The sequence below is a fragment of the Magnolia sinica genome, chromosome 15, assembly GCF_029962835.1.
Source record: "Magnolia sinica isolate HGM2019 chromosome 15, MsV1, whole genome shotgun sequence".
Lineage (NCBI taxonomy): Eukaryota > Viridiplantae > Streptophyta > Magnoliopsida > Magnoliales > Magnoliaceae > Magnolia > Magnolia sinica.
The window spans coordinates 12,498,815-12,570,903 of NC_080587.1; the positions used below are offsets into that span (position 1 = coordinate 12,498,815).

General features: G+C 42.4%; 1 long non-coding RNA gene across 4 annotated transcripts; it reads left to right on the forward strand.

Moving 5' to 3' along the window:
• The first annotated feature begins 38,449 nt into the window (after positions 1-38,449).
• On the forward strand, positions 38,450-53,768 carry LOC131227879 (uncharacterized). 4 transcript variants are annotated; one of them, XR_009162563.1, is made up of 4 exons: positions 38,450-38,782; positions 38,934-39,038; positions 41,723-41,898; positions 53,351-53,768. It is a non-coding gene; the product is annotated as an uncharacterized LOC131227879 (long non-coding RNA). The 4 variants fall into 4 exon arrangements; XR_009162564.1 differs by lacking the exon at positions 38,934-39,038 and having other exon boundaries at positions 38,454-38,782; XR_009162565.1 differs by lacking the exon at positions 38,934-39,038 and having other exon boundaries at positions 38,454-38,648.
• Positions 53,769-72,089: the final 18,321 nt, after the last annotated feature.

Genomic DNA, 72,089 nt, shown 5'->3' on the forward strand with positions numbered 1-72,089 from the left:
ATTATTTGTATGTTAACCAACCGAATGATTCATTTCTCCAAGTCTCCATTTCTTTGTGAATGTGGTCCACCTGATCAATGGATGGATTAGAAACCTTGATGTCCGAAATAGGGATTCGATTAATTTTCAGGCCAGGGAGTGTCATCTTCAGGCGCATCCGGGCTATGCATGGTTCCGGGCCTTCACGCTGTGCTTTGTGCGCTGGTCTATTCGAAATTTGGAGTTTGCTCGGCTTGGGTCCATCCCATTGATAGACCAATTTCAGCCATTGATGGGTCTGTTAATTAGCCAGGCTGGATTATTGGGCTTTTGGGTCAGTCTTGGTCTAAAAATAGTATGCAGAGGGACGAGCCAGGCCCTAAATCATTTTGCTGGTTTATTAATTAGTTGGACTTGGGTCGTGCATAAGAGCCCATCATCATGGGTTTGGGTTTGGGTTTGAGTCCGCTTGGGCTAGACCATGCATAATCATCACAGACTCAGAAATGGATCGTTTATGAGAATGTACTCATGAATTGCACACGTAACATATGTGTAACTCTAATAAAGGGTCCAAATGATAGATCCCAAGTTACATGGGGTTATTGGATTAGGTGTTAGCCGGGTAATACCATTGGACCATGGGACCCACCTTGATGCCAGTATTGTATATCCATGCTGTTTATCAGTTTTTCCAGTTCATTTTAGTGCATCCAAATCTCAAGTGGACCACAGTATAGGAAACACAGTGGTCATTTAACACCCACCGTTGAAAAGTTCCTAGGGCCCACCATAATGTTTATTTTACATCCAACTTGTTGATAATGTCTGGAAGACTTGGATGAAGAGAAAACACAAATATTAGCTTGATCGAAAACTTTTATGTCCCCCAGGAAGTTTTTAATGGTGGGAATTCAATCCTATCGTGTGGTCCACTGGAGACTTAGATCTACTTCATTTTTGGGACCTTGTGTTAAAATTATCTGGAAAAAATTATGGACGGTGTGGATATACAATTAATACATAAAGGTCAGCCCCACAGTCAGGACAACACCCATCAACGTGTTACCCGAGTAACACCTAATCCTCTCCCAAATTTCAGGGGTCCATCAATGGGCCAGGTTTCTGGGCCAGCTTCGTGAGGCCCAACGGGCGGGCTCGGGCTGAAACTTCAAGCCTGTTTCTAATCAGGCTGTACTTGGACTGGATGTCTAAAAGCTCGTCAGCCCGGCCCGTTTCTACCTGTTTTGCCTCAAAATCGAACCGAAATCCCAACCACATGAAGAAGAACTCCAAACCCTAACCCTAACCCTAATCCTCCAAAATATAAATACCGTTTCTTTTTCTTCAATTTTTTTTTTTTCTTTTCATTTCTCCTGGGCTTGGGCTGGGGCCAAACCCTGCATAAACAAACGAGCTGGGTTTGGACAGAGCTTGGCCCGCCTAACCCGGCCCTTTGACACCCTTACTACACAAGTACTACAAGATTGACGTGCATATAACCCATGTATACTGCACCATTATAGATGAATATAGATAAGGTACTACTGCAGAATAAGAAATAACGGTAGATTTATAACTGAAATAGATGATATCATGAAATCTCAGTATATAACTGTAATCGATGATACACAGTCAGCTCTGAGTATCGTAACAACAACAATATATAAGAAAACAGGCCCTTAATAAAAAGGAAGAAGAAGAATAAAACTCTCTCTCTCTCTCTCTCTCTCTCTCTCTCTCTCTCTCTCTCTCTCTCTCTCTCTCTCTCTCTCTCTCTATATATATATATATATATATATATATATATATATATAATCAACTTCTAAGATGAGACAGAAAGTTTAATTTTGAGTGCAACTCCAGCGTATATAAGTAATTTGGTGAAAAAGATCATCCTTTTAGCAGTGATCGTTGAGATCGATGACCAAAATGCTGCCTTCAGTAGCAGCAGCAATCCCATGAACAAAATGCTGTAGATTACAAAGTCATAGAGTCCTGAGAGTGGCTTAAACGAGAGATAGATGAAGGCACCGCTCACAAATATGGCAAGAAATCCCACCTGAAATAAATACATTCTTGATGGATTCCCGTTGACAGATTCTTCACCTGGACCTTCTTCAACGCCCAGGCGAAAATCCATAGCTGCTCCCATGTCTGTGTTGTCAGTCTCAGAATCCCCCATCAGAGAGAGAGAGAGAGAGAGAGAGAGAGAGAGAGAGATTGGTCTGTGAGAAGAATAGGGGGCCCGTGTCTAAGCTATTTATGAATGGTCTGGATTTCTCAAACAAAAGAAATGGATGGTCAGGAATTAAAGACATCTCAATAGGTGGGAACGGTGTGTGTGTTAGTGTGTGTTAAAAAGAAGAAAAAGGGTATTGTCCATATCATTTTGTTTGCAATTCGTGACAGTCAATTTGTTTTCAATTGGTCACAGTATGTTGCGTCCGACCTGGCCAGAGCTTTGAGTGCCACCATGATGTATGTTTTATCCACGCCGTCTTATCCATTTTTCCATATCATTTTACTATATAAAAAGAAAATGAGTTATATCCAACTCTCAATTGGACCACACATGGGGGATTAAGCGGTCACCGTTAAAAACTTATTGAGATCTGCAGAAGTTTTGAATCAAGCTGATATTTGTGTTTTCCCTTCATCCTAGTCCATGTGACGTTATGAACATGTAGGATTGAAAATAAACATTAGACTGACCCTTCAGACGGTTTCAACTGTGGATGCATGTCTGCTTCCTCTTGTGTGATCCACTTAAGCTTTGGACGTCCCTCATTTACGGTATATACTCTAAATTAATGTGAAGAAATGGATGGACGGCTTGGATAAAACTAGAAGAGCGCATCAGGCAAAAAAGCGCAAACGGTCGTTATCACCGGAAGCGGATTGCGTAGTACCATTAGCGCACTGAGTAAACCCTGTGGGCGTCCAAAATTATTTATTTATTTTATCCACTCCGTTAATACATTTTAAAAGATAATTTTAAGTCTTGATACCAAAATGGAATCGTATCAAAACCTCGTTTGAACCACACCGTGGGAAACAGTGTGATTGAACCTCTACCATTGAAAAATTTCTAGAGCCCACAGAAGTCTTGGATCAACCTTATGTTTGTGTTTTCTCTTCATCCATGTCTTTGTGATCTTAATAACGTGTTGGATGACAATAAACATCACTGTGGGTCTCAGGACACTTTCAACGGTGGAAATCATTATTCCACACTGTTTCCTGTGGTATGTTACTCTCGAGCTGTGGATTTACTTAAAATTTTGTATCAACCACTAAAATTAGTGGGAAAAATGGATGGACAGTGTGGATAAACTACATACTTTCACAGTTGGCTCAACTGAGTTTACTCAGTACGATAAAGGCTTACTGAGTAACCCAGTACCCAATGCGATTTCGTTATCACCCATTATTAGTGTTTGAAATTTGGACATAGACTTGAAAACGTTTATTATTATCTTTTGAGTTGTTTGAAATTTTAAATATATTTTTGTCTTCAAAATTGGTCTAAAAAAAGCTGACTTAAATTTGTAGATCCCATTGTGATGTGCACGACGTATCCACACCGTCTAAATATTTTCTCATAAGATTTCAGGGCTAAAGTGTAAAATTGAGACAGAAACAACGCTTGAGTGGCCAAGACCACAAGAAACAATGGCCTTAAACATCCAACGTTAAAAGTTATCCTGTCTATTGGACTCACATTAATGTTTATCAGATCACGAAGTTATAAAAACATTAGTAAATAGTAAACAAAAAGATCAAAGAAAACGACCCAATGCTACGCAACCACTACACGGCACCAAATCTATGTAAATATGTAGATATGGATGTCTTAAAGAAAGATCTAGGAAGGAGACGGTTACGAGCTCGGGACAGGCAGGATTGGCTACTCCCCCGACACCATCCCTGTGGCTGATGGTCCGGTAGGTCCCACCATGATGTATGTGTTTCATACATTCGGTTTATCCGGTTTTATCGATCATTTTAGGGATACATACAAAAAATGATAAGGATATAAATCTTAGGTGGACCACACCTCACCACGGGGATATAAAAATGATAGGAAGCGGATTGCGTACTGAGTAACTCAGTGTGCTTACCGTACCGAGTAAATTCTGTGGGCCCTACCTTGATTTATGCATTTTTTCAACTCTGTTCATCACTTTTAATAGATAATTTTAGGTATTTAGCTCAAAAATAAAATATATCTAAATCCCAAGTAGACCACAGTACAGGAAACAGTGTGAATTGAATATCTACTAGTTGAAAAATTATTGGGGGCCACGGAAGTTTCAGATTAAGCTGATGTATGTTTTTTCCCTTCATATGTCTTTGTAATCTTATAAACGGGTTGGATAAAAAAATAAACATAATTGTCGGTCGTAGAGAGAGGTTTTAACAGTGGAAATCATTATTCCCACTGTTTCCTTTGGGATGGTTCACTTGAGCTTTGGATATGATTCAATTTTAGGTTCAACCCCTAAATTTAGCTAAAAACCGATGGACGGCCCGGATAAACCATATGTATTCATGAGTTACTAAGCTGGAAAATCCGATGCGATATTCCCCTTCTATCCGTCGAGACCGGACTTGAAACTTGGGTTTTCACTTTGTCGATCATTCGCAGGAATTTTCGATTTGTTAAAGTATGGTGCGTCCCACCTCCGCCCGTCTCCAACTCGGAACGGTCAGGAGCTTTGAGTAGCCACCATGATGTATGAGTCTTATCCACACCGTCCATCCAATTTTTCCTATCATTTTAGGATATACGCCCAATACTGAGGCAGATCCAAGACATATGTGAACCACATAACAGGGATTAAACTCTTACTGTTGAAAGCTTCTTGGGGGCCACAAAAGTTTTTAATGGAGCTAATATTTGTGTTTTCTCTTCATCCAGTTATGTGTAACTTTCTGAATAGGTTGGATGGCTAATAAACATCACGATGGGCCCTAGAAAAGCTTCAACGGTGAGAATCATTATCAATGCTGCTTCCTATTGTGTGGTACACTTGACACTTTTATCTGCTTAAATTTTAGTTATATGTGGTAAAATGATACAGAAAAATGGATGGACGGTGTGGATAAAACCCATACATCACGGTGGCCACTCGAACCTCCTGCCAGTTCCCAGCTGGAGACAACAGTAAAGCTCCTTGATACCAGGCGTAGGGTATAAAATCAACTTGATTTGGGCCCAACAAACAATGAGTATGGATGCCACACCACATGGACACTTGATCTCATGATCTCAACGTTGAGATAGTCTATTTACCACTGAGCCTTAGATGATTGATTGTGCGGCTCATATGATATTTTTATCAAAATGATCATTTGCATGCATGACTAACATAAGACTTCCCACATGATGAACGGAGTTTATTTCACATACACAGCATGGTCCTCTACGGATGGAGCTGGGGTGTTTTACACATGCATATTTTCCAAAGTGGTAAAAGACCCCATCTCTCTGGGTCCACATGTATTATATATGCAAAGTCTAATCTGTCCATCAGGTGAGAAGTATTATTTGGACCGTTCATACTTCTTGATTAAAAATTTACATGAGCCACACCAATGGAAATAATGTAAAATTACTCTCAATACCACTATGTTCATGCAGGGTGGCTCACTTGATTGCTGAATCACGGTGATTTTTTGCATCTTCATTTCATCCTCATAATTTGCAACTGGTTTACAGGTTTGATGAAAGTTATGTACCGTAGGAACCCCTGATGAAAGCTACATATCATGGTTGCCTCACACAAACCTATGGTTGGCATCCCATAGCCATTCTTTTTTGTAGTGTGGCACACCTGATTTGTGGAACTTTCTGATATTTGACCTCATGGCCCAGAATCAAGGATATAAGCTGATGGATGGAGTGGAATTTACATATATCCAACATGTTGTTCCCCACTGAACTTATGTATTTTAATGGCGGTGATGAAACAGATATTGTAGAGGAATCTGGTCCTCCCTTCTCTTTTTTAGCCGTAAATCATTAAAATACCATTTCGTTATGTTTTCTCATGTATTCTTAAAAAAAAATTTCTCAGGGTCCAGCTTCGGTTTGTGGGGCCCAAGGCATTGATTTTATAGAGATATCTACACTAGACCACTCGCACACGAGTCTACTTGATTCTCGCACGTGCCAGACTTCCCACTCGTGTTAGGAATCCAAGCGGTTCGCTTTGTGGGGCTTGCTCTTTTTAGATTTCAATACCGTGGACTGAAAGTTGGGCGTCTTTGATGAATTTGGACCGTTGGTGCTCTTGTGACGTTATTTTGTAGTGCGACGCGGATTTCCTGCTAAAGCCTTCGGTTCCTGCGCAAGGATACTAGGTGGGCTCACCGTGATGTTGATGTAGAGCGGGTCGCAGACAGTTTCATGGCCAAGATGGATCAGAAAAGGCCCGGTCGACGACAGAAGTGATCCGGACCATCGGACCTTAGATCGGGCGTATCTTGCAATCCGGAATGAGTTATCTGACGTAAAATATATGATTTTGGGGTAGAACGAGCTACTTTAGCCAACCAACCCCGCTACGCTGGGTTATGCAGCCCGGTTTCCTTGTTTTAATTTCGTTTTTACTATAAATAGTAAGTTTTAGTTTGATTATAACTCTTCATCCGTCGGGCTTTAGGAGTTAGGCCCAACGTGAAAAGAGCTTAGAATAATTAGGAGAACGGTTTGGTGAAGCCAAATAGGACACTTACTATTTTTGGCTGAAAACCTTGCGCACTAGTAGACATCACGACCGTCTATAAATAGTAAGTTTACTATTTATAGTAAGTCATGGATTCTAGGAGTTTGAGTTGTAGTTTGATTCTAATTTCTTTCCCATTACTTAGTACCCTTATTTAAAGGGTTGTGAACTCGTTTTTAATGATTCATCAATCAATTTCGAATTTATTAGAATTTATTTCTATTTTCTGCTTTCTTTCCTCGTGGATTCGAGAAGTCTCTGTGAGGAGTCCAGAGAAGTTCCGTGGATTCGGAATAGTTATCCTCTTGAGGAAGACGGTGCTCGACCTCACGTCCTCCCCTGCGTTAGTTTAGTATCAAAGCGAGGTTTGTCCTCGAATTAATGGCTTCTAACGACGAGTCGGGCAACAATCCCATGGGCGGTACTTTAGGGAATTTACCTTTAACGGCGGCAGCTTTCGAAGTAGCGCAACGAGAGAATCAGCAAGTCATGCAAGGGCTGCAGGCTTCCATCGATCGCATAGCGGATCTCTTGGCGAAAAACCTAAGGCAACTCCATGTTCCTAGTGGCAATCCTCCACCCCCAATTAATCGTTTTGATAGCAGGATAGTACCTACAATGCATCCAAGGGTCATTCCTGAGGAAGGGGGCTCCAGTGAGGAGAAAATTGATGACATAATCTTCCAACACCCCAGACATGGCGGCGATCGAGTAGATCGAATGAATCGAGAATTTAAGATGAGGGTTGATATTCCTAGCTTCAATGGCCAACTACACATTGAGGATTTTCTCGATTGGCTTTCTGAAGTTGGACGATTTTTCGACTATATGGACATCCTTAAAGCAAAGAATGTCAAGCTTGTGGCCTACAAGTTGAAAGGAGGAGCTTCAGCTTGGTGAGAACAACTGCAACTCGCGCGAACCAGGCAGACAAAAGCACCAATCCGCACCTGGCAGCGGATGATGCAGCTACTACGTGCCCGATTCCTCCCTAGCGATTACGATCAGGTATTATTCCAACAATACCAAAATTGTCGACAGGGTAGTCGGTTGGTGAGAGAATACGCAGAAGAATTTTACCGCCTGGCGGCGCGTAACGATTTGGTTGAGACTGAATCGCAGCAAGTCGTCCGATTCAACGGTGGATTGCGTATGGCTATCCAGGATCGGTCCGTCTGGACGATGAATGACGCGATCAAGTTGGCTACTCGGGCGAGCGCAACTTGAACGCCCTGCACACGGACCTATCCTGCAAGGATCCTGTGGTAGGTCCGCCTGAGGAATGCACACCCAAGGGGAAGGAGTCGGTTGGAGCACGCACTCAACCTCTTACGTTTGAGAACCGAGATCGGGAAGCGGGCAAGCTAGACCCCAAAGGGGCGTATCAGCTGTGGTCCAAGTAGAATCCCGAACCCCTATGCTCGGCCAAGGCCCGATAACCTGCTATCGTTGTGGCTAACCAGGCCACCTATCAAATACTTGTCCCCGAAAAGTGGCAAACCTCGTCATTAATGATGGTAGTCCGATAACGCTTATGAAGATCCGGATATTGAAGAACAGGAGCATGCCACCGAGGACGAGGCAGATGATTCGGGTTTCAACAAGATCGCGACGAGTCGCTCGTCATGAGACGGCTATTATATGCGCCAAGAAAAGAAGTACATCCACAGCGGCATAACATCTTCCGCACTAGGTGTACGGTGAATCGAAAGGTTTGTGGCGTGATCATTGACAATGGAACTAGTAGAACATCGTCTCTAAGGTCATGGTGAAAAAATTACAATTGAAAACAGAGCGTCATCCCTCCCCATATACAATCGTTGGATCAAGAAGGTCAACAAAACAAAGGTAACTGAACGGTGCACCATATCTTTTTCAATTGGCAAACATTATAAGGATGAAGTAGTATGTGATATGGTCAACATGGAAGCATGTCACATACTACTCGGTCGACCCTGACAATCTGACCGTGACGCCACTCATAAAAGGCCAGATAACATATATATCATTGTCAAGGACGGCCAGAAGACCATATTGGCCCCTATGGATCCAGAGGGACCACTTAAAACTTCTAAAGTGGAGGGCCATTTTCTCTTAACCATACAGGACTTCGTGGAATAATCCAAAGAAACATGACAGGCTCTTGCATTAATTGTAAAAGAGGAAGAACTCGAGCCTACCAACATCCCTGAAAGACTAAGGCCCCTGCTATATAAATTCAAAAAAATCTGGCCCGATGACCTTCCCGATGGGTTACCTGCCATGAGGGATATCCAACATCATATTGACTTTGTCCCTGGGTCCAGTTTACCTAATCGTCCCCATTATCGAATGAGTCCGAATGAGTGCGAGATTCTGCAGGGACAAGTAAAGGAGTTGATCCGTAAGGGTCTTATTGAGTCCATGTGCTGTACCAGCTCTATTAACTCCAGAAAAAAGATGGGAGTTGGCATATGTGTGTCGACAGCCGAGCCATAAATAAAATCACCATAAAATACAGGTTTCCTATACCACGGTTGGACGATATGCTGGACATGCTAGAGGGTACAAAAATATTCTCTAAATTGGACTTAAGGAGCAGCTACCATCAGATTCGAATATGGTCGGGTGATGAGTGAAAAACGGCCTTTAAGACCAATGAAGGATTATACGAATGGATGGTCATGCCCTTTAGTCTTTCGAATGTGCCTAGTACATTTATGAGATTGATGAACCAAGTTCTGAAACCTTTAATTGGGCGGTTCGTTGTGGTTTACTTCGATAATATTTTGATATACAGTCAAGACAAAACCACCCATATGGAACACCTCAAGAAGGTCCTTCAAGTGCTCACTAAAAATAAGTTGTAACTCAATTTAAAAAGTGCAGCTTCATGATGTAGCCTATTGTTCTTCGGTTTTGTCGTCACATCCACGGGCATTCGGGTGGATGATGAAAAGGTGAAGGCAATCCAGAGAATGACCGGTTCCTACAAATATTCACGAAGTGCGAAGTTTCCATGGGTGGCGACATTCTATCGTCGGTTCGTGAAAAATTTCGATTACCATTATGTCACCAATCACAGATTGCATGAAGAAAGGGCGTTTCAGGTGGGTCGACGCCGGCAGAGCTTTGCCGAATTGGCCAGATTATCCACAACCGGTTCTTGTACTTTTCAACTTCGACAAACTGTTTGAAGTCGAATGTGATGCCTCATATGTCAGAATTGGGGGAGTCTTGTCTCAAGAAGGTAGGCCGGTAGCCTTCTACAGTGAGAAACTTAGTAATGCACGCAAAAAGTGGTCTACATATGAGATTAAGTTATACGCGGTGGTCCAGGCACTGCGACACTGGCGACATGATTTGATTTAAATGGAATTCATACTTTACACGGACCATCAAGCTCTCAAATTCATTAATAGTCAAGCTAATATTAACCGTGTGCATGCTAGATGGATCTCGTTTTTGCAGGAATTTACGTTCGTACTAAAACACAAGTCAAGGCAACAGAACAAAGTAGCTGATGCACTGAGTCGCCGTGCAACTTTGCTAGTCACTATGAGTAATGAGGTTGTCGGGTTCGAGCGCCTCAAAGACATATATGCCGACGACGACGACTTCAAGGACACATGAGTTTGATGCCGAGAAGGTCACCCCGGCGACTTACATATGTAAGAAGGGTTCCTTTTCAAGGAAAATCGACTGTGCATCCCGAACAGTTCGCTAAGGGAACAGATAATTTAAGAGTTAGATGAAGGTGGCCTCAGTGGACACCTTGGGTGAGACAAAATGAGAGCTCTTGTGGAAGAACGGTATTACTGGCCGCAATTGGTATATGATGTGGGAAAGGTAGTCCAACATTGTTATATTTATCAGACCTCTAAGGAGCAATCTCATAATACGAGCCTCTACACCCCATTACCCATGCCTGACAGCCCTTGGGAGGATTTATCTATGGACTTCGTGCTTGGTCTTCCACGAATACAACGCGGCATGGATTTGGTGTTCATGGTAGTAGATCATTTCTCCAAGATGGCGCACTTTATTCCATGCAAGAAGACTCTCGATGCAATACACGTGGCGAATATATTCTTCAGAGAAGTGCGGCTACATGGGGTTCCCAAGACTATTACTTCTGACCATGACATGAAGTCCATTAGTCACTTTTGGCGAACTTTGTGGACTCGATTCGATACACGACTTCAGTTCAACAACGCCTACCACCCACAGACTGACGGTCAAACTGAGGTTGTGAATCGCACGTTGGGAAACCTCCTTCGATGTATTTAAGGAGAAAAACCGAAGCAGTGAGATTTGGCCTTGTCTCAAGCGGAGTTTGCATTCAACAACATGGTGAACCGCTCGATAAGAAAATCCCCGTTCCAGGTTATTTATGGACGAGTACCTCGCCACACACTAGACTTGTTCCCTCTGCCTAAGCTCCCAGGCATGAGCATTGCAGCGGAACATATGGCTGACAAGATCATGGGCATTCATGCGGAGGTACAAACTAAGTTACATGCCTCGAACGAAAAGTACAAGGAGTAAGCGGACAAGCATCAACGACAAAAAGTGTTCGAGGTGGGCGACCAAGTAATGGTCCATCTGCGCAAAGAACGATTTCTAACCGGAACGTACAACAAGTTGAAGAATAAAAAGATTGGACCGATACCAATCATCCGAAAGATCAATGACAACGCTTATGTTGTTGATCTTCCAGATGACATGACGATCTCACGGACTTTCAACATCGTGGACCTGACCGAGTATCATGAACCATCGCAGGATGAGAATTCGAGGACGAGTTTTTTTGAAGCGGAGGGGACTGATGTAGGGCAAGTCGCTGACAGTTTCATGGCCAAGATGGATCAGAAAAGGCCCAGTCGACAACACAAGTGATCTAGATCGTTGGACCTTAGATCGGGCGTATCTCACAATCCGGAATGACTTACCTGATGTAAAATATATGATTTTGGGGTAGAACGAGCTACTTTAGCTAGTGCAGCCCGCAATTGTGAAAAACCCCTTGATCGACGGTCGTTTCCCTATTTTAATTTCGTTTTTACTATAAATAGTAAGTTTTAGTTTGATTATAACTCTTCATCCGTCGGGCTTTAGGAGTTACGCCCAACGTGAAAAGAGCTTAGAATAATTAGGAGAACGGTTTGGTGAAGCCAAATAGGACACTTACTATTTTTGGCCGAAAACCTTGCGCACTAGTAGACATCACGACTGTCTATAAATAGTAAGTTTACTATTTATAGTAAGTCGCGGATTCTAGGAGTTTGAGTTGTAGTTTGATTCTAATTTCTTTCCCATTACTTGGTACCCTTATTTAAAGGGTTGTGAACTCGTTTTTAAGCATTCATAAATTAATTTCGAATTTATTAGATTTTATTTCTATTTTCTGCTTTCTTTCCTCGTGGATTCAAGAAGTCTCTGTGAGGAGTCCAGAGAAGTTTCGTGGATTCGGAATAGTTATCCTCTTGAGGAAGACAGTGCTCGACCTCATGTCCTCCCCTGCGTCAGATGTTTTTGATAAATCCACTCCGTTTATTTGTTTTGCAAGATCATTTTAGGACATTAGATCAAAACTAAGGTAGATTCAACACTAAAGTGGGCTGCACGAGAAGAAAATGTGGGGATTCAATGACCACTACTGAAATATTTTTATGGCCACTAAAGTTATGTATCCGGGTAAATTTTTTTCGTGTTTTCACTTCATCCGAGTGGGAGTGACCTCATAAACGGTTTGGATGGCATATAAACATCGTTATGGTGCCCAAAAACGTTTCAATGGTAGAAAACTCTTTTCTCAAATTTCACTCTCGTATGGCCCACTTGCCTACTTTAGGTGCCATAAGCTAAAATGACCTCTCAAGGCGGATGGACAGGGTAGATTTCTAACAAACATCACTGTAGGCCCCACTTGGCATCCCACGGGATGGGGTGGATTTCTAACCAACATCACTGTGGCCCCCACCTGGCATCCCAGCGCACTTCGGAAACGGATTGGCTACTCCCCCTGCCATCAGCCCGTGGCCGATGGTCGGTGCTCTGTGGGCCCCACCATGATGTATGTGTTTCATACATTCCGTTTATACATTTTTACAGATCATTTTAAGACTTCATCCCAAAGATGAATGGGATATAAATCTCAAGTGGACTACACCACAGAAAAACAATAGTGATTGGATATCCACCATTAAAATCCTCCTAAGGCCCACTGTACTGCTTATTTTAAATTCAATCTGTTGATTAGGTCGTACAGACTCAGATGAATGGAAAAAACAGAGATCAGCTTGATGCCAAACTTTTATAGCCTCAAAAGTTTTTAACGGTCGAAGTTCATTCAAAACTGTTTCCTTTGATGTGGTCCAATTGAGACTCCAATTGAGATTGAGATATACATCATTTTTTGTCTCATACCATAAAATGATCTAGAAAAATAGATGGACGACATGGATGAAACACATACACAGAGCATCGACCACCAGCCATCGGCCGGTAGCAAGCGGGAGTAGCCAATCCATTTCCAGGAACTTACTGCAAAGCCTTTCCCTGGAAATCGGCGTCCTGCTTAAGGGTGGTTGTTGGGCACTGGTTGGATGCATTGTGGTGTTGAGGTTTCGGATAATGGACGGCTTGGATCTGTCACACGCGTCTCAAGTGAGAGAAACTGAAGCGTGGAAATTGCACGCGCAAGTGGGCTCAGCGTGGATGAACATGTGAAACACGCAACGCGTGAAGGCTTACACTGGGCGTCTGCTGTGTGACCAGATTTGGTGTTACTCGGTTACCACGTTAGCGGTGTTTCCCTGACCGTGGGGCCTACCTTGATGTATGCGTTGTATATCTTCATCAGCCCTATAGAGTTTATTGTGTACAAATATTGCTTCCATCATCTACCATCCTAACCGGACTTAGATTCAGCGGATACCCATAGTTGATTGTGTGGTGTATAGTGGTGTCACTGTGCAGGCGCGACCTAAAAAAAAATCAGAATTTTGAATAGGGCTAGCCCAATGGCCCGGCCTGATTCAGGCAGAGACCTACCTTATGCCTAGCCAGTTGTGCAGCACACGGCAATTATGATAATCCTATTGTGAAAATATTTGATTAATATATATATATATATATATGTGTGTGTGTGTGTGTGTGTGTGTTAAAACTTAGTTTTTTTGGTGTTTTGGGAATAGTCCCATGTTAAAAAGGGGATGATAAAATCTAGTGTTAATATGTAGGATTTGGAGTACTTTATTATTTACTTGGTGGATCTGTGGAGTACATCGCGCATAATCTCAGTCTCGGAGCAAGGGTAGAGGTTGGAATTATCTGTTTAATAGTGGCGCAACTACTCATGTAGTATTAAAATGGACCACAGTGGAGTAACTACTCATGTAGACACGTGGCTAGCATGATAGTCAGAAATAGCCGATCACATGACCAAAACGTCCAACAATCCTGACCTATTTAAATAATGCTTGAGTGGTCCATTACCAACCATTCAAATCACTCTCACATACGACCTAACAAGAAAAACTCAAGTAATTTTTGATCAAGTCAGTAAGGCTCAATACGAATCTTAGCCAACAAGTCCTCGAGAAATAAACCTAAGTAGTAGTCTAAACTAACTACATCCTTTTTAATATTCCTTTTGACTTGAGATTTTCTTTTAGTTTTATCTGTCAAAAAATTGTATACACAGAGTTCCATTAGTAGTTTTTCGTGCTTGCTAGACGTGAAACCACATATAGGCTCATCGTATCGTATAAGTTATTTGCCTGCAATTTATCAGCAATCTTAATTACTTTGATAATGGGCAAATAATGTTTTAAGGACAACATAATCACACGTACGCTTCAACCTATCTTTAACATTTTAGTTTCTTTTATTATTTTATAAAAATTTTAAACCCGTAATTTAATAATATCATTTTTGTAATAAGTTCGCTAGAAAACTTTTGTAAGTTCCATATGATGCGTGTGTTTTATTATGTTATTTTTTTTCTTTTTCCTTCTTCAATTTATCTTAGGCCATTAGCCTAAAATAGAGGTAGATCCAAATTTCCAGTGAACCACACCATAGAAAATAATAGATATTGAATGTCGGCCATTAAATCCTTCTTAGGACATTAAAGTTTTGGATTGAAATGAGGGCATGGCCTATATATATGAGATTTAGATCTAACTCATTTATGGGATGATGGGTTAAAATGAGCCAGTAAAATGGACGGACAGCATGAGCAAAGCATATAGAGCATAGTGGACCCAAGGAACTCTTACAAAGTCGGTACTTGAGTGTCACCACCGAAATTGAGTCAACCAAAAGGGATGGCCAGTGATCCCGACTCCTGCGATTGGAAGCTAGGTGGGCCTTCTCCGATGTTAGTAAGAAATCCATCCAATCCATTTAATTTTTTTTTCTGCGCTTACTGTTGGGGACAAAAAGTACAAGTTCGCAGACTCGGACTTAATGCCTCGGATCACCAAAGGATGTGCCAAATCCGAGGCATGATTCGCTAAACCGAGACAAAGGTTGAGTCGGATCGGACGACTCATCAGCATTCCGGGCATGCGTCGAACCGAGACAAAGGTTAAGTCGGTTCGGACGACTCATCAGCATTCCGGGCATGCGTCGGGCGGACCTCCTTACCAGATCAACCATCGCAAGATCAAGCCTCGTCCCGGATATCTTGGGATAAGGTCTCCGACCCCGAAGCTCACGGGATCGGATGAAGGCTCGAGAGGGGCACGATCCTATCTCCGTGATACCAGGAGAAGATCCCGCGCACAATATCAGGAAGAGAATCCTCGTGCGATTAAATGCCCCAGCAGCTATAAAAGAGGGACCCCTGTCACCTTGAGAGGTACGAAAAGAATTCTCTCTAAAAACTCCTCAATACACTTAGACCAGAATCCAGGCCTGACTTTGGCATCGGAGGGTCCCCGATCACCGGGGTCTCCTTTGTCCTCTCCTGTGCAGGTACTCGAAGGTCCAAGGGGACGAACCGGATATTTTCATCAACACTGGCGCCGTCTGTGGGAACCGTACAAAAAGCCATCTCATATCTCTATATTGATTTCAATGGTAATGACTAGAAGGACGGTCCGAGGAAGATTTGAATGAGATTGAAGGGCGGTGGGTCCAGTCGCGGTCCTCGCAGCCCAGAACCACCTAACAACAGCCAACGAGGAGCGACCAGGACAAGCAACAATCAGGGGGTCGCGACGATGGACGGTTGGATAAGGAGGTTCAAGAAATCCGGTCTGATATGAATATGATGAAGCAGATGCTGGAACGAATGTATCAGCAACAAATGCAGCCGCTCCCGCATCCTCAAGGGGAGACAGCGCACGTACCAACTACGGCGGTTGATCCTCAACCTTCCGCGCCGCAGTCTTTCCGGCCGAGCCAACCCCAAGGCGGATCAGAACCATCTCCAGCGCAGTCAGCCAACGCTTCCCTACCCCCGACTGATCTTCGGCACGAGATAGAGCGAAGAAGGCGCAATCGCCCATCCATGGAAGGCACGACAGAGAGCAGTGAACCTTGGAAAGCCGATATTCAAAATTTTAAAAGAGAAGTGCGGGAAGAGATGGCGAAAGAGATGGCGGACATGAAGCACGGCCGGAATGTATATTCAACCGGGTCCGAAGCGAAGGCGTCCCCCTTTGTGGACTCGGTATTGAAGGCCCGGTTGCCTGAGAGGTTTCGATTACCTCAAATCACTCCTTTCACCGGCAAGACCGACCCGACCGAGCATATTGAATGCTTAAGAACCTATATGGAGCTCCACGATGCCTCGGATGCAGTAATGTGTCGGGCCTTTTCTCTTACATTGACCGATGTAGCTCGACTGTGGTTCAAACAGTTGAAACCAAACTCCATCAGCTCACCGAGCTGAGCGACGCCTTCCTCACCAACTTCATCGGCGGAAAGAAGAAATTGAAGCCCCCTGCACATCTGAACAACGTAGTTCAAAAGCAGGGAGAGCTACTGAAAGATTATATCAAGCGTTTTAATTTCGAATCCCTTCAGGTTCGAAAACATTCAGAAGAAACGGCTCTCAATGCGCTCATGCAAGGAGTTAGAGATAAGCCATTCCTGGCATCTCTAGACAAAACTCCGCCCGATACTCTGGCAGAATTTATGGCACGGTCGGATAAGTATGCGAATGCCGAGGAAGCGCGAATCCTGCGTGAAACTAAAACTTTGGCCAAAGAGTCGACCAAAAAGGAAGCCGACTCGGCCGGAGGAAGGAAACGCAAGGATGATCAAGCGCGTGATGAGCGAAGGTCAGGCAAACGGCCGGATCGAAGATTTTCCACATATACTCCCCTGAACAAGACTCGAGAAGAGGTATTGATGGAAATAAAAAACGAAGGCTTTGTTAACTAGCCCAGAAAGCTCAGGAGTAATCCTAATCGGCGAGACAAGGATAAATACTGCCATTATCACCGTGATCACGGGCATAACACAAGTGATTGCCGTCACCTAAAAGAAGAGATCGAACGACTCATAAAAGACGGGCGACTCAGAGAACATATGGTTAAAGCTGAGGCACGCCCGACCGAGAGTCAGCCTATGGAAGAAATCCGGACGATTATCGGCGGTCCACAAGGTGGGGGCGACTCAAACAATGCTCGAAAGAATCACGCGAGGAAGCTCAGTCGGCCTGAGTCCGAGCTTATGATCATATATCGGCCACCGAAGGAGAAGAAAAGGGAAAAATATTGCATCTCGTTCACAGAGGAAGATGCCCGAGGTATCCACCACCCCCACGATGACGCATTGATTGTCACCCTGACTATCGCTAACCGAAAAGTATTCCGGATACTCGTCGATACGGGGTCATCTGCAGACGTGTTATTTACCCAGGCGTTCGACAAAATGGGGATCGAACGGTCCACACTACGCCTAGTTCGGACCCCGTTGATCGGTTTTTCCGGAGGACAGGTACTGCCTGAAGGGATTGTCTCGTTACCACTCACTGCTGGTAGTGCCCCATGTCAGACGACGATGATGGTTGACTTCTTGGTCGTCGATCAACTCTCAGTATACAACGCAATACTCGGCCGACCTTCATTGAGTCTCCTCCAGGCCGTGGTATCCACATACCATCTTTCAATGAAATTCCCGACCGAGTCGGGAGTCGGAATTGTCAAAGGAGACCAGCAAGATGCGAGGCGATGTTACATGATAGCTGTAAAAGGAGCCACCGACAAAAGTCCGACCAACATATTAACGATCGAATCATTGGACCCTCGGGGCGAGAATTATGAACGAGGACAGCCGGTCGAAGATCTTGTCTCAGTCCCCTTGGTCGAGACGGATGGATCCAAGACGGTACGAATTGGCTCGTCTCTACAGTCCCCTTTGAAAGAAAAGCTGATAGCCCTACTCCGTAGGTACGCCGACGTATTTGCCTGGAGTCATGAAGATATGCCCGGGATCGACCCCTCTGTGGTGACTCACCGACTCAACGTCGATCCGTCGTATCGACCGATCCGACAGAAGCGACGACCGCTCGGCCCTGAACGATACGCCATCATCGAAAAAGAAGTCAACAAACTCCTCCAGGCTAAATTCATAGAAGAAATACACTATCCAGAGTGGGTCGCGAATGTTGTGCTTGTAAAGAAATCCAACGGGAAGTGGCGAGTCTGTATTGACTACACCGACTTAAATAAAGCCTGCCCCAAGGATAGCTTTCCGCTTCCAAGGATAGACCAGCTAGTAGACAGTACCGCCGGACATGAGCTCCTTAGCTTCATGGATGCATATTCAGGGTATAATCAAATTGTAATGCATCAAACAGATAAATCAAAAACTACCTTTGTCACCGACAAAGGCCTTTATTGTTACCGAGTGATGCCATTTGGTTTGAAGAATGCCGGCGCAACTTATCAAAGGTTAGTTAACAAAATCTTTGCTCGGCTTATAGGCCAAACCATGGAAGTATACATTGACGACATGCTCGTAAAAAGTATTCACGCGGCAGATCATGTGAATGATTTGGAGGAAATGTTTCTCATCCTACGAAAGTTCCGGATGAAGTTGAATCCGAGTAAATGTGCTTTTGGGGTGGGCTCTGGAAAGTTCCTCGGTTTCTTAGTTAGTCAGCGAGGAATAGAGGTAAACCCTGAGAAGATAAAGGCTTTGGTTGATATGGAATCCCCTAAGACCAGTAAGGATGTCCAAAGGTTGACTGGACGAGTCGCGGCACTTAATCGGTTCCTGTCCAGAGCCACGGATAAATGTCTCCCTTTCTTCAAACAGTTGAAAGGAAGGCAAACAATGGGTTGGACGGAAGAATGTGAAGCGACATTCCAACAATTAAAATCATATCTCGGTTCTCCGCCTCTCTTATCAAAACTCGAATCAGGGGAGTCCCTGCTCCTTTACCTAGCAGTATCCGAGGCAGCGGTTAGCTCGGTTTTGATACGAGAATCCGAAGGAAAGCAACTGCCGGTCTATTACGTCAGCAAAGCGTTATTGCCAGCAGAAACGAGATACCCAAGCTTGGAAAAAGTGGCCTTGGCTTTAATAACTTCCTCTCGGCGACTCAGGCCGTATTTCCATGCCCACACCATCATTGTAATGACCGATCTTCCGCTTCGCCAGGTACTGCAGAAACCAGAAGCTTCCGGCCGACTCATTAAGTGGGCTATCGAGCTGAGTGAGTTTGATATTCAATACAGACCAAAGGCAGCAATCAAGGGGCAGGCCGTAGCCGATTTTATCGCCGAGGGAACGCCTCCAACCGAACTCTCAGTGAACGATACGCCTAAGGATGGTGCTGCTCCGACATCAACCGCTCCCTCTTGCCTTATTCCATGGAAACTGTATGTCGACGGTTCTTCCAACTCGAAGGCCAGTGGGGCTGGGGTTGTGCTGGAAACTCCCGATAATACCTATATACAGTATGCCTTACGACTTGGATTCCAAGCGTCGAACAATACGGCAGAATACGAAGCATTGTTACTCGGCCTCCGACTCGCCGCTAGTATGGGAGTTACGCACCTAAGCGTTTTCAGCGACTCTCAGTTGGTTATTAATCAAGTTACCGGTGTATACCAAACACAGAAACACCAATTAAGAGCATACATGGAGAAAGCGAAAGAACTTGTCAATGGATTTCAGCTCTGTCGTGTCACTCGGATCCCTCGTACAGAAAACGGTAAAGCCGATTTATTAGCAAAGCTCGCCTCCGCCGATGAAGATGATATACCTAGGTCCGTCCATATCGAATACGTCGACAAGCCGAGTGTAAATGAACCAATTGGCGAGGCTGTCAACACAATCGACTCGGGACCATCCTGGATCGATCCAATCCGCCACTACCTTGACAAGGGAGAGCTGCCTAAAGATCATGCCGAGGCTCAACGATTAAGATCCGAGCCTCTCGTTACACCATACTCAACGGAACCCTTTATAAGAAAGGCTACTACGCTCCGTGCTGCGGTGCCTCAAACCCAGTGAGGCGAACTCTGTATTATGGGAAATCCATGAAGGAATCTGCGGAAACCACTCTGGAGGGCGATCTCTCGCCCATAAGGTCCTACGACAGGGATACTACTGGCCCACTATCCAACATGACGCTCGCAAGCTCGTTCAAAAATGCGACAAATGTCAACGGTTCGCGTCAATTTCGAGGCAAGCACCCGAGGCACTGACACCGATGACTGGTCCCTGACCTTTCGCACAATGGGGCGTCGACATTATAGGACCGCTCCCTATGGGAAAAGGTCAGACCAAGTTTGCTGTGGTAGCAGTGGACTATTTCACGAAGTGGGCCGAGGCAGAACCATTAGCTAAAATAACCGAGCAGAAGATCACCGAGTTTGTATGGAAAAACATTATCTGCCGATTCGGAGTACCCCGTACCATTGTTACAGACAATGGAAGGCAATTTGATAATAGGAGCTTTCGCGAGATGTGCGACAACCTCGGAATCAGAAACGTTTATTCTTCACCTCATCATCCTCAAACCAACGGACAAGTTGAGGCGGTTAACAAGGTTATCAAGCAACATCTTCGGACCAAGCTTGGCCGGGCCAAAGGAGCATGAGCCGAAGAGCTCCTGAAAATTCTTTGGACTTACCGAACTACAGCTCGAACAGCCACAGGAGAGACTCCGTTTTCACTAGTTTATGGCTCGGAAGCCGTCACTCCCGTTGAAATCGGATTACCTTCGGCTCGAATCACCTCATTCAATGCGGAGGAGAATAAAGAACTCCTAGCACTCGGACTCGACCTTCTGGACGAACAAAGGGAAGTGGCGCGGCTGTGCACGGAGGCGCGGCAACGACAAGTGGCTCGGTTCTACAATACCCGAGTTAAGATTAGAAGGTTTCGAATGGGAGATATGGTTCTCCGGAAAGTGTTTTCCAACACCAATGAATTTGGGTCGGGTACGCTGGGACCCAATTGGGAAGGACCCTATATCGTCTCGGGCACCATCCGACCAGGAACGTATCGGCTAGAAGACCTAAACGGACAACCATTGCCTCACCCTTGGAACGCTGAACACCTCAAGGTCTACTATCCTTAGTTCGGTATTCAATGTTTAAAGACTCTGAACTAAAAAAGATTAAAGCCAAATGAATAAAGCTAAGAAAAATGCTTTTCATTCATCAAAACACATACAAGTACAACGTATGAATACAAAAAAAAAAAAAAAAACCAAAGGGCCCTTGTAACTGTCTTCATGCACCGGCCTCGTCCCCAGCAGCAGTGTCTTCAGCAGCGGCGTCCGGGTTCTCGGATTCCGAGGCTGCTCCACCCTCGATTTCTGAAAGGTCAAGGTCAGGAAAAGATTTCTTTATATCCTTGACGCATTCCAGATATCCGCTTTGGAACAAGCGGTCCCTCTCGTCCTCGAACTCCGCCGACTCAAGGAAAGCTTGGACGGCTTGGTCCCTAGCCTTCTCAGCCTCCCGAGTCTTCTCGTCGGCCTGCTGAATATGCTCCGCCGCCTCAAGCTTAGCCCGAGCTAAGTCATCTGCGCACGAAGCATGAACTGCGAGAACTCGCCGGTTCTCTTCTTCAGCTTCGGAGAGAAGAGCCAGTACCCGAGCAACCTCTGCTTGCGCTTCATCCAAGGCTCTTCTGGAGGAAGCCGCCTCTGCTCTCGCATCTTCGGCAGCCTTCCGGGCAAGGGACGCCGACCTGGATTTCGGCCTCCTCGCGTCGCCCTTCGGCTTCCGACAGAAGAGTCTGCAGCCGATGAGTCGAGGATAGCTCCTTGCTGGCCTTAATCAAGCAGGGAGCGAGTTCAAAAAGCACCCTTGCTGCATGGCTGACGGTTTGCGATGACGGAGCGTTGTAGAGCCTCACGAACTCTCTTTCGCCCCCGTGGGCTAAGGCCCAGGGAACCATCCCCGATACCACCTGCTGCAGGACAGACGACCCTTCCTGGTTCGTCTCCTCCCCTCTGGAGGATGCGGTCCTCGTCTCACCTTCCCCTCTGGAAGACGCGGCCCTGGCCTCTTCCTCCTGTCTCGGAACATCCGTCTCAATGTGTACCGAGTCGGGTGCCGCCTGAGGTTCCGAGGCAGCGGCCGCCGTCTCCTCCGCCCTTTCTTCCGGGTCGGGAATTACGACGACGGAAGGGGCAGAAGAACTCGCTGGCTCTTTCTCCTTCCGCACGACCCTTTGCCTCTTCGGCGGCCGAGGCTCCGACAGAAGAACTGACCGCGGCGGAGCCTTCAACTTCGTGACTGCCCTAAGGGGAGGACGAGCTCCAGTCATTTCCGAGGAAGTAGGTTCGGGAACGATCCTGAGATTGGGGGGTGTGTGCGCATCTATAAAAAAAAAAAAAAAAATGAAGTAAGTCAGGGAAAATTCGGAAAATTCAGAAGATACATTTTCAATTACCTGTGACTTCCGAGTTTAGACCTGCAAGATGAAGGCGTTCCGGCTGTAAAAGCACCTTCCAAGACCTATCCGCCGGATCCAACGTCCTCAACTCTTTGATCCGAGCCGAGGCACTGGAGCCGAGCTTCGGCCGCTTCTTCGGAATGTCTGCCAGACACAAGCCCGTCAGACTCAGAATATTACAAAAAATGAAAAAGGGCGAGAGAGAGAAGACCCAAGTCACCTGCTCTCTGAAATGTCCGAGGAACACGAGCCTCGCAAGACCCGGACTCATCCGTCTCCCAGCGACCACATGCCCAAAACCAACGCTCTCTCCAATGTTTGTTGGAAGTGGGAGGGTCAGTAATCAGGGAACCGCCTCCGCCTCGCCAAGCAGCGAAGACGTAGAAGCCAGGGTAGTTCGGATTCACTCGCACTTGGTACAGGTGGAGAAATTCGTCGACTGTAAGCGGTGGCTGTTCCATCTCGGCCCACAACACCGCACACCCGAATAAGTTCCTCCACCCATTCGGGACTATCTGCCCCGGGGCAATCTGAATGCGAGACAAAACTCCCCGGACGATGGCCTAAAGGGGCAGACGCAAGCCGCATTGCATTGACACTTGGTAAATCGTGACCGCCCCAGCAGGAGGGTGATCCGGCAAGTCATTCGGACGGGGGAGATAGGTGATGACCGACTCGGGGATGTGATACCCGATTCGGATTCTGTCTAAGTCCGCCTCAGTTAAAACCGAGGGAACCGGACCGCTTAAATCTTCCCCCGATCCTTCTCCTTCAGACTCGGCGTGCGCCGATTCATCGACAGGAACTGGTCAGAGGTTCCCTCGGCAATCAACATTTCATCTTCTTCCTCCTCATCTTCCTCCATGCCCCTGGAAAGTTAGGCCTTTCCGGGCGGGTCAATAAAGACGACCCACCACGAGAAGGAGCAACGGAAGCAGGGGCTCCGCCGAGCTTCGGTGACTCTCTCCAGATAGAAAAGCGGCGTTGGCATCCACTGCTATCTCCGTCGAAGGAAGGCGATTCCGCAACATTCCAAAACGTTGCGCTTCGCCTTCGTCTCCGAAAGCTCCCCCTAGGGACTTCGAGAACCCCTATCCGCCATTATTATCTAATAAAGAGGAAGGAGAAACTCACCTGAGGGAGAAAGGAAAACGAAATGGCGGAAGGAAGCGCTGACGGTTAAGAGAAAGGAAAGGAAGAAGATGAAAGACTGAGAAGGCTCCAAAGGGAATGAAAAGTAGGAATGACAATAGAAGTTCAAAATGCGGGACCCCCACTAATTTATAAGATTGCCATACGGCGGAAGTAATTAATGGGGAAATGATTCGACGCTTGCATGATTCCCCCGCTCGACACGTGGCGCTCGTCGGCGACGACAATAATGCCCTTGCTACGTGTCCAACCCTCATTGGCGGGATCACATATATGTTGCTGTATTCAGTTATTTAAGAGATATGGTTATCTTGAAAGTGGTTGCATGATGTATTTGGATATTCAAAATATTGTGTTTTCTTAATTATTGTATTTTCATCTCTGTTGTTGGGGACAAAAAGTACAAGTCCGCAGACTCGGACTTAATGCCTCGAATCACCAAAGGATGTGCCAAATCCGAGGCATGATTCGCTGAACGGAGACAAAAGTTGAGTCGGATCGGACGACTCATCAGCATTCCGGGCATGAGTCGAACCGAGACAAAGGTTAAGTCGGTTCGGACGACTCATCAGCATTCCGGGCATGCGTCGGGCGGACCTCCTTACCAGATCGACCATCGCAAGATCAAGCCTCATCCCGGATATCTTGGGATAAGGTCTCCGACCTCGAAGCTCACGGGATCGGATGAAGGCTCGAGAGGGGCACGATCCTATCTCCGTGATACCAGGAGAAGATCCCGCGCACAATATCAGGAAGAGAATCCTCGTGCGATTAAATGCCCCCGCAGCTATAAAAGAGGGACCCCGGTCACCTTGAGAGGAACGAAAAGAATTCTCTCTAAAAACTCCTCAATATACTTAGACCCAGAATCCAGGCCTGACTTTGGCATCGGAGGGTCCCCTGATCAAGCCAGGGTCTCCTTTGTCCATCCTATCCATTTATGTTTTTTCAGCTCATCTTATGTGATAAGCTAAAACATGGGGTGTATCCAAAACTTAGGTGGGCACATGACAAGAAAAGGTGGGGCATGAAATGCATACCTTTGAAACCTTACGTGAGATCCCGTGTGATGTTTATATGCCATCTAAATAATTCATAAGATAATTCTAGTTGAGATGGACTAAAAATCTAAAATAAAAATAATATTTACCTCATTCAAAACTTGTGGCCGTAAATGTTTCAATGATGGCCATGTAATCTTTATTGTTTCATGTCCTGTGGGTCACTTTAATTTTGGACTTGCCTTATTCTTGAGCTCATTTCCAAAGCTGGTAAAATGGATGGATAGTGTGGATTTCTTGTCTTTCGACTACATGGTCGCAGGCAACGAGCTTTAGTTTCTCCCTCCACCCCGGTGGAGTGCATCGTGATGACTGGGACGTGGATTTCCCGTTAAAGGCTTTTGGAAGTTCTTAAGCTGGGATGGTAGGTGGGCCCACCACAATGTTTCTTAAAAATTCCACCCCCATTCATCCAATTTTTTTCCTATCATTTTAGAGGTTGAGATTAAAAATAGGTGGATCCAAAATTCAAGCCGCCATGCATGCCAAGAGTGAAACAGGAGAAAGATGTCATCCAAACCGTTTATAAGTTCATTCCCACTGGGATGAAGTTAAAATCCAAAAACTCCGAGCCTGATAAGAAACTTTTGTGGCCATACAAATGTTTAAATGGTGGTTACTGAATCTCCACTCTTTCCTCTCGTGAGGCCCACTTGAGTTTTGGATCCACCTGATTTTTAATTTTATGTACTAAAATGATCTGAAAAAACGGATGGAGGGGTGGATTTTTCAGAAACATCATGGTGGGTCCCACTTAGCGTCCCAGCGCAGGGAACTTCCTGGGAAAGCCTTTCCCACGAAATCCGCGTCCTGATGACTGTTGGATGGCTTACGCACCACGTGGTGGATCTGACGTTCTATCCGTATGTCAATGCGGTTAAGCCCGCGTTGCTTCCTTTGGTGTGGGCCATTCGAGTCACAGATAAGGGTAGATTTTGGGATCTAACCAAGTATCCGGGGGCTCATCTAACGGACGGGTTGGATGGCATCCATGCATTGCTGTGGGACCCACGCAACTCGAATGCATCATCATTCCCCAGTTAACACGAGCGGAGAAAGCATCCAATGTGAAACATTCACATCCATCCATTTCAGTTATTATCGAACACGTGGCGTACGTTTTTAAGGATCTGATAGTTCATTATCTGGGGGCCACCTTGAACCGCCGTACCCCACCAAGGCACTTTCGCTGGTTGGAAATTGACCAGTGCCTTTCCGTACCACTTTCTGCAATCCTCGAAAGTTCATTAATCAACGGCTCTGATCATCGGACTATTGCCAATTTTAGAAATGCGTCATACCAATCTCCGAATCGTGCCACGTGGACGGTGCTTGATAACCAATTTGAATAGGCGTTGGGCATGGGACCCACTATTATGCGCACCTGTGACAAGGAATTTCACTGTCCACCTGTTCGGAAACACATGAGAACATGTGGAACCGTCATTGAGTGATCGAAACCGTTGATTTCCAAAAATCCATCAATTTTTATTTTTTTAATTTTATTTAATTAACCTAAATTTTACTTAATAACCATTAACACTCAATGTCGTATACCAGTAAAGAACCACACCAGTCCATTTAATCACCGTAGGAAGCCAATGAATTCGCCCGATCACTTGAACATCGTGTAGTATAACGCCTCACCCAACTGCAAAGTGTCTCGGGCGTCCCACGTAGGATTTGTCACAGACTAACTCAATTGAATAGACCGAGCCTCGATAGAATCAGTGCGGGCCTCTGCCGATGGCCGTTTACATAGCGGCCGTGCGGGCTATACCGCGACATGGGAAGGTCGAAAATTATAAAAATTCAAGGGAGCATAGATCTCACCGGCTTGGGGACCATCGCGAACCACGGACCCAATGGACACCCAGAATCTGGCACTTGCCGATGCGCCCCACCAATGCCAAAATTGGAATCGGGCACGTGTAAATAAAAACGAAAGGTAAGACATTTCACCGGATTTCTTCATAATTTACGATGAGGGTCTAATGTATTTTTCTACACCCGCCCACAAAAATCTGGGTCCCGATCGTGGCACGGTGACCGTTGATCGCGAATCAGACCCGTGCGACCAAACCCCATATTTGATCATTTCCAAATTTTGCATGGCCCTTCATCGGGCCATGGGGCACCTATCATATAAGTTTCATGGTCAGAGGGCCACCAGAACTGCCCCGGTTATCCAAACAAGCTCTAGACCGCTCGTTGGTGGACCACTAGTTCCAAAACTATAGAATAATGTCCATCTCATTGGGCTTGACGTCCATCGCGGGAATCGGACCTGGGTACGGTCCAGAACCGGTCAACTTGAGCTGAAGGACGAGTGCATGAGAAGTGCAAATACCCTAAAGGAAGGAGTTGGAACTTAAGTGAATTGAGTCGTCCACTCTTATGCAAAGTTGAGGATTTCGGACCGTCGGTTTGCGACCAAACTTTACCCATGGAGTAAGGATATTTCCCTGCTCATATCCGTATAGCCGCGGCCCCGATTGACTATTGGTGACCTTGAACAGACTTTTAATCATATATATCGATCGGCGCATCCAAATGGCAGGCCGATCATATACATACGTAGATCATCATTAGGGCTAGCTATCCTACGGTGTATATTGACTTGTACACCCCATAGTGGGCCCTAGAGCTTAGAAAGACCCTCTCATAGGTCTAGTATAGTAAAAACCTAGCACTTGGGGCCATTTGCACCAAATCTGGCATTATAAAAGGGCCTCATTTGGGGCACCCCTCTCCCCATACGAATTTGCCCTAGAGAAGGAAGGAGAGAAGAGAGAAAAGGGAGAAGAGAAAGAGGAGAAAGGAGGAGAAAGAGAGAGGAAGAAGAAAGGAAAAGAGTATGTGGTAGGAGGTGGGGCCCAAGGAAGCTCAACCTTGCAAACTCTCTACCCATTCTCCAAGGAAACCTCCACCAAACCCACCCATGCCAAGAAGCGGAGGTAAGAATGGTATATTTCCCTTCAATAGAGCAACTTAGTGTAGAATTCTAGGCATTAATGTTGTCTTTCTTGATTTTGATTTAGAAAAGATGGTTTTACCCAAATCCCCAAACCCTAAGATCTCAAAGAATGGAAATCTCATCTTAAGGTGCGGACTATTATCCTTAGGTGGCCTAACACCAATTATAGTTGGAGTTTAATGATTTTGTTTGCTTGGTATGTTGTATGGAAGAATCTAGAGGAACCTAGGGATGACATATTGTTGGAATTGTATGAATGGCATGTTTATTCCTCTTTGATGTTAATCTTGCCTCTCTCATGATTAGTGTATGGATGATTACATGCTCATGTTTGGTTGATTTCGTTTCTCATATGTGTTGCTTCATATTGTGTATGAATCATTTGCTCTATGTATTTGATTCCTTGAGGTGTAGGAAGTGCTTAACTTCCTCACCAACCCACACCACACACATACACCTTATTCATGATATTAATAGTTTGCTTGCTAGAGAAATTTGAGTTGTATGTTGAACAACATGAGAGCATGGTGTTGAATATGTTTAATGTTACATTAGTAGTTGGCATGCTATGAATCACTATTCCTACCCCTGGGTTGGTCAAGAACATGAGGAGAGCGAAGGTGGTTCCGTTGGTAGGACCACCTTGAGGCTAAACCCATGGGTTTGGACGAGTACGTGTGGGCGGCAGTAGTTAGGCTACATGGGTCGCTTGTACCCGATGTCGTTCCGCCACATACTTGCCTGAGCTCGTGCGGTTCAGTCCACTGGCTGACCCACCTAGTTTGTTAACCTTGTTTGCTCACACATGTATGGAATCTGGAACACCCCACCACCGTTGTAGCCTATCGATACCGGATAGAATATTGATCCACAGTCTCGTGAGCCGGGCATGGTGGAATGGGACAATATGTCCGAGCTGTCGGCCTACGCTGGGGTGACGCGCCTCCCCGTAGTGACCGCGAGCGACCCCACATTCAGCACCCCCCATGTGCTTGAAGTCGGGGATGGGGGAAACCCGACGGGGTCAAGGATCGCGGGGTCTCGGCCTCACACATTGGGGGTCTTGGCCTCGCAACTAGTTCAGGGCATTTGATACGTGGGGTGTATCAGATTCTCAAATCTGCTGGATGAATGGACTTAACTAAGAACCCGGTTAACATCATCATTGCATGACATTAGCTAGGTTGGCGACTCGGCAGTCGAGGTCGCACTGAGGGAGTGTTGGCATTGGCGATCGTTAGATGTTGTCGCACGAGGGAGTGTTGTGGTGAGGGCATACATCATATCATCCTGCATGCATGCACATTAACAAGACTAGATAGATGTTTATGATTGCTTACTTTTCATTAAATTCTTATTATAATTGATGCTTGTTGCAACTTAAGGCTAATAGTACCCACTGAGTTGATCACTCACTCCCACTCTGGGACGGTGTTTTAAAACACCAACCAGACCCGTTCATAGATGCAGGTGATATAGATTTCATGGAGCCTGGCGATGCGAGCCTTGAGGAGGAGGACCGGTTCTCTTCTTCCAGCTGATGAACGGGTCCTCATCGGACCTGTAGATGGCACGTTGGATCACCGCGCAGAGGGCTCAGCTTTATTCTTTTTGACATATTATTCTTTTGTGAATTTGTTGGGCGTCACCTTGTGCGCCCATTTGTATTCTTTTAGGCATGTATATATAAGTATAAATGATCTATTTTCATTTCAGAAGACTAGTTGTGATCGTGCTTCATGTTTCAAGTAATTCCATGCTGCGCCTTTTAACCTGGATTAATCGTATATTAATGAAAACCGATTATAAGTGACCCCGGGAACTCGGGAGTCGAGCGTATGCACGACCCGGAAACACATGAGAACATGTGGAACCGTCATTGAGTGATCGAAACCGTTGATTTTACGGGCCCAAGCACGGACAGGAGATCGCTCTGAAATCCTGTAAGATCTCAACTCTTTAATTATAGCCCTTTTCCTGACCATATTAAAGGGTTGGGATCTTCCAACCTGGACATGTCTATCAGTTTCTGGGGCCCATCAGATCAACCGTCCGGATCATCGAACCATGTTTCCATGAAATCCACTTTACCGTATGCAACAGTTCTTTTCCCAGCCACCAACTCTTCCATTGCTTATGACATCTGAGCCGTCCACACGGTGGGCATTATCGAAAAGATCACTCTCATAGATCACGATAATGGTCCATCCATTGATCGGCTAGATCATCCAATGGTCCAACTCGACCACACGTGTGACCCCTAATGAGTGAATTCTCCCTCTTTTATTCTAATTTGCTAACCAATCACTTTCCAATTTATAAACACACTAATTAATAAAATATCAAATTCATAGGTTAATTAATTTCACATATCCAAATCCAGTGAGACTTGGCTGCGACTGGGAACTAGCGATGTGGGGCCCACATCGATGTATACATTTATATCCATGCGGTTCATCTGTTTTTTCAGATTATTTTAAGCCATAGTCTAAAAAATGAAGCATATACAAATTTGATATGGACCACACTACAGAAAATAATGGTTATTAATGAACATTAAAAACCTTTTGTGGACCACAAAAGTTTGGGATCAAGCTGATATTTGTATTTATTTATTTTTTGTTTTTTTTTTTTCCGTTTCATCCACGTTTTTCAATCTTATAAAAAAGGTTGGATGGTCAATAAATATTATGGTGGACGCTTGGAAATTTTTAATAGTAGGCGTTCCATGACCTGTTTCGTAGTGTGGTTCGTCTGATATTTGTATCTGCTTGTTTTTTTGACCCATATTCTAGAATAATATGGAAAAACAGATGGACGGCTTGGATATGAAATGAATACATCTAGGTGGGCCCTACTGTCAGGGTCTCACCCACATTGGGGTACTGCCCATGGTTTTTTTACTCGGCGACTCAGGTTGACTCACTTGGTTCTGAATTCAGTTGTGACTCGCCCAAGTGGGGTCCACTCGGACATTTTAGGCCTCGTGTAACTTCTAATCTCTCTCCCATGTCAATTCAAGCGTCTGGATCATCGGCAGGTTGGTTGCCTGGTCCCACTAAACTTTCACATCCAGCCCATCTTTCTGATCGCCGATTCGGTGAGACTGTTACTGTGGGGCCCACTCGATGTATGTGTTGTATATCTACACCGTCCATCCATTTTGATAGATCATTCTAGTGCATGAACTAAAAACCGAAGCTGATCCAAATCTAAAGTGGACTACATTGCATCAAACGGTGGCGATTAAATGCCCACCATTAAAAACTTCGTGCGGGCCATAAAAGTTTTGGATCAAGCTACCTTTTGTATTTTCCCTTCATTCAGTTTTGTGTGACTTTATCAACAGATTGGATGGAAATAAACATCACGGTGGGCCCCAGTAAGTTTTTAACCGCATGCTTTCAATCACCACCGTTTCTTATGGCGTGGTCCATCTGAGATTTGAATCTGCCTTATGTTTGAGCCCATGCTATGAAATGAGTTGACAAAACGTACGGACTGCGTGGATATACAACACATATATCTAGGTGGGCCCCGCAGTCGTGGCCTAGCCGAAGTGGGTGTTTGGCCTGCCTCACAGAATCCGCTTTCATCTTTCCCATCCGACATGTCAGCTGTGGGAATATCCAAGCCGTGCAAAAGGTCAGCAACACCAGCAGAGATCAGCTGATCTGAAAAAACGGGCCGTTCCACTAATGAAAAAGGCTGCACAACCAAATCAATGGACGGTTGATTGTTTGACTTGATATATTTAGCTGTGGCCAACATAATGAGTGGACCGGCCTGATTTTTGGGAAACATAACTTTTATGTGCTCCATCTGGCACATGTTAAATATCCTACATGTGGGTTACATTAGTGAAAAGATGGGTTAGGTTCTGTAGAACTTTTTTCTTAGATCATATTTAGAAACCATGGATTCTATACTGGACAATGGAAAAGGGAAAAAAATTCCTATAGAGCCTGTTTGGATCATATCAAATCAAAGTAATGTAACGTAATGTGTAGTAAAAAGTAATAATAACTTTTATTACTGTATTCAAAAGTAAAATTGAGTACTGACCTATGTAATACTTCTCTTCCATCTTCACATCCGCTATATAAAGTTATTTTCAGTTATTATATACATTTGGATGTAATTTCATTATTGTGTATTATATCCACACCATCATCTATTTCATAATACTGCATGTCTCAAAAAATGAGGAAGATTTATCGCTTTTGTGAACCTTAAGAAGTTTTCAATGGCATATGTCTAATCCCTACAGCTAGTTGTGGTCGGGTCCATGTTGGATTTGTATCTATCTTATTTTTTGTCTCATTGAATAAAATGAATGTACAAGATGGGTGGACCATATGGATATAACATATATATTATGGTGGGGGCTAAGAAACCAAGTGTAACATTCTGGATTTTCACTGTTTTGAATTTTTTTTTTAAAAAAGATTTGATTTTTTTAATATAATTAATTTATGTTATCATTTACTAATCATTAACACTTGATGTTAGTCTATACGCGGGTGATACCAGTAAAGAACCATACAAGCCCAATTAATTAGCCGTATGAAGTCAACAAATCCGCCTGATCAAGTAAACCTTAAATTTACCCTCATGATTTCTTTGTCCAGGGCCCAAATCTAGCCGACTTATCACTGACTAATAAAGACTTACTTAAAGCCAAAACAACTAAGGGTCGGGTCTTAATTAATAAACCAAATTAATACAGTTACTCCTCTAGCCTAAGAACCAACAGTTTAGAGTGATTAGGACCGAATCGTCTTTTTCGTTAATTGCGAATAGGCCACACTATTAATTTTGTTAATCCATACCCTAATCATTGCGTACAAGAAATCTCGCTACCCAATTCATTCCATAAATGCCCTGATTATCTGAACAAGCTTTACACTGCTCGTTAGTAGGCCACTAAACCCGAAAATATAGAAAGAGATTCTTCTTGGTGGGCTTGACATCTATCATAAGACATTGAGCTGAGGTAACGTCTCGAATCACTCAACTTAGGCTCACAAGCCAAGTGTATGTGATGTGCGAATGCCTTAAGTGAAAACTTGAAATTTAAGTGAAACTAGTCCATTGCTCTTTTGCAAAGTTGTAACTTTCAGACCGTCGATTTATGGCCAAAGTCGGGGTACCGACTAAAGACATTTCCCAACACATATTTGTATAACCACGGCATCGACTGATCATCGGTGACTGTCAATCTAAGTTAGGGCCTTCTTGGTTAATCAGCATGCCCGATCATCGTATGTTTGCGTCTAAACATATATCGCCTTGTGGGGCACCTATTCCATGACTTAGATTGCCCTATATGCCTTCCATTGGGTCCCATTAATGGGAAACAACCTCCCCTAGGGTTTATAAAATGAATAAATTAAGGGTCATTAGGGCCATCTGTGCACTTCTACACTATAAAACCCATTTTAGTTTATGCCCCCTCTCCCCATACGCATTTTCCTTTGCCAAATGAGAGAAAGATAGAGAATGAAGAAGAGAATAGTAGTAAGAGTATGAGCAGAGAGGCTTTGGTGCTTCCCTTCATCGGTTTCCTCCAATCAAAGCTCTGACCTCGATCATTTTCCTCCGTCGAATCCACTGCACTCGTGATTGGGAGGTACAAACATACTCCTAACATAAGTTTTTTTTATTTATGATGAATTTCATATACTTTTTGGTGTTCGTATATGCAATTGGATTTTTCCAAATCCCTAACCCCATGAGCTTAAAATCGAAAATTTATTCTTAAAGGTGTAGACCATTATTTGTATGTTATCTTTTATCGACTCTTGAGGGTCTTAGTCAATGATTATTACTTGTAGATGAATTTGTGCATACTAATATGCTAACATTTTAATTTTGCTATAATATATGCTATTAGTTGGATATGGATGTTGCATGTTTGATGAAATGTTTAAGTGGTAGAATGTGTTGCTTTGTCGATTCTCATATACTTGATTTATTGCCAAAGTGATTGTATTACTTTATGTATGCCCACCTGTTTGATTTAATGCTTTAGTGAACGTAATACCTTATGAATGCTTAGGTGTCCGATGAAATGCTTGAATTGTTGTGTAGTGAAACTTATGCTACAATTGTGTGATGTAAAGTTTAGTCCATAGAAATACTTATGATTGCTAAGATGTTGGGTCAGTCGATAAATCACCCAAATTAAGGGTTGACCCAAGTTAGGTCGGCCACTATAGGCTTGTTCGATCGACCTAGGCCGAACACGGACAACCAATAGTAGTTGGACTACACAGGATACTTGCACCCAATGTCGGGGTTCTCTCGTGTCAATCAAATTAATCCATTAGTCGACTGATCATGTATGCTTACAATGTATGACACGATCAAATTGAATATAAAATACCCCGTTCCCGGTAGATAGTTCCATTCATAACCGCTAGTGCGATATGATCCCACAAAGACTCATGAGTAGGGCATGGTGGTATCGGATACTATGTTCGAGCTGTTGGCTTATGCCGGGATGACGATCCTCCCTGTAGTTACCAGTGAGCACTGATGGAGGTGAAAGATTGTTAATCGAACGACCTCCGTCAAATTACTCGGTCGATGGTTCCGTGCCATAGTACCATTTGAACGACCCAGGCATGAATAGAATTGAGTGATGAGCCTTTCCTTGTGGTGATTTGGTTTCATGTGACAACCCACAACTAGGAATTGAGTAATCAAACTTGGTGCTTGGGTGACGACTCATACCGGGTTGATACTCATACCTTTGGGTATAATGTCGTACATTTTGAATTATTGATTTGTAATATGAACGGGTGATACCTAAAATTGGATCAAGTGAGATTGGTGAGTAGTCGCTACATGCCGAACCATGTGATCCGGATAAGGACTTGAGATATAACGTCGGTATCCTAGCTTCGCCAATATGCTGGATAAATGGAACTTAATAATTATTCGACTAACATACACATTGCATTAGATAATATTTCGTGATTTGGTGTTGGATTCGTTTGTGAGGGAGTATTGACATTTGCGAAATAAGATTTAAAGTTGCTCGTGAGGGAGTGTTGGGTTATAAGACGCATGTATCATTTCATAATCTTATTCATGCATTTAGTAAGGGTATTAAGAATTGTTTAATTTTTTATTTTATCATTACTTGCGTTGATTGAGTTGATAACATGCGTAACTTAGAACTAATGGAACCACTGAATTAGCTACTCACTCTTACATGGAACAGTGTTTTAAAACACCAACCAGGCATATAATTGATGCAGGTACTAGTGAGGTCTTAAACGCGTAGGTTTAGATCGGCTTGTGCCACCACCATTATGTTTTAGAGAATTGGGCTTAAACTAAAAGCTTTACACTTTAACCGTAATGGGTATGTATATTGTGGCTTATATAATCCTTATTTTGGGTGATCATCACTTTTGAAATTATATTTTGACTGTTAGTCCTATATTTCTGAACATTTTGTTATCTCTATTTCGTTTTGGATCCGCTAAGTGAATTTTTTACTTTGATTATCTGTATGTGGAATGAATATGAATTAGAATGAGGACACATGTGTATTTTATTAAATTAACACACGAAACTCATAACCAGAGTCTACGTACTTGGGTGCCAATTTTTAAGGCGTTATACTAAGCTACATTACCACCTTTTGCCTATTCATGTCATGAGGTGATTCCAAAGGATTCTAATGATTTGACAAGTTGGCAATATCCAATAGAAGAAAAAAAGTAATGATATGAGTTTTACTCCACATTATTGTGGTTTCTAGTAATCCAAATATACCTGTAATTCAATCGTTTGTATTGTTTGGAAAGTAGAGAAAATGATGTGTTGACATGTTTAGTTTCGTGTAAATATTGATAAATCAGCGGCAATAAAAGCATAATAATTACTTGTGCTTCTTGTTTATAAATAGTTCGAATTACACATTAAAAATAGGACAAAACTCAAACTTTTTCCAAGCCAAAACTCTATAAGCCCCACTATAATGAATGCATTCGATCCAAAGCTCAGGTGGACCATACCACATAAAAACAAAGGATTCAATGTCGGCGTCATTATTCCAAACTTCGTGTGGTGTGGTCCACCTGAGCTTTGGTTCAACTCTATTTTTTTCCTCATGGTTTAAAAAAATAAGGCAAAATGAATGAACAGTGTGAATATAACACATACATTCCCGTGGGGGCTATAAAATTTTGCCACGTGGACATAATACCTAAGGAGAGACGTCGTGCCTATCGACATCATTATTGGCAAGAAATTTCTAAATAAATAATCATTATTGGCAAGAAATCTCTCTTAGATCACTTTGAAGAGACAATCTTAACCATTCATGTGTTAATTTGAAGAACAAATTCATGCTGCAAATTAGGGGTGTCAATGGGGCGACCTTGGGCCTGAAAAATCAAAATTTTGAATTAGCTTAGCTTGAAATCGTTTAAATTTTGGCCGATATCTACTATAGGTTGGGCCTGTTAATAGCCCTACTGTAAATGCACATGTCACAGAAGAGCGTGATGTGCGCAATTCATAAGGTGAGGCAGACGGTAAACATGCCCCCACTAATAAACCAAACCGATTAGAACATGGCTAGATACAGGGCTATCAATAGGTCAGGCTAGCCTGTTGGGCTTAAGCCTGGCTCACTTTTGATTAGTGGGTAGTGGTAGCATGCAAGCATTTATACCATAACATGGACCATCGAACTATGTGGCTCACTTACATTGACTGGGCAACAATATTATTCATGGCTCACTTCAAGTGTTGGAAAGAGCAAGTTCGAGATGCACTTCTCAAAGGCCACGTGTAAGATCCAAACCATCCACCACCTATTCCAATGATGTCCCTCAAGGTATTGTTGGGCTAGGTAAAAAATCAACTCATTCCCTTGTCCTGAGTCCAAGCTCGATTGAACCCTAAAATAGGTTGGGCTTTCAAGCTCAGGTTCAACAATCAGATCTGCCTAAAAGTAACGTAATCTAAACCTAGATGGCCCCAACTAGGGTCGCAATGCTCACCTTGACCTTGCCCTAATCTACCCCGAGCCTCAATCCTAGGTTAACGTATTAAAATTGTGACACCAAATCACAATAGGCTTGTTTAAGAGCTTGAATTGGAGGGACTTGGAATTCTATGGTGAATATCCACGGTAGTTAAATTCGAATAATTAAATTAGCTTTCATATACCAAATTTGTGTGTGTGTGTATATATGTGTGTGCGCGCGCGCGTGTGCGTGTGATATTTGATATAGTGATAGTAATAAGCTAATTAAAATATGTACTTTGGCAAAAAAAGAGAAAAATTCCGAGTGGTAGGTGGGCTACAAATGCAAAGGTTACGAAAAAACGACTTAACAATATTTTTTAACCATCCATTCAGATGTTCAACATTTGGATGGTTTCGATCAATCTATTGATGCAAATTTAGTGTTGTAGCCGATAATTGAATTATTTTGGATATCATCATCTTGTCATATGTCCAACAAATTAGTAGCCTAGAGATATTTTTGTAACGTGTGCAACTCTCATCCCTTAAGAAGTAGTCAACAAATGCATTTCCTTTGGATTATCAAAGGAATCTTAGCATTTTGCTTATATTTTAGAATACACTAAAATGATAGATTTGGAATACCTCCAATTCTATTAAACTCCAAATTCAGGGCTGCCAAACTTCAAAAGGAAGTTATTTGGATTTACAATACACTCATTTACCACCTAATCCAAGGTGCCAAATGGGGTCTATGGGTTTATTTCCTCTTTTAAGCCCATATAATCCATGTTTCAGGTAAGCAAAGGAGGCTCAATTATCAGTTGACCCTTGAAGTGATATTTTTGATATATTCCTCACGTAAGGATGGTTTTTAGGACAGGTTATAGGGGTAAAGGGTAAGTTAATGATTTTGGAGTCGGGGTTTTTCTTTTTGCACAAGAGGATTTCAATGGGGAGGTTTTCTTCCTGAAAGCTAGATTCAAGGCTCTAGGAATTTTTTCTTAGGGTGTCCAATGTAAGAAGATCTATTGCTAGTATTACAATAGTGGGGGTTTTTTTTTTTTTGTTTTATTATTATCATTATTATTATTTTAAATTTAAATATTAGATTCATGAGTGCTTTTATTGTATTTTTTAAAAAAGTATTCCATTCGTCGCTCCTTTTTGTCTCTCATGGATCTAATGATTTTTTTTGAACTATTAACCATAGATATATCCCAAATGGTGAATCATGTATATCTTGTGTTCTGGTATGATTATATATTAATCACAAACATTACTTTTTAGTCCCAGCCAGCATCCTTTGGACAGTAACTTCCCGCGGAAGCCTCTTGAAGAATCCTTCCCATTCACCAGTTTCACCGGATTATTTTAAGGGAGTGGGCGGAAATTTAAAGCAGATCCAAAACTCAACTTAGCCGCGGGGAAGAAAACAGATGGCATTGAATGCTCACCACTGACTCTCTCTCATTTCTGTTTCAAACATTTCAGGAACCGTGGTAAAAAACGTGGGGCCATCCTAATGTTTGTGACAAATCCTTCCCATCCATCGGTTTCATTTTGGAGGGTTCCACAGAAAAAAAAGAAAGAAAAAAGAGTCAAATCCAAAACATTCAATGGTGATGGTTTATCCACGCCGTCCATCCATCTTTCCAGCTCATTTTAGGGTTGATTACAAAATTAAAGTACATAGAAAGCTTAAAGTACATCACAACATAACGGTGGGCCTCACCTACATCATGGGGTCATAGCCATTCGTTAATAAGGTGCTTATGGTGAAAGAAGAGGCGATTCTACGAGAATGGTTTAAAATAGGGGTTTTTGGTCGACGCGGCCATATATAGAAAAATCCCAGTCAGAAGACGAGTTTCAACGGATCAAAGGTTAGGATTATTCAACCAATCTTGTTTTTTTTTTTTGGATGGTGGCTCAGCGACTGCGTATTAGGCGTCATACGTAGCCAGAGTATCAAACAACTCCTTTCACTGCTCTCTCTCACTCTCATTTCTTTAATTGGGTTTGCTGTTGTATGCATACCGTTTGATTGATTTTGTTTTTATATATTTGCAATGGAATTAAAAAAAATAAATCCTTACTTTGTATTTTGATTGGATCCGATTTTGATTTTATTGGAATCCCGAAACGGATTTCTAGTTGTGGGAAAAAAGAATAACGATCCGTGTCCTGCACACAACCTGTTCGATGGAATGCTCATGAGTAGATCTTCACATCAAGCTTCAAAGAGGAGGGATATATGCAGAGATGTTGAAGAGGTGAGCTTCAAAACGCGCAAACTCGGCACACACTTGTGTGATCTGGGCCATGCATCAGGTGGGGCTCAACATGAGCGTGCTCTTTACTAAAAACCAAGATGGTTCAATCGCCGGGTGGGCCAGAGTTTTTCATTGATTACAGGCCGTTGGTGATTTTATTTCTAACTGTCCATTGTCTTTATCCACCTGTAGTGGTTGTTCGCAGTCTCGATTCACCCCTTCAATCCCACCTCAAACAAATCATCACAGCATTGCTCAATAGGACTTACAGGATCCGTGAGCTGAGGCTTTCAACAGTGTACTTGGTTTTTTTTTTTTTTTTTTTTTTTTAAATTTTTTAAAAAAGGGCCCAGGGTTAGTTAATCCTGACCGTTGGTCTGTTGGGCTCATACTGTGGATTGGCCATTGCCAAAGATCTCTTTAGCTGGAATATCCTTGCCACTTATCTTGGGACCTTTCTTTTTTTTTTTTTTTCAGTTGAATGTGGAGTTTATGCTGTATTTATATTCTAAACCATCAATTTTCAGGCCACAAATCAAAAGGTTAGGATTGTCCCACTGAGGAGATTTTTGGGGCATGGCCTATCTGCAGTGTGACGCAACGGACCAATTGTCCACGGTCCCTACTTTCTAGAAATGAAACCCAATTATACTTAGCAAAGACTCGTCTTGAGGATTCTGCACTTCTTCCACATCAGAACTGAGTCAGATGTCCAGAGGGATCTTGGCACAATATGGTCTCGATATTGTTCTCAAATTCTTGTTAGCAGAGTAGATACGAATTAAACCATAGGGCATGTTGTAATATGTGCAGTGGGTCCCACAATTTGGATGATCTAGATCGGTGTCTATGGATGCCAAGTGTATTATGGACGAGGCATTGCGATTTGGTGAAAGAGAACTGAACACCTGCAGGCAAGGTACTGCGACTTGTGGTACCTTCCAATCTTTCCCGCCAACATCCTGCGTTTGTAGGACACTAGAGCCATGAAAACAGCAGGCCCCACCATGAAGATCACCTGGCATAGGTGGGCAAACTGTTGGAATTAGTGGACAACTGATGGTCCGATCCAACGTACAAATGTGGCCCACCTAGTGAGTAAATCAGCTTGATTTTTGACTGATCTTCATGGTTGGGGCCATTGTTTCAATGGTACTGATTCCATAAACAAGTGGCATGCTAGTGAGAAAGATGGTCACTACCACTGTTGTGATGCTATTGCCCACAGGTGATCAGTCCTTGTGGTGAAGTCGGATATATTTAGACAACATGATTCAAAGTTTTGCTGGTGTAGCTGAAATTTTGTTTCCTATGATACCCAGATGCTTAGAATTGTTATTCTGTTTGTTCTGCATAGTTTTTAGTGTTATGTCAACTATATATGTGGTGAACTGTATGGTGATCAAGACCATTAACCTGGTGGGCTGCCTTGTGGATGGGTATGCGCCCTCTGTGCAGGGCCATAGGCATGATAATCCCATAAAAGGCTGTTTGGATGCACCCTCTGAAGGGGTGTTTGAGGTTAAATGCTGTTTTGATCCAAAAGGCAATTGATGTTGTGCATTTGTAAGCACTTTGCAAACCCCCATATCATCTCCCGCTTGACAAAATAGGTGCTAATATGTCAACTCAGGATTTGTCCGAGTCGATCGAAGAAGTAGGCTTGAAACCCCCTTTCGAGAAGTGCATCCAAACACACCCTTTATTGGACAACTCTGACCATTTCCTTGTTGTGGGGTTTTCAGGTTGCATTTGGACCAATGCACTTCTTTCTTTCTTTTACTGTTACCTTTTTTTTTTTTTATGGGACACAATGTTGGTGGTTAAAGAACAACATGTTCTCATAGGGTGAGCGTAGCTGAAATGAGGATGTCAAGGTGGATGAGTGGCAAGACGAGGAAGGATATAATTAGAAATGAATGCATTTAACTTAGGAGTAGTACCGATAGGTAATAAGATGAAGGAAAGTAGACTTAGATGGTTTGGTCATGTGCAATGGAGACCAACACTTGCGTCGGCTAGGAGTGAGTTGGTACAAGTTGAAGGGTCTAAACTCTAAAGAGCTAGGGGAAGGCCGACGTGGATGTAGGTTGTAAGAAAAAGATTTGTTGACCTATGGTGTAACTGAAGGTTTATCCGTTGATAGAGTGGAATGGTGGAACGTGATTCATTTAGTTTATTCCAATCAGTTAGGATAAAGCTTAGATGATGAAGTTAATTGTTACCTTTTCAGGTCATTAATCAGATGGCTGCCACAGTCCCATTGCCCTGGTGGATGGGCTATGGCCCATTCATGTGGTGCCCTGCCCAATCAATGTAGTCTCTAGAGACGAGTGCCACTCATACAATAGAGATGTTTTGGCACGACTTCATGGAAATAAATGATGCCTGCATCTGATAGCATCATTCCTCTTTATCAAAGTTACCATTTAATTCAAAAGAATATTGCCATACTGTATCCTGTTTGATACTTCGATTTCAACTGAAAATCCATGCAATATCCAAGTGATATCCTTGCCATATCTAGGTATTTTAGCATGCTATCCATTGGTTTACAAATCTAAGAATCAAAGCTAATTACAGCCATAAAGAGGCAAGTCACATTTTTCATGCAGAGTGCAAATATAATTTCTGACCTTTCCATGCCTTTCATCTACTGTCTTATTCTATGTATCTTTCAACAGGGACCAGCTTTGCATCCTTGATTTTATGATCTTGTTGGTGGATTAAGAACAAAATGCCTCACCGAACAAGGCCTATGACTGCACTCTTGGTTTTCATGGGAGTTGATGTTGTCTTGGTGTCGACAATCACTCCGGTTTATGATTTTGTGTGCTTCCATTCTTACTGCGAAAGAAGGGTATGTTCATCACCTCTATTTCGTTGGTTAGTATGATGTTTGTTGTAATGCTTCTACTCAAGCTAGACTACACCTTACTTTTGCAAGGCACTTGTTTTTATTTCCTTCTTAGTCTCACCTGTTGTCTATGCTATTCCCTCTTCTCATACCAACTACATAACCACATGGTAGTAGAGCTTTTGAGGTATTCAAGACTTAGAGAACGGTGTTCTTTTGTTTGACCCAACAGTGGTGTAGCTAGGACCCATCTTTTGGTAACCCAAGCATTTGATCTAGTGACTGATGTCATAATACAGATCGTGTTCTAATAGCTCTCCTAATAATTAGATGATCATATCCATCCAATGAAAATGGACAGTTACAAACAACTGTTCACATTTGACGGGACTGGACAATTTAAAGTTAGTGGGGATTAGATGGTTATGATAATCTGATTGGGGAAATTTTGGGTGTTCCTACATCTGCCATGGGGCCCACAACTAGAGTTGGGCATCGAGTTGAGTCGGATCGAGTTAGGGCTGATCCGACTCGATCCGGTTTTGAAATAGGCCTGACTCGAACTCGATCCAACTCCGTACCGAGTCCAGCATGCCTAACCCGATTTGAGTTCGGTCTGGCCTGGACTAATTCGGACCAAGTCCGACCCGGGTAGAAGTACTGAGTCGAGTCAAGTTGGCACCGAGTCGGATCGAGAGATGAGGAAGGGAGGAAGTTGAGAGGAGAGAGAGAGGAGGAGGAGGAGGGTGGTGGCGGTGGTGGGTGGCTACGGGCTTGGAAGAGGAGCAAGATGAGGGAGGGAGAGAGAGTTTGGAATTGGGTCGGGGTCAGGTATAGTGGGTAAGGTTAGAGATGTTAGAAATTAGTTTTATTTATTTATTTATTTAAATTGAGTCGGTTTCGAATCGAGTTGAGTGTGATCGGATCGAGTTTCGAGTCGAGTTACTTGGTAACTTGAACTCGACTCGGTTTGAGTTCGGATTGGGCGAAGCCTACTCGGTTCGGACCGACTCACCCATTCGATTCGGGTTGAGTCAGGTCTGAACGAGCCGGACGAGTCAAGTCGTCCTGTGCCTAGCTCTAGCCACAACACAGACAACTTGGATAACCAGAAGGTGGGCTCCTTTTTGCAGTTCGTTGGGCGGAACAAAAGTTCGTCTAACATTGTATGTATCCTCAATATGGTATATTGTGTATGCTTCTCTGTTTCATATCCTTACTCTAAATTTAGTAATGGAGAACAAATGAAAAGTTTGGTTTAATACAAGATATAATCTTTATATATAGTCAATAATTATTTTGTTGCATGCATGGTTTTACGGCTCGGAGACTCAGACAAACTAGTTTGGTCTTGAGTAAAAAAGTGTTTGACAAACCTTTTTCTCCAAATAAAAGGAAATACATACAAAACAGAAAAAAAAATTTAAAAATAAAAAAGTGATACTTGGACTGATTTTAAGATAAAATCTAGTTAACATGTGACCTAGAAATGCAATAAATATCAATTCATTTTGTTGAAATACTGAATAGTTATCTAATTTTTAACAAAATAATATTTTGTAATAACTTATTTTATTAAATTAATGCATTTGTGGGAGGCTCCTAAATCATCTCTAGAGAATTCAGTAACCTAGATGTTCGATTTGGAGGTGAAAAATGGGGAGGTCCGTCAAATTGCATGGTATTGACTCGTCCGAGTTGCCCTAACTCTCAAGCAACTCAAAGATGTTAGTGTTGTGTGACCCGAAAGTCCAATGCGATGATCTTATCCTTAGATCATGACGACCATGGGTCCTGTGTGGGCATGTTATTAATGGCATAACTAATATGCAGGTGTGTCTTAATCAAACATATTCATGGGTTATAAGGAGAGGGTTTCCTCTATTGTCCTTAGGAATTTGAGTTTGGGCACAACGGCCATTGGTCAAGGGAGAGTTGTGTTCCATAGATCTCAGTGTCCTATTATTCCATCAACCACCCAATAGGTTTCAGGACGAACCTTTGATTATTCTTATATGGTCATCTTGTGTGAAGGAACCGATGACGAATCACGATGGGAGTCTTTACCATCAGGCTTGATGATGAGTCGGTCCCTCCACCCTACCCCATATAGGAGTGTTAGTATTTATGGATTTGAGATTTTGCTATTAGACACGTTGGATACTTATACTGGAGGATCACTTAAAAGTCTCTGGGTCGGGAGACCTGTCATCCCTGATGTGATCAACTTGTCTATGTATTAGCTTTGACTAATCCTTAGACCTAAGGACATACGAGAAGTTCTAGTTCTTGATGTAATGTGCTTTGGCCTACTTCGACGAGTCAATTGTAGTGGCCCATATGTGGTGTTGCTAGGCTCATGCATTAAGATATGGCTGAGGTTCATATGATCCAAAAAGGGATCCACTGGTAACATTCTTATGGCTGAGATTTGGTAGATCGGACCATCTATCAAGTGATTAAAAAAAAAAAAAAGATGTCCATCAAGTCTTTTTGTTGGTACTGGCACTCAAAAAGGTCTTAAATGGTTTGATAAATGTTTTTAATCATTGATCTTTTATTTTAATCGTCAAAAGGTTTTAATTACGCTTGATGGTAATTCCAATGGTTGAGATCTTGTGCTCCACTAAACTTGCATGGGTATTGGATCGAGGGTGGATGGCCATGATAAGTGGAGTGATTTGTTCACTTTGGGTACATGGTTAGGCAGGATCACAGACTTTAGATGTAGAAGGGCATGCCAAAGTTTGTATGGTAATAGAGCACCATACTAGTGTCTCTCAACCCTCTCCCTACAACCTTAATTCCTTATAAATAGATCTTATGAGGGATTGGAAAAAGAGCCTTAAACATTTGGGGGAAGGGAGAGAGAATTGAGGTCCCTCCTTTACATCCGTACGTTCTTATGTGCGGGGTCCACCTTTGGACGGCTTTCATGCTCTGCCCCAACATTGCTATAGGGAATGATGTGTTGGCTTTTATTTTCTCCTCATTTGGGATAGATTTGGGAGAGAGCTTTCTCGATTGAAGAAACAACATCGATAGTCTACGTGGTTTTGAATGGTAGTAATGTACAAGTAAATCACGACTCTTATATTTTTTATTTGTAGAAACTTGAGAATATCTAGATGGGGATCCGTAGAATTAGGTTATTTAAAATATGAAAATTTTAAATTATGCTTCGTGTGTCAGAAACTCTAGACTTGTCCGAGTCACCCCGAGTCTACGCATGGTGTATACTTGACCCAGTCCTGACCCAGTCCTGACCAAGTACGAGTTGACTAAGAAGAGTCTTCAAACCAGGGTCTCGTGAACACAGTTTTAAGAGTGGGTAAACCATTTTGAAAAACATTTTTCGAGGTAGATAAAATACTCCTGTTGGTAGGAGTTTTGCATCTAATAAGAAACTCGTGTGGTACGTAAACTTATTTGCTAGGTTGAGAGTTGTGTATAGGAGTAGGCTTGCATGGCTTGCTAATGCATGGTTGGAATAGTTTGCACGTGGTTAAAATTGAGGATTACATATGCGTGGAGTGCAACCAATTAAGAGAAATAACTGATGCTTGGGGGCTGATTTTAAGGAATACCATGAGAGGTTGGGCTTTAATAAATTATCATTTTCATTCAAAGAAAGGGTGAAAAGTTTTAGGAGTCATGTGGAGGAGGAATAATTAGAGGTGTAATCAATTGAAAAGGTAATGAAAAATGTATCTTGTGTGCCTATTGCTGTATTGCACATAGGAGGTCTCAAACTGGAAATTACTAATAATTTTCATCTTCTTGGTTGTGAAAAGCAAACTGTTAAACGAGAGGAAATGAAACTAGGCAACATAATGCTACAGGGGAAAGGGAGATGGAGATGAAGCAGTTGATAGAAGGGATTTGAAACTGTTGAACGGTAGTTCGGAGAAGCACACCCATGTTCTAGAAGATCTATAAAGAATGATAGTTGCAGTTGATTTGAAGCAAGATTAACTGTAGGCATCAATATCTCACAGTGGTGAGAAGGCTTCAATGCTTGGACATGTGATCAAAGGACCAAACCCGAATATTACATCAATGGTCCAACACAACAATGCAAATGAAATGGCACAAGCTAGAGTTATCTGGCTGGAGTTTCCCTTTTTTTTAAAAAAAAATTTGGAAGTCCCAATAAAATGGAACTATTGTTGGCAAAGAAAACCAGATGTTGCATCCTCATTGATTACGAATTTAAAGTTATCATGGTGGATGAAGGCTCTGTGGTGCATGTAAGTATTAGGATTTACACTTAGCCATGCAATGTTTCAGTTTTATGACAGCTCTATGCGCGACAGCTTGGTGGGTGTTATGCTGTCTTGGGAAGCCACGCATGCTAGGTCCCATACTAAGGGATGTCACAAAGTTGTGGATGCAGTCACGTAGAAATGTGCCTAGCACACCTTCAATGGATCTGGAGCAAGAGAGAGAATCCTCACAAAGATAATTAACACGCTTTGGTAGAAGGAAAGGAATAATAGGATCTTTGATAAGAAGTACCTTTGGTGGAATCAATCAAATGAAGAATCTTGCTTTGCTAGACCATAGTTTTGGGGGTTTTCCATTAGGACAGTTTGAAAGGAAAAACTCTAAGATTAAGTGGGAGCTGCCTCGATCCAGGTCCTTTGGGGGCTCTTTGGAAAACCTTGGCCCTTTGGGATCAAGAGCGAGCATCTTGAGAAATGAATGTTTGGAGGTGATGATGGCTTTTTTCTGGGCCTTAGGTGAGGTGGGGTCAGATCTTGCAATGATTCATATGCTAAGAGAAGGGATTTGCATTTTCTCCTCCTATTATGGGAAGCTTCTCATTGAAGGAGATTCTTCTCATATTTTAGTGGGTCAAGAACGATAAGTTGGGGAATTGAAAAAAGGTTCAATTTTTAGTAGCTAGCTTGGGAGCCGTTTGTTATGTTGTTATGAGGGGTGTCAATGAATTGGTCAATAGGCCTAATGAAGAGGGAGTGAGAAGAGGGTCACTTGCTTTTGGTCCCTTCATCATCATCGTCTTTGTCCTCCTCCTCCTCCTCATCATCATCTTAGCCTTACCCCAATTAATTGGGGTTTGCTTCATGAATGTTTTTCCGCTACACGACTCTATCAAGGGTTGTAACCTTACTAAAACCGTAAGTCATTAAATCTTGTCTTACTAAAACCACGTGGAAGAATCCCTTGAAAAACAATTTACCAAGGAAGAAATAATGTCTACAGTTGAAGAGTTGGGTGGAGAAAAGGTGCCCGGTCCGGATGGGTTCCTAATACTCTTTTATCATAAGTTTTGGGATTTGGTTAAAGGCAAGGTAATTGGTTTTATTAACAAATTTTATGAAACAGTCTCCTTGCTCCCGAAGTTTGGTGCCACGTTCATTGCATTAGTCCCAAAAAAGGAAGGTGCGGAAAGCTTGTAGGACTACAGACCAATAAGTTTATTGGGAGGGCCATACAAAATTCTGTCAAAAGTTCTAGCCACAAGATTTAAAGCGACCTTAGGTGGAGTCGTCTCTAAATCTTAGGGTCCTTTGTAGCGGGAAGACAAATTGCGGATAATATCTTAGCGGCTCACGAAAATATAGATATATGTAACAGAAGCGGAAGGAAAGGTGTGGTTTATAAGCTAGACGTAGGGAAGGCGTACGATCATGTTGATTGGGGCTTCTTAGATTATATACTAGGTTGGTTGGGGTGTGGAAGGAGATGGAGAATGTGGATGCGGATGTGTGTCGCATCTCCAAAGTTCTCAATTCTAGTAAATGGCTCTCCAAATGGCTTCTTCTCTTCGTCTAGGGGGTTGCAGCAAGGGGACAAAGTCAGTTAAAGATTCGAAAATAAACTATCACAGTGGAGAAGCAGGTATTTGTCTCTAGGGGGAAGGATAACTATGATTAAGGTGACTATGTCCAACCTTTCGATTTACTTTATGTCCCTTCTTAAATGCCCAAAGTCAGTATCGGATAAATTTGAAAAAAATTGGAGGGATTTCTTCTGGAAAGGTATGGAAGAAAAGAAAAAGTTCCATAGCATGAAATGGGAAGACGCATGCAAGTCAGTGAGCCAAGGGGGTGTGGGGTTGAGAAGTTTGGAGGTGGTTAACCAAGCCTTGCTAAATGGGTATGGAGATTTGGGGTGGAGGGGAGTCTATGGAGGGAGGTAGTTCGGAGGATGTAGGGTTAGGTTCCGGGGGTCGGTGGATGGACGTGGTTTTCGTCTCTCTATAGATCTTCTTACCTATGAAAAGTGGTTAACTCGATAAAAAGCAAGGTATGGAAAGGGGTCGGTATCTCATTGGGAAATGGGCAAAAGAGTAGGTTTTGGGATGATATATGGGTGGGGGAGCAGAAATTAGGGGTTATATTTCCTAGGTTGGCAAGTCTAGCAAGAGAAGAGCAGATGCTAGCTTCTAGTTGTTATTCCTTACAAAGAGGGTTGGGCCCTGCAGTGTAGAGGAAATTTAAATGATGACGAATTTGGGGAATTGGTGAATTTGTTGGACCTTTTATCCAAGGTAAAGCCAGTATCTTCAGTGCAAGACTCAATGGTGTGGTTAAAAGAAAGTTAGGAAAATTCTTGGTTAGGTCACTCTTCAGAATGCTTAGTGGAGGTCAGCTGGTTTATGGGCTTTCTCCGATTGCTTCAGTTTTGTATTACGGGGCTTCAACGAAGGTGGCTATGATAGCTTGGTTATTGGGAGCTAACAAGGTGCTCACAATGGATAACCTTCGTAAAAGAAAAAAAAATGGTTCTTCTGAATTTTTTTATCTTGTGCCTTAAAGATGAGGAATCGGTGGATCATTTATTTTTCCATTGTGAGTTTGCTCGTTAGGTGTGGACAAATTTTTTTCATCTCTTTCAAATAATCTGGGTATGTCCAAAATCAATTGGAAATTTCTTCATGATGTGGCATGGGGGAGGGTCAAGCAGAGTAGGTTCGAAAGTTTGTCGATTATGTCTTCTGCCGGGTATTTGGCCTATATGGTTGGAACGGAATAATTGTTGCTCTAAGAATTGTGAGGAGGGTCGAGTAGAGGAAGTTTTTGGTAAAGCAAAGGTGCTAGTGATTGAATGGCTTAAAGCATAGGCAGATATCCATTTGCCCGATTCGTGGGCTGCTTTGTAGTTGCTTCCTGTGTTTTTTGTTTATTTTTTGTATATTCATAATTATGGCTGCGGCCAGTTTTATTTATTGAAATACATCGTTTCAAAAAAAAAAACCACATCCTTTTTGGACGTCCACTTGCCCTTTTGTAGCATTCAACTTGAAACAACCAACTCCCAATTGGTGTAGTTCATTGTCTCCAATGCACATGGCCAAACTTAGGCCGTGTTTGTTAACACTGAATTTTTGCACTTAATGTGGAATTGGGAAAATTTTCCGTCTTTAGTGGTGTTTGCTAATGCGTTGTTAGCGCAGAAGACGGAATGTGCTAAGTGATTTTTCACTGAATTCTTTCTGTGATAGGAGTCTCGCTTAATGGTGAACGCGGAATACGCTCCATGATTTTTCGTTAAACAAGAAATTTTTGCTTCCAAAAGTACCCCTTTTCAAGTTAGTACGGCAATTTTTTCTTTTAAGTTGTTCGCGCAATACAAAATCAACATTTAACCTATGAAACTTCTTTATGCCCCACCATGATTTATGTGTTTTATCCACACCGTCCATCAACTTTTTTAGATAATTTAAGGTGTGATCCAATAAAAGAAGAAGGTCCAATGATTAATTGAACCACAAGGTGGGGATTGAACGTCCACTGTTAAAAACTTCTTGAGAGTGGGAGAAGTTTCATATTAAGCTGATATTTGTGTTTTCACTTCATCCACGTCTACATGACCTAATGAATATCATAGTAGCCCTTAGAAAGGTTTCAACGATGGCTGTCATTATCACTGCAGCATCCTTTGGTGTGGCTCACTGAAGCTGTGGACCTGCTTCATCTTTTATATTATATATTAAAATAATATAAGAAAAATGATGAATGTCTTAGATAAAACACTTACATCATGGTGGGCCCCACAGAGCCCTGACCGGATGGTAATCTGTCCGGGCGGGCGTAGGACGCAATCCGCGTTTGAAGCGGATGGGCTGGGGATGGACGCGGATTTCTGTACTGGGAACCCAGGTGGGACCTACTGTGATGTTTGTGAGAAATCCTACCCGTCTATATGTTTTGTGAGTTTATTTTAGGACATGATGCGGATGTGTGTCAATCTCTAAAGTTCTAACTTTCCAAATCTCAAGTGGGCCGAAAACGTGATAATTGAATGTGAAATATTCGTGGGCCACAAAAGTTTTCAATCATGCTAATATTTGTGATTTGATTTTATCTCACTAGGATGACGTTATGAACGGTATGGATAACATGTAAACATCACTATCGACGGATTTCAACCATAGGAATTTCCCTAACCACATTTTCCTTTATTACATGCCCGCTTGAGCTTTGGATATAATTTGGAGGGACATTTTTGGTAAAGGTCATGGACCGAAATGAACTCACAAAATCGATGAAATGGGAAGGATTTCTCATGCAAACATCACAGGCCCCATCTTAGTTCTCGCAGATCTTCAAGCCGAAGGCTTTGGTAGGAAATCCGCATCCGTTGGCGACGGATTGGGAGTCTAGGACGCGGATCGCTACCCTCCCGCCTCCACCCAATGGAGGAACATGATAGGGTTATGTTTCATCCATTCCGTCCATCTATTTTTCTATATCATTTTACCGTATCTCACCGAAGTATATATAAATCTCAATTGGAACAAACCACAGGAAAGCGTGACACCTACCATTAAAAACTGTTGGGGGCCATAAAAGTTTTGGGATCGAGATTGTGCCTGTATGATCTAATTAAAAGATTGGATGTCAAATAAATTGTACTAGTAGAGTGGGCCTAAAGATGATTTTAATGGTGGATATCCACTCAATATTGTTTTCCTATGGTGTGGTCCACCGAGATTTATATCCCTCTCAATTTTGGCATTAAATCTAAAATGATCTTTAAAAATAGATGAATTGTAAAAAATTGGATGAAACAAATACATCGTGGTGGGTCCCATTAAGGGGGTTGAGTAAAGTCAATGGAGAAAAGCGGATTGGTGGTATTGACTTCTACAAGTTCTGTGGGTCCCTTCATGATGTATTTGTTATATCCAAACCGTCCATCCATTTTGCGAGCTCGTCGTAAGGCATGAGCCGAAAAATAAGATAGATTTAAAGATAAACTGGACCAGAGGATTGAACGTCTATCATTGAAACCCTTTTGGGGTCACAAAAGTTTCAGATAAATATGAAATTTGTTTTTCCTCTTCATCAAGATATGTTTTGACCTTATGAATAGATTGGATGGAAAATAAACGTTATAGTGGGGCCTATGAATTTTTTAACGGGGAAAATCATTATCCTTTTGGTGTGGTCCATTTGAGTTTTGGATATGATTCATTTTTTGGATAATGCTTTAAAATGATCTAAAATTTTTGATGAACAGTGTGGATATAATAAATACATTATTGTAAGGCCCTGTAACTTTGATCTCCTTTGAACCGTTCGTACAACTCGGACATGGAGAAGCGTCGGCGCTTGTCTTTTGCACGACATATATTTACATCACCTATATAGCTGGTGTGTGGTACAGAAATGTTATAGTGGGCCTATATTTTTGTTTTCCCTTCATCCATGCCTTTATGATATAATGAACAGGTTGGATGACAAATAAACATTGTGGGGCCTAGAAAGGTTTCAACGGTGGAAATCATTATCCCGACTGTTTTGTGTGGCAGTGGGAGTAGCCAATCCATTTTCCGTGTGGTACACTAGCCCATGGATGTGGATTCCGTGGGAAAGCCTTTCGCAGGAAGTTCCTGTGCCGAAAACCTATATGGGGCCCACCTTGACTTTTGTGAATAATGATATTTTAAATTTTTTATTAAGTACTTTATAGTTTATTTGAATTAAATAAAATAATTGTATTTTTATTTAATAAAAAATAATTTCTTTATAATGTAAAACATTTCGAAAGGAGATAAGGACAAATGTGTCAAATTAACATATTTTGGACATTTCAGATGTTTGTTAACAAACAAATTATTTCAAATACAGTACTTAATTTTTAGCATTCAACTTGAAACAACCAACTCCCAATTGGTGTAGTTCATTGTCTCCAATGCACATGGCCAAACTGTCTAAGTCTACTTTCCACTGTCAAATTACCTACTGGGGCTACACCCAAGTTTCTTTGAATACATTCATTTATAATTCTATCCTTCCTCATCCTGGACTTGTCCATTTCAACGTCCTCATTTTAGCTATACTCTAAACGACTAGTGCTTTACTGCCCAACATTTCCATAAAGCATGGCTGGTCTTATAACCATCCTATAAAATGTCCCCTTTAATTTGATTGGTATGTGGCGATCACATAAGACTCTAGAGGCCTCTACTTCATCTGCCTAGCTCTAATTCTATGAGCAATATCCTTGTCAATCTCTCCACAGTCTTGAATTATTGACCCAAGATATTGGAAATGGTCTTTTTGGGGTACTTGTTGGCCATCAATATAAAACTAATTCCTCATTTCCGCTTCTATTGTTAAAGACGAGTATAATGACATATCCACCAAAGAAAAAGACTAACTTTAAAGATGAGTTGGGTCTGCAAACTGAGCTTATCAATGCGATGAATAAACAATTTGGCTATGCCACATGAAATTGCGGACTACAAAGCCAACCTGATACAAAGTTGGATTTGGATGCACCATCGAATCGAATTGCAATTATTAGGTTCATGAAGTGGGGGGTTCTTATGCTCCAAACAGCAATTTCATTTCTTTCAATTTGGACTCGAAATGAATGCAACTGAAATATGAGTGCTGTTTCAATATGAATTTGTCTTCACTTAACTGAATCCATGGCCTGCACTGACAAGGCAGCTTGCTGGCTTGGCTCTCTCCTGGATCAAAGCAGACCAGCTCGCCCCATTGGTTGGTCGAACTGGGCGGCCCCTGCCACATAATGTCGACTGGATGAGTGGCCTGCTTCTCTTCACACAACCCTATTGATATGATAGGCCTCGCCACGTTTGTCTATCCCTCATGTTTTGGAGCGGGATCTGCCAAAGAATAACCAGCCGTGGTGGTGGTATGGAAAGTAAGGATAAATTCACTTGTACATCTAAATGCACCCTAAGAGACTGCATCTGTCCACTTAGAATGATTGAATCTGGAGACTTTTTTGGCGAACTTACCTGCCTATTGAAGACTGCCTCTGAAATCAAAACATTGTATTGCAAAAGCATATCCAAGCAAGCAAACCATTGCCTATGGCTGCATTTGGTTGCATCAAATATCATGAATGCAACCAAATGCAGCCTAAGTTAAATTAACTAAATTGTTTGTATGTGCTTAAATATTCTGCATTAGCCATTACATTGATTTGCTTATATTCGGTGTCTTAGAGAGAACATCGTCGCCAGGAACGTGAAACTGCCATGGCAAAGGGTCCCCAGTCAAGTTAAAGGGGTGGTGTTCAGAGCCAGATATTCTTTCATACAGCTCGAGGAAGAAGAAAAGGCTTTTTATTGTTGTTATGGTGTTTGGTTTCACTCCATGTGGGTGTGATTGTTTGTTGAAGAAGAATGATATGATCTTCAACCTGAGAAATGCACATCCTACTTTGGTTTTCAGTTTCTACAGGTGAGGCTATGGTTCCATGATCCAAACCATTCTTTCGTTGGCCCCATTTGTTGATGGACCATGGCCCTCATCAGGATGATCGTTGTTGCCTTTCAATTATTTGGCCAACAAATAGATTTTTTTTTTTTCCTTTTGAAGGATGATCAGCAAATAGATAGTCAAGGTGACAAATACTACAGTGATCTGCGTTCAAGTGGAAGAGGACCAAGATTGGCATCTAGCATCTTTCAATCCAAGAGTTCATCTTCATGATCAATCCTCTGTGGGGTCCAGCTGATCAATGATCCGGATCATTGAACCATGCAGTGTAAATATAGACATTTTAATGGATTATATATTTGATGGAAATCATATCAGGAAGAGGATATAGTGCTCCTTAGAACTGCTCCAGAGGTCCTGAATCATGGATACTTGAAGTAAATCCAAACCATTTCTCGTGTGTCTATTTGTAGGTGACTGGTCACAGGGTTAGTGTCTATTTCAAGGCATCCCCTGTCCACAGTGGGGCTCATTAAAGGAATGGTTTGGATAACCAAATCATGGACCCCCCATTTCCAAAATCTGGTCCACAACACCATTTACATCCTGATGCATTAAGGTTTATGACTCTCTTTAGGTCCTCAGCCACCAAAGTTGATCTCTAATCATAAGCATGATATGTTAACGGGTTAATTGGATGGTCAGGATGTTTTAAAATCAGAGACATTCATCAGGTTAGGCCCTCCATGAAAGCCTAAACCAAAAGGAAGGGAGATAAGATCATCAGGTAGGCCTTTTAAATGTACGTTGATATAGACATTCATAGCCAACCTAGGGACGCGGATTCCCTGCGAAGCCTTTCACAGGAAGTTCCTGCGCAAGGATTGTGGGTGGGGCCCACTGCGATGTTTGTGAGAAATCCAATCCGTCATCCATTTTTTCGAGCTTATTTTAGGACATCCAACCAAAAATAAGGTGTATCCACAACTCAAATGGGCCACAGGAGAGGAAACGGTGGGGATTTAGTGACCACCGTTGATATATTTATACGGCCACAAAAGTTTGTTATAGGTGTAAGTTTTTGGTGTTTTCACTTCATCCTAGTGAAAATGACCTTATAAACGGTTTGGTTGGCATATAAGCATCAAGGTGGAGTCTAGGAAGGTTTCCCGGGTAGGCTTTCCCCACTGTGTCATCTAGTATATCTCCCTCGAGTTTTGGATCCTCTTCACTTTTGGTTGCATGGCCTAAAATGATCTCAAAAAACATGGATGGATGGGTTGGATTTCTCAAAAACATCGCAGTGGCCCCACCCAGAATCCTTGCACAGGAACTTCGTACTCCTCCAGTTAGGGCTGTGAACTGGCCGGTCCTATGGTAACCTTCGGCCAGGATTTTCAGCTGATCAGATCCAGCCAATGGTCGGGGCACAGAGTTAGCAATGGGCCAAGCAGTTCACCCGACTAGGGCAGGTTCAGACAGGCCGGTCCAACTTCATATGTTCTCGAATTCATGTGGTCCATCTTCCAATTATCCATTGGACAACATGCTTATGTTAACCAACCCAAGGATTCATTTCTACAAGTGTCCATTGCTTTGTGCATGTGGTCCACCTGATCAATGGATGGATTAGAAATAGGGATTTGATTAATTTTCCGGCCGGGGGGTGTCATCTTCAGGCCCAACCTTTGTTGGGATGGGCTTGGGCCTGCTACCAAGGGCCCACCGGGCTATGCATGGTTCCGGGCCTTCAGGCTGGGCTTTGTGCGTTGCTCTATTTGAAATTTGGAGTTTGCTCGGCTTGGGTCCATCCTATTGATAGACCAATTTCAGCCATTGATGAGTCTGTTAATAGGCCACACTGGATTATTTGGGTTTTGGGTCAGACTTGGGCTAAAAATGATTTTGCTGGCTTATTAATTGGCCCGACTTGGGTTGTGGATAAGTGCTCATCAGCACGGCCTGTTTAGGGTTTCAAGGGCATTCTGATCAATATCAAGCCTGATTGGCTCACCTAATAAACAGCCCGGATCTTGAACTAGCTGGGCTTTGGTTTGGGTCCGCTTGGGGGTAGACCATGCATGATCATCAAGGGCTCAGAAATGGATCGTTTATGAGCATGTACTCATGAATTGCACACCTAACATATGTGTAACTCTAATAAAAGGTCGAAATGGTAGACCTCAAGTTACATGGGGTTATTGGATTGGGTGTTAGTTGGGCAATACCATTGGACCATGGGGCCCACCTTGATGTCAGTGTTGTATATCCATGCCGTTCTTCAGTTCTTCCATTACATTTTAGAGCATGGTTCCAAAATTTAAGCAGATCCAAATCTCAAGTGGACCACTGTATAGGAAACAGTGGTCATTTAACACCCACCGTTGAAGAGTTCCTAGGGCCCACCATAATGTTTATTTCCCATCCAATTTTTCGATAAGGTCTGGAAGACTTGGATGAAGAGAAAACACAAATATCAGCTTGTCCCTCAGGAAAATTTTAATGGTAGGAATTCAATCCCATTGTGTGGTCCACTTGAGACTTGGATCTACTACAAATTTGAGACCATGAGCTAAAATTAGCTGAAAAAAAATGATGGACGGGGTGGATATATAATGCATACATCAAGGTCAGCCCTACAGGCAAGACAACACCCACTAACGTGTTACCCGAGTAACACCTTATCCTCTCTCAATTTTCACGGGTCCATCAATGGGACGGGCTTGCCTGACCAGCGGCTCGGGCTTAATCTTCAAGCCCGTTTCTAACGGGCTGGGCTTCGACTATTATGTCTAAAATCTGGTCAAGCTGTCCCGTTTCTCTCTTCCATGGCTTCTCCAATCACATTTCTCGACCTAAATCTCCTTCTCCTTCCCATTTTGCCCCAAAATCGAACCGAAATCCTAACCACAAGAAGAAGAACTCCAAACCCTAACCCTAACCCTACTCCTCCAAATATGAACGCCGTTTCTTATTCTTCTTGAAATTTTATTTTATTTTTTTCGTTTCTCCTTTTGATTGGGCGCCAACCATAGGTTTATGTGTGGTACCATCATGATGTATATCTTTCATCAAACCCGTTCTTCATGTGTGGCTGAGAAGAATCAATGGAAAAAAAACAAAAATCAGCCTCATACAACACTCAGGTGGGCCACGCTGCCCAAACGTAGAGGTTTTATGAGTAATTTTACATTTTTTTTCATTTGTATGACTCATGTGATAATTTTATCAAGATGATCGTTTGTCTGTACCGATAAGATAAGGGTTCTCACATAATGGACGGAGTTGATTTCACGAATAGCCTTGAAATCTCACCATATACTATCATAAAACTGTTGTATCCATACATATTATTAAGAAAAGAAACCCTCGGAAGAAGAAATTGACTGAATATAGATAATTTTATCGACTACATACTTACAAGTACCTTTAAATAATCATTTCTCAAATTCTAAGATGAGAGAGGAAGCTTCACCTTGAGTGCTAGTCCAACATAGATCAGCAACGTACCCACAGATATCATCCTTTTAGCAGTGATATCTGAGATGGATGATAGGAATGCAGCAGCCAGTAGTAGTAGCAATCCCATCACCAAAATGCCGTTCACAGCAATATTGGCAAATAAACCCATTCTTAGGGGCTCCCGTTCTCAGCTTCGCCTGGACGTTCGCCAACGTGCACGTGAACGTCCAGAGGCGCTTCGATTTCAGTGTTGTCGATCTCAGCTTCAACAGAATCCTGTACTTGGACCTGTACTTGGACCTGAACATCTGGAGCCATTTCGATTTCAATGTTTTCCATCTCAGAAGTTGCATGCTAATGACTTCCTTAATTTTATAGTCCAACTTTATTTTGCATGTTGCCACACACATAGCTGCCATCATATGCATGCACAGCTAAATCCAGGCCCTACCGTGATGTAAGTACTACATCCACACTGTTCATTTGGTGGTTCTCCTCTAGATTATGGGATATACCAAAAGTCAACCTTACCTGGAATTCAAGCTGAGTCACACAATCAGAAATCACGAATAAAAGATCTAATATCGACTTTCAATTGTTGTGTGTGGTGTGGCCCAACCAACTCATGGATTGGCCAGATTTTTAGGGTTGTAAATCACCATGGAAAGACGCAGCTAATTAATTGGAAGGATGTACTACATAGATTACTTAGATTATGATGAGGTTCCCTAGCTTGACTTCATGAGAACCTCCCATGAGGTGGAAAGTGGAAGGGCAGAGACGGATTCGTGGGCTAAATCTTTATGCCCGGTAGCAACGTCCAGCCCTCTGAATTTATCTGAGACTCGTCTCAGGTCTGAATTTATTTGTCTTATCTGATTGCCCTCTGAATTTATTTAAGACTCGTCTCAGGTCTGACTTTATTTGTCTTATCTGGCCTGGGACGGGTCTCAGATAAGACAAATAAATTCAAACCTGAGACGAGTCTCAAATAAATTCAGGGCTGGACATTGTTATCAAGCATAGAAATTTAGCCTACAAATCCGTTTCAGACCCCGAAAAATTGCTATTGGGCAGAGGAATTTAGCCTGCAAATCCGTTGCTTTCTGCCGGGTGGGCAAAAATGTATCTTCATAAAATAGTTGCACTACACGTCTTATCCTTACATATTATCCTTAAATAATTGCACTATCTTCCTGGGAACTTCCCTGCTCCCAAATTGCACTATCTTCCTGGGAACTTCCCTGCTCCCAAATTGCTTTATTTTATTTCTTAATACTCACATGCAGCTAAATTAGGGCCCAGATGCTGAGAGATGCAGTGATCTAAACCCTTATATTTTTGGTGATACTCTAAATAAGCTATGCTCCAATAAGTAAGCTTCAATTATGCTTGATTTTTAATGTCAATAATTAAAGTATCTTATTTCAATGTTTTGAATCTATATATATATATATATATATATATATATATATATATATATATATATATATATATATATATATATATATATATATATCAAATCATTCTCTCAGCTTAATTTCTTACAGTTTACTATATAAAACAGTAATTACAGTATAGACAGTTCAGATCACTGGAAATCTCAGCATGTGGGTCCCAATCGGAGCAAAAGATGGACAAACTTCAGCGTAGTTGGATTGAAGTCGGACTGTTGAAACAGTCGTGGGTCCTAAAATTTTTGAATTGTAATTATTAGGTCCGTGAAGTGGGAGATTCCAAGCTGTAATTTGGTTTGCTTCTTTAGGTGGGCCACAAAATAGGGACGGTGTAAAATCATGCCCTAGACCTCTAAATTCACCTGCTGTGTCCCACATGAGTCTTGGAATGTCCTGGATTTTGGGGAATCCATTCATCATTGTATTGCACGTCAGATGAAAGGATTGGATGGCATATATATACACATCATGGTAGGCTCCATGCACATTTGGACTACTTTAATAGTGGGAGGACTCCCATCTCTACTGTTTCCCATGTAGCCCACCTAAGTGTTGTCGGCCGGATTCTTGAACCCGGTCCAAATATAGGGTGTTGCACCTGATGGACGGCATGGATCCCATCCACATTAAGTCGTTCCATCTATATTAACGAATGTCACCCCCATATGCCGGCGCAGATTGCATGGATCAGTGACTATGGGACCCACCATGATGTATTTGTTTTATACAACTCATTTTAGAGCATGAGCTCAAAACTGAAGCAGATGCAGGTCTCAGGTGGACCACACCACAGGAAACAGTGGTGTTTGAGCGCCCACAATTAAAAACTTCCTTGGGCCTACTGTAATGTTTACTTGCCACCCAACCTGTTGATAAGGTCACACGGACCTGTATGAAGGGAAAACGCAAATATCTAAAACTTTTGTAGCCTCGTGAAATTTTTAATGGTAAGAATTCAATCACCGCTGTTTCCTGTGGTGTGGTCCACCTGAGATTTGGATCTGTTTCATTTTTGGAATCATGCCCTAAAATGAGCTGGAAAAATGGATGGACGGTGTGGAATATATCACAGTGGGCCCTACACTCACAGTGAGGATTAAATGGCCAATGTTGAAACATTTGTGAGGCCACATAAGTTTTTAATCAGGCTAATAATTTTGTGTTTTCAGTACATCCCAGTAAGAATGCCCTTGTGAATGTCATAGATGGCATATAACCATTAGAAGACCCACGGACGTTTTAACGGTGGGCATTTCCCTACTTACCTTTTCTTATCAAGTCACCCACTTGAGTTTTGGATCTGCCTCATTTTTGGGCCTAATTCTAACATGATCCGTCAAAACGGATGGATAGAATGGATTTTTCACAAACATCATGATAGCCCCACTTAGCTTCCCATTGCATAAAGTTCCTGGGAAATGATTTTGGAGGCAATCTCATCAGTCCTAGAGATGGATTGTTTATGTGCATGCACTCATAAATTGTACACTTGGGGCACGTGTAACTCAAATAAATGGTCAAAATAATAGACCCAAGTTTCATGGGGAGCTGATTATGTGCTACCCCTCTTGATGTCAGTGTTGTATACCTACGTTGTCCATCAGTTTTTCTAGTTCATTGCTAGCAGATTCTAAAATAAGGCAATTCCAAATCTCAAGTAGACCACACTAGATGAAATAATGGTCATTGAATACCTACTATTAAAATCTTCCCAAGGCCTACCATGATGTTTATTTTACATCTAACATGTTAAAACGGACCTAATTGAAGGGAAAACACAAATATCAACTTGATCCAAAACTTTGTGGTACCCAAGAAGTTTTTAACCGTGGCCATTCAATCCCCATTGTGTGGTCCACTTGAGACTTGATCTCTGTTATTTTTGGGACCATGCACTAGGATGAACTGGAAAAACAAATGGACAGTGAGGATATACAATGCATGCATCAAGGTGGGCCCATGGTCTGGGTAACACCCACTAACACGTCACCTGGGTAACACTCCCAGTTTCATGGTCTTTAAGAGTAGGGCTGTCAATAGGCCAGGCCTGGGATAGGTCTCAGACCGGATTTTGAGCTGTTTCGTGTCGGGCCTTCAGGCCAACCTTATTCAAAGTTCAAAACTTTTAGGCCCGAGAGCGGCCCATTGGTACCCCTACTTAATAGGGCAGTCCATGTGCCAGGTTGGCTCGTCAAGCTTTCAGTCCTAGCCCACCTCAGGCCAGACTGAGGCTGGAGTATTAGGCCTTAGGGCGGGCTCAGGGTTAAACTTCAAGCCCGTTTTTAAATTGGGCTGAACTTGGACTAGACGTCTAAAAGGCCGTCAACTTGGCTGGGCCATTTCTCTCTTCCACTGTCTCATTTCTAGATCTAAATTTCCTTCCCAATACTTCCCTCATTTGCCCAAAATCCGTCGGTAATCCCGACCCCACGAAGAAGAATCCCTTCAAACCCTAACCCTAATCCTAACCTTCCGTATATGAATGCCGTTTTTTCTTCTTCATTTTCTTTTTTTCAGTTTCCCCTTTTGGGAGGGTCCGGTCTGGGTTTGGGCTAGGCCCTGCATGAACATGCTGGGCTTGGTTTGGACTTGTGTTGAACAAGGCAAACCGAGTTTGGACAGAGAGTGCTAACCTAGCCCATTGACACTCCCAGTCCCTCAAGTCCTACAAGAGCCGTTGGAAGTAGGCCTGTCAATGGGCCGGGCTGGCCAATCAGGCTTCCATGCCTGGCCCTACTTAAGCCGGGATTGGGCTGGAGTACCAAGCCCGAGGGTCAGGCTTAGAAATTGACCCAATTCAAAATATGAGAAAATTTTCTTAACTCTGATATTATAATCACTAAATCTAATTTAGTTTTAATTTTTATGCAATTAATAGCAGTTTACATGATTTGAATGGTTTGTTTTCGTTCATGTTTTTGTCAAGTGGACAATTTTAAATAGCTGCGTATCATCCCACACACTCTGGCAGAGCATCAATAATTGGTCATTATAGAAATGGTTTCCGTGCTTTGCTGAATGTGAACTTTGGCATGTGCCCATTTTTTACCAATAACATGTGGAAAATCCTATGCGTACAAAGGATAAGCAACCCCATGATGGCTCCATGATCCAAAGATAAAGCTAATATAGTTAGTTTTTTGGCTGGTGCTCTGAAATGAGCTCCCAAAAATGAATAGAGTACATGGGTAAAAACACATACATTGTGGTGGGGCCCACAGAAACGATCACTACTAAAATCGAGTCCCACCTACAGTCAGGACACGGTTTAATTTGGCTACTGTCCCCAACATCAGCCAGGTAGCTGGTGTCAAAGCTGTGGGCCCCCCCCACGATGTATGTGTTTTATTCACCCAATTGATCTATTTTTCTAGATCATTTTAGGGCATGAGCCCAAAAATGAAGTACATCTAACTCTCAGGTGGATCATACCATAGGAAACAGTGGGGGATCATTGAATGCTTATTATTGAAAACTTTTTGGGGGCTATAGAAGTTTTGGATCAATCCAATATGTGTGTGTTTTGTCTTCATCCAGGTCTGTGTGACCTTCTCAACAGGCTGGATGGCAAATAAACATTAAAACAGGCCTTAAGAAGTTCTTTATGATAGACGTTCAATCAACAGTGTCTTCCTGTGCTATATATATGGTCCACCTGTGGTTTGGATCTACCTCATTTTTGGGCTCATGCCCTAAAATAAGCTGAAAAATGGATGGACGGTGTAGATAAAGTACATACATTGTATGATGGATCCCACGGAGCTTTGACACCAGCCAGGTCGGTGGAATTAGGGTTGCTGGCTAAACCGCCTCAGCTTGACTGGTGCAAACTGACCGCTGCGTGTGACAAACATGCATCAGATCTACAGTCCATTAGATGCGCTGCTACATCTTCACCATGAATCCATTTACACCGATGAAAGGATTGGTGGGTCTCAATTAAAATCGATGAAGTCATTCTTACACCCTCATCTGCCTACTAAAGTCTACAAAACCTGTTTTATGCAAAGCCTACAACAATAAGGCGCTCTTTTTGTGCCCCAACATGTTCTAGATGTCACATCCAATCCGTCCATCAGGTGTGATCCTTGATCTTAGGTCGAGTACGTAATAAAAAAAAGCCAGATCTACAGCTCGGGTGGGTCACACCATAGAAAACGATGGGGATGGACACCAACCATAATTTTATGTGTGCAGCCATCATGGTTTATATCTTTCATCAAACCCGTTTAGCATGTGTGGCTTACAAGAATAAATGCAAAAATACAAAAAGATCAGCCTCGTGCAACACTCAGGTGGGCCACGCAGCCTAAACGTAGAGGTTTTAGGAGCATTTTAAAGTTATTTTCATTGTTATGGCTTATGTGATATTTTTGTCAAGATGATCGTGTGGATGTACGGCTAACATAAGGGTTCTCACATGATGGACGGAGTTGATTTCACATATACAATATGATAGTGGATCTATTTACCCAAGCGCCCAAAAGACTGAATTTCTCTGGGTCCACCCGAATTGGATATGTAAAATTCACAACCATTGCTTGGACCGTTCATACAAAAGATAAGCCAGATTAAAAACTCATATGGGCTGTATCAATGGGAACAATATAAAATTGTTTATGTGTGGTCCATCTTAGTCCTTGATAATGGTTTTTTTTTTTTTTTGTTAAATCATTCATCCTGATGAGTTACACCTGATTAACAGGTTTGATGAAAGCTACCTACCATGGTGGTCCCACACACAAACTTAAGGTTAGCATCCCATAGCCATTGTCTCTTGTAGTGTGGCACAGCTGAGCTGTTGGATCTTGCTGATGTTTTACCTCAGGGTATAGAATCTAGAATAGAACTTGATGGACGGAGTGGATTTTACATATTCAAAATGGTGGGCCCCATAGAGCTTATGTGTTTTATGGGCTGCTGCGATGAAACAGGTGTGGTAGAAGTCCAGCCTAGCCCACAAAGTAAAAAACAAGCAGTGGTCCAGCCCAAGCATGTGGTGGGCTGGATTCAAAACCATGACCCATTCACAAAGACGTAGAGTCTAGTGAGCGGCTTAATCGAGAGATCGGAGATGAAGGCTCTGCTCACGGCAATTGCAAGAAATCCCATTTGAAATAAACCCATTCTTCGCAGTTCTCGTTCCAGGTGAACCTCCAGAGCCGCTCCGATTTCAGTGTTTTCAGTCTCAGAAACTGACATGAGAGAGAGAGAGAGAGAGAGAGAGAGAGAGAGAGAGAGAGAGAGGAAATATGTATTTATATGAAGGAGAGAGGTGGGGGCTTCCTCCGTTTATGGTGACTTTAATCGTTATATGGGAAATGGTATAATGAGGTCGAGCTTTGTGGGGCCCACCGTTGTCCGTCTGACATCCACACCCTGTATCTGGTGTGTCCCCTATGGGTTATGGGATCTCCCAAAAATCAGTTGTATCCTGAGCTCAGGTGGGTCACACCAACCTTAGAAACCTAGTGAAATCATGACAAAAACTTGGTTTGACCTCACGCAATGAATGAGATAAATTTATGAACCACATCGTGGTGGGCTGTATAAATGACTATGAAGATTTCAATGAGTAGGTATCCGCTCTCAAATGTTGTCTGGGATGTGGCGCATCTAAGTCATGAATTGGCCAGATTTTTAGGCTCTTATCATAGAAATATGCATCTGAATCTCAATCAATCATATGCATATATATTTGGGTAGTTGGAAATATGGAATAAGCGAGTGTTAACTAGAGTTGAGCATCGAGTCGAGTCGGACCGAGTTAGGGCTGACTCGACTCGATCCGATTTTGAAATAGGTCCGACCCGAACTTGATCTGACTCGATATCAAGCCCAGCATGCGCCTAACTCGATCCAAGTTCGGTCTAGCCTAGATTGATCCGGTCAGAAGTACCAAGTTGGGTCGAGTTGGCACCGAGTCGGATTGAGAGATGAGGGAGGGAGGGAGTGGAGAGGAAAGAGAGGAGGAGGAGAACGAGGAGGGTGATGGTGGTGGGTGGTTGCCGGGCTTGGAAGAGGAGAATAATGGAAGGAGAGAGAGAGGTTGGGATCAGGTCGGGGTAGGGTTAGAGAGTCGAGTTGAGTAGGGTTTCGGATTGAGTTAAGTCTAACCGGATCAAGTTTCGGGTTGAGTTACTGGGTAACTCGAACTCGACCAGGTTTGAGTTCGGATTGGGCGAAGCTTACTCGGTTCGGACCGACTCACCCATTTAGCTCGGGTCGAGTTGGATGAGTTGAGTTAGCTGGATCGGGTCGTCCTGTGCCCACCTCTAATGTTAACATGCCTATTCTAGAAAAAAGGTACTATGAGATTGATCCCATAAGAGCTTCATGAAGTTGAGTTTTATTGGCCCCACCGTGATCTATGTTGGACATCCACACCAAGCATATGGTGGGTCCCCTCTAAATTATGGGATATCTCAAAATCAGTCATATCTAGAATTCAAGTGGGTGTCACCATTTGAAACCATGTGAAATCTTAACTAAAGCGTCTAAAAGAACTTAGTGGGGCCCACTTAAGTTTTGGATGTGGCTGAAATTTAGTGTAACCCCTCGTCTAAGTGTGACACATAGAATGGATGGGCTGGATGTCTGAGCCACATCTCAATGAGCCTTATAAATGATCATTAATGTTTCAATGGGCGGTATCCACTTTCAACTATTATATGTGGTGTGGCCCACCTAAGTCATGGATTAGCTAGATTTTTAGGCTCGTGGCCCTCCATAGAAATGTGCCTTGATTGATTGGGTGGATGTCAGTCATATATTATGGTAGGGGTCAATAGAGCTTCACCCCATGGGAGCTCCCACCATGCATTCGGTGTGTCCCCTCTAGGTTAGGGGATATTGTAAAATCAATTGTGCCTTAAACTCAAGTCGGTCTCACCATTTAAAATGGTATGAAATCATGACTAAATCATCTAAAAGCACTTTGTGAGCGCATGTGAGTTTCGGATTTGGCTGAAATTTGGTGTAACCCCTCATCCAAGTGGGAAACACATAATGAATGAGCTGTATATCTGAACCACATCTCAATGGGCCTTGTAAACGATCATGAAAGTTTTAATTGGTGGTTATCCAGTCTCAACTATTGTCTGTTGTGTGGCCCACCTAAGTCGTGAACTGTGTTAGCACTCGATTTGTTTTTGTTCACATGTGATGTGTGTGGGCGTGACAGAACTGATATAGTGGCTCGATTCAAATCGAACAACTTGACCCTAAGCATCGAAATAGGCAGATACGTCAAATGTGATCGTTTATGACCAAAATCTAATGAGATCGGTCACTTACCTAGCCACTTGCAGAATATTTTTGAGGTAATCAGGCGATAGTCAGAGGGGAGTGTTCTTCCTCTAAAGATGGGTTGTACCTTGCCTTTCACAAGAAAGAACTTCCAAGTATATGGGTGTAATTAAACAAAAGTAAATACTTATAATCGATCACAGGAAGCAACTACAAGAAACTTTTATAAAAGAGTTGCTTGTATTGGATATAGATCAAGTCTAGCGTATGAGCATAGACCTGGATTACAACTAAGAATTATTACTAAGGATAATCGTTACTCATAAGATAAATCTATTAATTATGTTAAGGTAAGATAAATTGATAGATTTGGTTTATTGATATATGTGATTGTCTCTTTGCTTTGATAGTCTTCTAGCTATTTAGAGACTCTACTTCTATAAGGATACTCTGCATCCATTTTTCTTCTTTATTTCAGCTGTTATGTCAACTAAATTGTTGCCACATCGGTCTTTCAAATCCTTCCGTTTCTTTGTATCTCTCTGATCGTTCTTTTCCGCTTGACCGCTTTTCATTTTTAGGCCTCTCGATCACTCAATCTCTTCTGATGACATGTATCACTTCAATCAGCACAGGCCGTAATTCTGTAAAAAGTGTTTCAAGTATCTTCAGCAATCTTTTACATACTACCTATCTCTCATGCAATCATACATGTCAACTTTTTATTGGCTATTCTTCGAACGATCAGAAATAGAATACAACAAGCAGGTGGATTAATTTTTTTGGCTCATGGCCCACCATGTAAGGGTGCATCTATTGGTGAGAGTGGAATAGTTGTTACTAGGGTAACACATTAGGGGTCGTTTGGATGACTGTAAAGTCATTAAGTTGTAATCCGATTATAGGTAATCTGATTATAGGTGTAAAGTGTTTCCATGTAGTTTTGCTTGGCTATAAGATGTAATTTGATTATAGGAAAACATTTGTCTCTATTTGGATAACTTGAAATCTATTTACAACTTGTAATTAGGTATAAATTCTTTAAAAATAATCAAATGATATACAAAATTTTTATGTAAGATAGATCGTTGGGATAAGCCCAACTCAATAAAACTTGTGGCTAATTTTTATAATAAACAAATCATTTGGTGGGCTATAAAAGTAGGCCCACTAATTCAAATACAATACTAAGGTTTGATAACATCCCAACATATGAGAAATTTCAACCCTAGCAACACTAACAAAAAGAGAGAGATGTATGTCTTTTTTTTCCTTCTTCTTTTGTTTTGAGTCCTCCTAGCTGTTAGAAGATCATTCATAACTCTCCCTATTTTGAAAATTTTCAAAGATTAAATTACCTGTTATCTAAAATATGATTTTTTTTTTCTCATGTTTCATATTACAGCTAAAAGCTATAATTGAATTACAGCATGCAATTTGATTATAGATAGATATATGCCCATTTAAACACCCCTTTTAATCTGATTACTTGTAAATAAATCCTTACATATGACTTTACATGCATCCAAACAATCCCTCATTGGGCATTACCTTTATCATGTGGGGGCCACCTTGATGAATGTAATGCATATCCGGGACGTTTATTCGTTTTCTCAAATCATTTCATACCTTGTTCCAAAACTTAAGCATCTTTAAATCATTGCTGGATCACACCACCGTAAAAAGAGGTGAATGACTATTAAAAGCTTTTTAGAGGCCCCATAAGTTTTGGATCAAGCTGATATTTGTATTTTACTTCATCATACATATTTGACCTTATCAATGGGTTGATAGCAAATAACCATTATAGATTTTCTTACAGTGGGACCTGAAAGTTTCTAATGACGAGCATTCAATAACAATTATTTCATGTGGTGTGGTCCACCTGAGATTTGGATCTTCTTAAAATTTATAACCATATCATAAAATAAGCTGAAAAAACAGAAGGACGGCGTTGATATATAATACATTATTAAGGTGGTCCCACAGTAAAAGTAACACACATGGAGGTGTTACCCGGCTAAACAGCTAATCCGGCGCTCCACTGATTGATGGGTTGAATGTTGGATTGGCGTAGCACAACGCCCGAGTGTTACTAGAAAAGCTCTACAGGCTCCACCGTTACAGATGTGTTTTATATCTACACCGTCCATCCATTTTGCCAGCTTATTAATTTCAGGGCACGAGCCAAAGAAGTGAGACAAACAAATCTCAGGTGGGCCACACCACATGAAAAAGTGGTGATTGAACGCCCACCGTTAAAAATTTCTTAGGGCCTACTATGATGTTTATTTTCCATCCAACTTGTTGATTATCTTACACACCTGTATGAAATGAAAACATAAATATCATCTTGATCAAAAAATTTTATAATCCAAGAATTATTTTAATGATGTGCCTTCAGTCACCATTGCTTCCTACAGTGTGTTCTGCCTAAGATTTGGATCTGTCTCATTTTTGGGCTAATACCCTGAAATGATCTGGAAAAATGGATGGACCGTGTGGATAAAACATATATATATCATGGTGGGGTCACACAGAGCTTTTCCATGTAGTACTTCCAATTGACTGCTTATCAGGCAGCCAGAGTTTTTTTTTTTTTTTTTGAATCCGAAACATATTTCTTATAGTTGGAAAAAGAATAACGATCCTTGTCTTGTACACAACCTGTTTGATGAAATGCGATCTTTACCTCAAACCTCAGAGAGGAAGGAGATATGCGGAGATGTTGAAGAGGTGAGTTTCAAAATGCGCAAACTCGGCACACACGTGTGATCAGGGCCATGCATCATGTGGGGCTCAACACGAGCGTCCTCTTTACTTGTTGAATTAATGCACTTGAAGAGAGATACATGTATTTGTTCCAATACATGTACTTTTTAGAATACATGTATTTATTCCAATACTTGTATTCACGAGTGGCTGCAACCACCTCAAAACAGAAAATAAACTTTTTTAAAAGAAACAGTGATATGCTGCTATATTAGAATCGTATTCAAACGGAAATGAATACACGGTGTTGTTATAGGCTTTTCTTGTTACGTAAAAAGACTAATCTATCCTGCCCGTATACATCCTGTAAGGCCAGAGAAAGAAAAATCTAGAAAAATCTCTGTTTATCTTATCTTAGCTAGCGAGTAAACTTAGAAAAATCTCAACACTAGAAAAATCTCACATTAGCAATCTAATTTTAGAAAGAAAATCTAATCTCACAACTAGCTCAGACAATGCTCACACGGTTTTGGATTTGCACAAATCCATCATCGCTTCAACACTCCCCTTCAAACCAAAACCGCTTCATTCCGAGCATCGTTCTTAGTTGTTTGAATGCATCGTCGGCAATGCCTTTGTGAAAATATCCGCCACCTGTTCTCCGTAGTATGACAATACTATAATTTCCGTCTTCTTCACATGATCTCTCGAAAAATGGTCGGGTATTAATGTGTTTGCTTCTTCCATGCCGCACCGGATTTTTAGCTAGCTCGATTGCCGACTTGTTATCCACATATATGATTGTGGATTCTTCCTGTGGATGCTTCAGCTCCTTTAGTAGGTTTCTTAACCAAATTCCCTCATAGACGGTGGATGATGCTACGTACTCAGCTTCACATGTGGACAAGGCAACCACACTCTGCTTCTTTAAATTCCATGTGAATGCTGTCGACCCAAGATAAAAAGCATATCCTGTGGTGCCTTTTCTTTCATCTTGGTCATCACCCTAATACTATCAGAGTATCCATACAGCATCGCCTCATCATTGTACGGATAAAAGAGACCAAACTCAATAGTCCCTTTGATATACCTCAGTACTCGTTTTGCAGCTAGCCAGTGTGACTCTTTTGGGGCTTCCATATATCGGCTTAGAAGCCCAACACTGTAGACTATATCTGGCCTAGTGATTGTGAGGTACCTTAAGCTTCCGATTAAGCTCTTGAATAGGGTTGAGTCGATGTTTCTTCCTTCTCCATCTTTCGTGAGCTTCAGGCCTGTTGTAACAAGTGTATTTACGGCTTTACAGTCGGCCATCTGAAACTTCTCAAGAAGTTCCTTTGTGTACTTCTTCTGGGATATGTGAATGCCGCCGACTTGTTGCTTCACCTCAATGCCCAAGAAGAAGGACATCAATCCACCATCAGTCATCTCGAACTCTTTGAACATAGCCTGCTTGAATTCTTCAAACATCTCCTGGCTGTTCCCAGTGAACAACAGATCATCAACATATAAACAAGCGATAAGCATATCACCATGGGCATTCTTCTTTGTGTAGACGGCATGCTCATATGGACATTTGACGAAACCATTCTCTTGAAGATAACCGTCGATCCGTGCATTCTAAGCACGAGGAGCTTGCTTTAACCCATATAGGGCTTTCTTCAACCGATATACCTTGTGTTCCTCCCCTTGCATGATAAAGCCTTCAGGCTGGTCAACGTATACTTCTTCTTCGAGTACCCCATTTAAGAATGCAGATTTCACATCCAGTTGGTAGATCATCCAACTGTGATGAGCTGCAAGGGAGATAATCATTCTTACAGTGTCAAGGCGAGCAACTGGGGCGAAAACTTCTTCATAGTCTACCCCATATTTCTGTTTGTAACCTTTTGCTACGAGCCTTGCTTTATATCGTTCGATCTTACCATCGGCATTCCGCTTGATTTTGTACACCCATTTGAGACCAATGGTCTTCTGGCTTTTAGGGAGTAAGGTCAACTCCCATGTTCGATTTTTCTCGATGGCATGAATCTCTTCTTCCATAGCCTTTATCCAACATTCTTCATTCACAGCCTCCTCGAATGTGAGAGGCTCGTGGTCCGCATACAGGCAGAGTAAATTCACTTCCTCAGTTTCTGCATAGATGTCGTTGAGGCTTCTCATTTTAATAGGAGCCAAGGATGAAGGAGAATCAGATGAAGATGTGCTGGATGAATTCTGATTTGATGAAGTACTTTCAGGAGATATGGAGCGTACTCCTGGACTTCTGAGATCCGAAGGGGGTGATGTGGGTGTCTGCTCCTGATTCATATGCCTCTCTTCTTCATATACTTCTGCCTCAACCTGACTTTCTTTGGCCGAATCTTCCTGGTTCCACTTCCAAGATTCTTCCTCGCAGAATACTACATCTCTACTTACCACCAGCTTATTGGTTAGTGGGTTGTAGAGCTTGTATGCCTTTGACTCTTCGCTGTAGCCGATGAAGATGCACTTCTCGCCACGATCATCAAGCTTTTTCCTTCTCGCTTCTGGAACTTGAGCGTAGGCGACACACCCAAAGATCTTAAGGTGCGCCACGCTCGGCTTGTATCCACTCCATGCTTCTTGCGGTGTCTGGAATCTGACACTCTTGGTTGGACACCTATTGAGCAGATAGGCAGTACATGCAACTGCCTCTGCCCAGAAATTCTTTGGCAGACTTTTCTCCTTCAGCATGGTCCTCGTCATATCGAGGATGGTGCGGTTTTTTCGTTCCACAATTCCATTTTGTTGTGGCGTGTACGCTGCAGTGTGTTGTTGCTTAATGCCATGTTCCCTGCAATATTCTCGAAAAACATTTGAGGTGTACTCCCCACCTCTGTCAGATCTAAGGGTTTTTATTTTAAGACCACTTTCTTTTTCAACAAGGGCCTTAAAATTTTTAAAAATAGTAAAAGCAGCAGACTTCTCTTTGATTACATACACCCACAACTTTCTACTAAAATTATCAATAAAGGTAATAAAGTATTTATTACCTCCAAGAGAGATTGACTCTAATGGTCCACAGATGTCAGTGTGAACCAATTGCAACGGTTCTTTTGCTCTTCGGGATACTTCACTTAGAAAGGAGTTTCTTTGTTGTTTCCCAAGTGTACACGCCTCACACACATGTTCTGGAGCTTCAATGGTAGGCAAGCCATGCACCATGCTTGATGAGGACAGAAGTTTCAAGCCATTGAAGTTTAGATGGCCAAAGCGAAGATGCCACATCCAGGAATCATTCTTTACTTTTCCATACAAACACTTCTCAAGCATTGTGTTTATATGAAGAGGAAACATACGATTCTTCGCCATCTGGACTTTTACAATCAAACGTCCATGCATATCTCTTATGGAAAGAGAAGAGTTCTCCATGTGTATGACATACCCTTTTTCAAGGAGTTGTCCGAGACTCAATATGTTACTTTTCATGTTGGGTACGTAGTACACATTGGAAATATAGTTTGGAACACCATTCTTCTGAAAGATTTTGATTTTACCTTTACCTTTCACCGGCGTTTTTGATGAGTCTCCAAACGTTACATCGCCATGAACTCCTTCTGTGAGTTCCACAAAGAGTTTCTTGTCGCCGCACATGTGATTACTTGCACCCGTGTCGAGATAC